Source organism: Solanum dulcamara, chromosome 11 (genome assembly GCF_947179165.1).
Source record: "Solanum dulcamara chromosome 11, daSolDulc1.2, whole genome shotgun sequence".
Lineage (NCBI taxonomy): Eukaryota > Viridiplantae > Streptophyta > Magnoliopsida > Solanales > Solanaceae > Solanum > Solanum dulcamara.
This window is the reverse complement of record NC_077247.1, coordinates 44017114-44078061: the sequence shown is the minus strand read 5'-3', so window position 1 is coordinate 44078061 and position 60948 is coordinate 44017114. Positions and strand designations below refer to the sequence as shown.

The window sequence follows — 60948 nt, the reverse complement described above, 5'->3', positions numbered from 1 at the left end:
CATGGAATATGTCAATCCATAGACAACCAAACAACAAAGGCAGATAATGTTTTGAAACATTCTACAACAAAGGCAGATGGTTTCCAGACAACATTCTACAAATCAAGACCATTATGAATGATTTACACAACTTGCAACACAAAGCAGAACACTACTTCTGCAGCAACCTCTTCTTAAGTTGATTTCTACACAAGTAGTGTTAGATTTAGAGAAGATGGAGTTTTTTAATAAATTTCAAGCAAAGGGGAAAAAAGTAACTCATAGTACATATGTGATTAGTGATTACGATATATTCCCAAGTGCTCGGACGACAAAGAGAAAATGGATGTTCACTCAACGCCGCCGTCTGCGATGCAGCTGAGGAGTGGTCGGAAGTTTCTAGTTTGTATTTGTCATTTGTGAACTATGAAGACTGAAGAGTGAAGTGGGCGTTCACTTAGGGAGTTAGGGACTTAGGGTTACTTAGGAGTTAGGAGTTAGGATTTAATTTGGGTTTGGTCTTTGGACCTAAACATTTATGGATAATGGGCCTTTTGCCCTTTTCTATACTCCTTTAGGCTTTAGCCCAACAGAATATATCAATATAATGGGCTGCTAATTCTCATTTAAATTCGGTATTCGGTGTTTACCGAATACCGAACGGTATAAAAATAAATACCGAATACCGAAAATATTATTTTTGGTACCGAATACCGAGCCGAATTCCTGAATTACCGAATACCGAAATACCGAATTAGCCGGTTCGATTCGGTAATTCCGTTTTCGGTATTTTATGCCCACCCCTAGTTCTTCCACCCATGGAGCCCAAATATTTTTCTCAACTTTGTATATAAATTCTAAATGATGAAATCTTATGGTATTTTACATGATGATTCAAAATGCATATATTATGGTATACTTGAACCTTATTATGTTTAAATGGATATGTTGACTCTTAATTTCAAGTGATGAGTTTTTAGGGATTTTCATACTACGATTTCAAATGTATAAATTCTTGAATATTTGAAGTTTATTACCTATATTGACTTATGTTGATTCATATTTACATGAAATGGATAGTTTATCAAGGTACTTATATGAAGGTTTGAAAGTAGTTTTAAAGTGCATATGGTGGGTTATTTTAAGATGTTTGATTAGATGCATTCATATCATGCATACAAGTATTCTTTAAATGTATTTGAAAGTTATATGAAATGAACCCACCTAGTTTTCTTATGTTGAAATGAAAGTTTATGAAGCAAATGCCTATGTTTAAGGGAGTCTTGTGAAATGATTGAATGCTTGATCGATGAAAGGGCTTCTTAGCCAAAGTGAGGTTTCAATGTGAAAGGATAATTCTCACATTGAATCAAATGAAATGTTTAAGGTTATAATATGACATGTTTGACCTCCCTATAGGCCGTCAATGCTTTTGAACATTTTTCCCAAAATGAAAGGTCCGATTAGCATGGTATCCGGAATGCCATCACTGATTGTAGACCTAATTTTCTTATAAATCAAGGTTCATTAGTAGAACGGTAAATAGGGCATGGTAGTCATGATGATATTATAAACCAAAGGTTTTAATGAGCTATTCCACCGATGATGATTTGATGTCTAAAGTTATACAATGCTTATGTTATTATGATATATAAATATTATTCCGTGGGATTTGACCTAGCACCGAATGTAGCATGTAGATGGGAACTCGACCTAAGGAGTCCTTAAGTAAAGTCTCATGTTGCATTAACTATGTGCCACCATAGGAGCCCTTGTCGGCTAGGCCCTTGTAGCCACCAAATGTTAAATGAATGAATGTAAATTGAATGGAGTTCTACCCGGCAAGTAGTCTCCCCGTGCCAACGTAGGGGGTTATGTTGGATTTCATGTAATAGCTCGCATGGTCTTAAATGTCGGTTATGGTCACTTCCTCACAAAAATGAATATTTTAAGGTTTCCTATGATGATGTCTAATGCATGCATTCACTTATGCATATTGATTTCTCATGTCCCTCTTATGTTCTTCATTTCATAGCATACTCACATACTTAGTACATTCAAAGTACTAACGCATACTTTTGCCTACATGATGTCACCATGTAGGAACCGACGCCGCCCCTCGATCTCCTCCACATGGCTAACTCGTATTAGTTGAAGATTTGCTAGTGGTGAGTTCCCATGTTTCGGGAATAACATCCCTTTTATTCTAAGCTTTAGTTATGTGGAATAGTAAAACTTTATTTAAAGCATTTCGTGACACTTATATTGAGGGTGAGCTAGGGACATGTCTTAGCCCCCGCCAAGTCTATTAGTAGAGGTATGTTTGGACATAAATGGATAAATGTTTTTATTTCCGCTTATTATTATTTACCATTACCAATGAAATGCTTAATAAGTGCTAAGAGGCTTGGGTGAGGTACCTTCGGGTATCTCATTCGCCGTGTCACATCTAGGCCCTAGGCTTGGGTCGTGACAATTATGTGGATTATAAAGTGATTTTCTTCCGTGGAGAGGTCCTTCAAGCTACTAGATTATTGAGCAGTCTTGATTCTATCAATGAAATACTGATCCAAGTTAGTTTGATTTGTGACTCCTAGAATCTTCTTGAGTCTGAATAAAAATGATTAACGTCTCTCCAATTTTAACTTAGCCACATGTAATAGTATGGTCTATTGTTTCCCAAGAGCGTTTATTGCCCTATAATGCAGTAACTATATATTCTTTACTGCAATTCTTTCAAATATTTTGCCGAGTCTTTTCATGTCAGAGCATATATATATATTTGCAAATTTCAAAATAATATTTTCTTTTAATATAAAATACAAATTCACTAATCAAATTTTACATTCTAAAAATTGAAATCAGAACTTAGAATTCAAAATCATAAGGCCTGTTTGGACATGCACATAGAATCATGATTTATAATCAAACTGGTTTGAAGTTGAAATTTTTATCAAAATTACATGTCAAAATGCTAATTTAAAATCATAATTTCATATCGCATGTCCAGACAAAAGTTTACTTTTCAAAGAATTTGAGATTTCAAATTATATTTTGAAATTGAGTCTATTTCTTTTTTTTGTCACTATTCATATACAAAAGTTGATTTCAAATCAAAATTTTAAATCTAAGCCCCAAATCTATAGCAAAGGCAATTTCTCTGGAAATCTTGCTATTGAAATATAAATCCTCGGTAGGAAGAAATAAATAAAAAATAAAGGAAAAAGGCTTAAATATGTCATCGAACTTTGGAAAAAGGCTTATTTATGCCATCCGTTAAAAATTTGGCTCATCTATGCCATTGCCATTTGAGAAAAGGTTCATTTATGTCATTATTTTTTAACTCCGATTTTGTAAAACCACTCAAACAACTTTTAACACTTTTCTATTAGAATTTTGAATCAATTTTTTTTTTTGCTTCTTCTTATTCAAGAATATCAAGAACTCCAAATTTACTACTTTTTTATTTTTTACGAAATCACCTCAAATTTCAATAGTAGCATCCCTCTGAGCTAGATATCAAAATCCAATATCTTTTGAGATCAAATTCAATCTAACCCAACAAGACACTTAAAATTTCTTCAAAGTTTTAAAATTTTAACCTCCTTTAATGGTAGAATTTTCTCCGCAATTCCAAATCACTTGAAATTTTAAACATAGAGATAGTGAACTTTAACATTAAAGGAGATTGAATTTTTGAGTTGTGTCGAAAATTCCACCATTAAAGGAGATTAAAGTTTTGTAACTTTGAAATTTGGAGTTCTTGAAGAAAAAGAAACAAAAAAAGTATATTTGATTCAAAATTCCAATAGAAAAGTGTCAAACGTTGTTTGAGTGATTTTACAAAATCAGAGTTAAAAAATAATGGCATAGATGAGCCTTTTCTCAAACAGCAATGACATAGATGAGCCTTTTCTCAAACAGCAATGACATACCAATTTTTTTTTGTCCTTTTCAAGAAATATAATCGTGATAAAGTGGTGAAAAAGAAAGAAAAAGATCATTTTTGTTAAACAACAAATGGATTAGTGGATGTCCATTTCATGGATCCACTAAAGCAAATTGGCAAGTTGATTAGCAAATTGACAAGTTGATTAACTTGTATTCTTTCCTTATATAAATGGCCATTTTTGGCCATTCTTTGGATATATGAAAAGAACGGATAGACAGAAAATACACACTACAATTTTTCTTCTTTTCTCTTGGCTCACTATCTCTTCCTAATTTTGCCTCACTGTCTCTTTTCAATTAATTTTGTAAACCAAGTATATTATATTTTATAACACGTTATCAGCACGAAGTCCTAATTTTCTCCAGAAAATTAATCTCTATATCAGGTATATCTACTAAAGAAATTTTATTTTAGTTGTCTTTTCTATTTCTAAAATTAATTTCTATCCCAGTTTTATCATGTCAAATTTATTAAAACTTGAATTTATGGCACTTGACATTTCTGGAAAAAATTATTTATCATGGATTCTTGATGCTGAAATTCACCTTGACGCTAAGGGTCTAGGTGATACCATTAAACAAGATAATAACGCATCAAGCCAAGATAAAGCAAAAGCCATGATTTTTCTCCGTCATCATATTCTTGAAGGATTAAAAACTGAATATTTAACTATAAAAGACCCTCTTGAATTATGGACTAATTTGAAAGATCGGTATCACCACCTGAAACTTACGGTTTTACCAAAAGCCCGATATGACTGGATTCACCCTCGATTTCAAGACTTTAAAACCGTGACAGAGTATAATTCTGCGATCCACAAGGTAAGTTCCATGTTAAAATTATGTGGAGACTCTATCACTGATAATGATTTACTTGAGAAAACTTTTTCCACTTTTCACGCTTCAAATATGTTGTTACAACAACAATATCGTGAAAAAGGATTTAAGAAGTATTCTGAATTAATTACATGCTTACTTGTGGCTGAGCAAAATAATACTTTGTTGATGAAAAATCATGAAGCCCGTCCCACTGGATCTGCTCCATTCCCTGAAGCGAATGTTGTAGCAACGCATAATCAGTCTGAATCAAGACAAAATAATTATCGCGGCCACGGCCGTGGCCGTGGTCGTGGACGTGGGAGAGGACGTGGTAGAGGACGAATCAATTATCGTCATCATGTTGGAAATAAACATGAGAACAATAAAGGTCCTCAAAATAATTCTTCCAGAGGTAAATCCAATTTTTGTCACCGGTGTGGTATGAAGGGTCATTGGGCACGTGAATGTCGTACGCCCGAACATTTTGTGAAACTTTATCAAGCCTCTCTCAAAAAGAGAGATAATAATGTGGAGGCAAACTTGAGTTTTCGAAATAATGATGATGAAGCAACCCCCTCAAATAAACATGAAAATATTGAGGCAAATATGGCTTATAAAGATGATGATTTCGCAGATCTTCCAAATATTACTCATTTGGATGCTGAAGACTTTATGAGTATTGATTAAGGAATTTATCATCTGGCGAGGAATATATCTTATAATTAGTAACTTTTACAAAGAGACATATAGTTTGTACTAATGTGTAAAAGCTGAAAGCTCTATATTATGTAGTATGATCTGTTATTTATTTTTGTTACTTATTTGTCATTTTTATGTAGTATTATCACACAATATTACTTGATGTTTTTTTTAGCTGTATATTTATACCATTCAAAAACCTAGATTAACACTTCTCAGTATGACACTTGTTACCAAAATAAATTGTCAATTAAGTTTATTTATTAAAAGTTTTAGTGTATTGAGTTATATAAAGAAATATGAACCGAATTTCAAGCGTGTTAACATAGTAATTTATTTACGATCTACAGCCAGTATCTGATGAGCTTTATTAACACATATAATAATACATGATCGAAGATGCTAAAATATGTCAAATTAGCCATTAAGTTATAAAATTAGTGTATACTGTGTATATATGATTTTCACATCATTTGATACTGGCACATATCCATCTGCATAGATATGTGTTATCGCATGTGTTATAATTAAGTTCATATTAGTACTAATTTTTTTTTAGCTAATACTTTATATATACAATATTGTCAAAAATACATGTGAGTAAAGAATATTTTTCACACACATTCATGATATTATAGTTACTGTGTTTCTTAAAGCAGTTCAATATCTTAAAGTTTTTATGTTGTTAGTTTTTCACACTCTTATAATGTATCTCTTTTCATTTATGAAGAATATGGAAATTTCTCAGTCATCAGTTGGATCCAAAATCAATTATGATGATATGTGTCTTATTGATAGTGCCACAACACACACTATTTTAAGAGATAAGAAATATTTCTCTTATTTGATTATGAAAGAAGCTAATATTAATACAATATCTGGTAGCACAAAATTAATTGAAGGATCCGGAAAAGCTAAAGTTGTACTTGTTGGGGGAACAAATTTAACAATTAATGAAGCATTATATTGTAGTAAGTCTCAAAGAAATTTATTAAGTTTCAAAGATATTCGTCAAAATGGTTATCATATTGAGACTACAAATGATGAAAAGAATGAATATCTTTATATTACTACAATGATGTCGGGCAAAAGGTTTATTCTTGAAAAGTTACCCGCTCTTTCATCCGGCTTATACTTCACAAGTATTAGCATGGTTGAAACACATGCCATAGTAAATCAGAAGTTTACTAACTCAAATGATTTTATTATATGGCATGACCGGTTGGGCCATCCCGGTTCTAATATGATGCGCAAAATAATTGAGAGTTCACATGGACACTCTTTGAAAAACCAAAAGATTCTTCAGTTTAAAGAATTCACTTGTGCTGCATGTTCTCAAGGCAAATTGATTACTAGACCATCAGTAATCAAAGTGGGCATTGAATCCCCAACATTTCTGGAACGAATACAGGGTGATATATGTGGACCCATTCACCCATCATTTGGACCATTCAAATATTATATGGTTTTAATAGATGATGGTCACATGTGTGCTTATTATCAACTCGTAATATGATATTTGCGAGATTACTTGCTCAAATAATTAAGTTAAGAGCACAATTTCCAGATTATGCAATAAAGGCAATTCGTCTTGATAATGCTGGTGAGTTCACATCTCAGGCATTTAATGATTATTGTTTGTCCACTGGGATAACAGTTGAGCATCCGGTTGCTCATGTTCATACTCAAAATGGTCTAGCGGAATCATTAATTAAACGTCTCCAATTAATTGCTAGACCAATGCTTATGAGAACAAAACTTCCCATTTCATTATGGGGTCATGCTATTTTGCATGCAGCAAGTCTTGTGCGGATCAGACCCACAAGTTATCACAAAGTCTTCCCATTACAATTGGCTTTTGGTCAGGAGCCAAACATTTCCAATCTTAGAATATTTGGATGTGCGGTATATGTTCCAATTGCTCCACCACAACGCACAAAGATGGGACCCCAAAGAAGATTGGGGATATATGTTGGGTATGAATCTTCTTCTATCATAAAATATTTGGAACCTATGACTGGAGATTTATTTACTGCAAGATTTGCTGATTGTCATTTTGATGAATCAGTATACCCAACATTAGGGGGAGAAAATAAGCAGCTCAAAAGGGAAATAGATTGGAATGCATTACCATTATCTCATTTAGATCCTCGTACAAATAAATGTGAACTGGAAGTTCAAAAGATAATTCATTTGCAAAATATTGCAAATCAACTGCCAGATGCATTCACTGACCTATCAAGAGTTACTAAATCTCATATCCCAGCTGCTAATGCTCCAATTCGAGTTGATGTCCCAATAGGACAATTAAATAATGCAAATGAGTCTAAACCACATTTAAAACGTGGTAGACCAATCGGTTCCAAAGATAAAAATCCTCGAAAAAGAAAAGGAGCAAATAATCAAGATGGTCATGATATGAAAGAACCTACTCAAGATGAGCGAGGAGACATAACAATTGATGAAACCTTGGAAGAGGTTAAGGCGCCTGAAAATGATAAAGAAATTTCAATAAATTATGTCTTATCAGGAAATATATGGAACCGAAATAATGTAATTGTCGACAATAGTTTTGCTTATAATGTTGCTATGGAAATAATGCAACAAAATGAGGATCTTGAACCAAAATCTGTCGATGAATGTAGACAAAGGAATGATTGGCCAAAATGGAAAGATGCAATTCAAGTTGAATTAGCTTCGCTTGAAAAACGCGAAGTTTTCGGACCGATAGTCCGAACACCTGAAGGTATAAAACCAGTGGGGTATAAATGGGTCTTTGTGCGAAAAAGAAATGAGAAACATAAAGTTGTAAGATATAAAGCACGACTTGTGGCACAAGGATTTTCGCAAAGACCCGGCATTGATTATATGGAAACATATTCTCCTGTGGTGGATGCAATCACTTTCAGGTATCTTATAAATCTGGCAGTGTATGAAAAACTTGGCATGCATCTGATGGATGTCGTTACAGCCTATTTATATGGTTCTCTAGATAACGATATCTTTATGAAAATTCCTGAAGGATTTAAAATGCCTGAAATATATAAAGATTCCCGGGAAACTTGTTCAATAAAACTTCAAAAATCTTTATATGGACTGAAACAATCAGGGCGAATGTGGTACAATCGTCTTAGCGAATACTTGCTAAAAGAGGGATATAAAAATGATCCAATTTGCCCTTGTGTCTTTATGAAAAGGTCTGGATCTGAATTTGTTATAATAGCAGTGTATGTTGATGATTTGAATATTATCGAAACTCCTGAAGAACTTTCAAAGGCAGTAAAATGTCTTAAAAAGGAGTTCGAAATGAAAGACCTCGGAAAGACAAAATTTTGTCTTGGTCTACAAATTGAATATTTTGCAAATGGGATATTTGTCCATTAATCAACATATACAGAAAATATTTTAAGGAGATTTTACATGGATAAAGCACACCCACTGAGTACCCCAATGGTTGTGAGATCTCTTGATATTAATAAAGATCCATTTCGACCTCATGAAAATGATGAAGAGCTTGTTGGTGCTGAAATACCATACCTTAGTGCAATTGGTGCATTAATGTATCTTGCCAACAATTCTAGACCAGATATAGCCTTCGCAGTAAACTTGTTAGCAAGATTTAGTTCTTCCCCAACGCGAAGACACTGGAATGGAATTAAGCATATATTCAGATACCTTCGAGGGACCATTGATATGGGATTGTTTTACTCGAATGAATCCCCATCACAATTGATTGGTTACGCAGATGCGGGATATTTGTCTGATCCTCATAAGGGTCGATCGCAGACAGGCTATTTATTTACATGTGGTGGTACAGCTATATCATGGCGTTCAACAAAGCAAACTATGGTTGCCACTTCTTCAAATCATGCAGAGATAATAGCCATTCATGAAGCAAGTCGAGAATGTGTTTGGTTAAGATCAATAACTCAACACATTCAAGAAACATGTGGCCTTTCTTTGACAAAAGACGCTCCAACAATATTGTATGAAGACAATGATGCATGTATAACTCAACTGAAGGGAGGATACATCAAAGGAGACAGAACAAAACATATTTCACCAAAATTCTTTTTCACTCATGATCTTCAAAAGAAGGGTGAAATAGATGTCCAACAAATTCGTTCAAGTGACAATTTAGCAGATATGTTTACCAAGGCATTGCCAACTTCAACCTTTGAGAAAATGAGATACAAAATTGGAATGCGTCGTCTTCGAGATGTTAAGTGATGTTTTCATCAGGGGGAGCAAAATACGCGCTGTACTCTTTTTCCTTAGCCAAGGTTTTATTCCACCGGATTTTCCTGGTAAGTTTTTTAATGAGGCAGCACTCAAGGTATATTATCAGATGTGTGTACTCTTTTTCCTTCACTAGGCTTTTTCCCACTGGGTTTTTCTTAGTAAGGTTTTAACGAGGCACAACATCTATGTATATTAATTCTTAATGAGGTACATTTCACATGGACATCCGAGGGGGAGTGTTAAACAACAAATGGATTAGTGGATGTACATTTCATGGATCCACTAAAGCAAATTGACAAGTTGATTAGCAAATTGACAAGTTGATTAACTTGTATTCTTTCCTTATATAAATGGCCATTCTTGGCCATTCTTTGGATATATGAAAAGAACGGATAGACAGAAAATACACACTACAATTTTTCTTCTTTTCTCTTGGCTCACTATCTCTTCCTAATTTTGCCTCACTGTCTCTTTCCAATTAATTTTGTAAACCAAGTATATTATATTTTATAACAATTTTTAGTTTATCCTAAAAATCAAAATCATCGAGTGCATTTGAAGAGAGGGAGATTCCAAGAATAATTATAAGGTCCGCAATATATCTTGGGGCCGGGGACCGGCGTTACCACAAAATAAACTCCGGCGACATCCCGGTGGCGATTCAATGGCGAATCACGCAGCTGAGGAAAAGCCCCTTAGGAAAATGGCGGAAGCCTTTAAAGACCTAGCCAACACTTTAAATTCTCAAACCCTAGATGAAGCTGCTCAGATGGAAGTAGCCCCTTTCTCTCACGCTTGCACTTTGGTCTCTCCTCTATTCCGTTGCCTCGGTATCGCCTTCAAGTTTGCCGAGCTCGATTACGTTGCTAAGGTTATCATCCCCGATTCACCAATTCAATTCTCTTTTTGATTGAAGATTTTTTTTCTCCTAATAATTGAATTTTGAGTTGTGATCAAATTGAATGTGCAATAATTGTATGGAAGCTGGTAAATATTATGACTGCTACTACTCCATTTGTACCATAATGCTTGTCATTTTCCAATCTTCGAAGATTTAAGTGGAAAACTTTTGATCGTTGTTCTTTTTCAGTGTTCATATTTTATTTTTTGAATTTAGTTATGTGCGAGTTCAATCAAGAAATAAAGTGAAAAGAGATAGATATTATGGAAGGACAATGGTAGTGATCATATAAAATTTATTAATTTGATCACTTGTCTCATATGCCGTTTGTGGGGAATCTAGGCTATATTTTTGGGCATCGATACAGTAGTATATTCATGCTCTACATGCAATGTTTTTCTGACCGTGGATTCAGCTTACAGCAAAAAGCTCGGAGCTTTGGCTTTCATTGATAGTAGGTTTTCCTTTGACCATGCATGTTTTTGGTAGCATGTATTGTATATGAATATACGTGGTTAGGTATGTTCAAATTCTCATAAAAATATCCTTGATTGAGTAACTAGACAATTGTTAATGGTGACCGCAGGTGGATGATCTAGCAAAGGCATCAAAGTCTATTTCAACATTGCACAGAATGATGGATCAAGATATTCAAGCAAACTGCGTGAGAAAGGCAGGTAGTCATACAAGGAACTTGTTAAGAGTTAAGCGTGGGCTGGATATGATTAAGGTTTTGTTCGAGCAGATTATAGCCGCAGAGTATGCTTTTTCTGTTTCTCTATTATTAACATTTCTGTTTTACCGTTTTAAAATGTAGAACTCTGAAATCATTTAGATGTGCGACTTTATATTTGCCAGTATTTAAAAGTGAACTTAAAAAACTCCATGGGGCTTGAGGCGAAAAGCGAGAAGTGAACCATATGTTTCTTTGAAGTGAAGTGTAGTAAGTTTAAAATGATAAAGTGAGATAACATGTATGAATTTAGTGTTACAATAATCAAACTACGATTAAAATAGCTAATTGATGTATCCAATTTACAATAATGCTAATATAGATCAAACTCCTCAAAAGAGAGATTTACATGATCAACCGCTCCTCCTTAGGATCGTGTTGCGCGTCACTGTTTGAAATGTACATTTGTGTGAAGCTCGATAGTCCCTCTTGCATTGTTTCATTGCTTCAAGCGATTGGTTTTACTAACACTGACCCTAACACTCATGTAATGGATTTGATCATTCAGTTGCAAGTTCCTCCAACTTCAGTGTTTCTATCTTTTTGTCGACATTACTGCTTGATGTTGTAAGCTTTATCTTCTACTTCAGGCTTGCAGACTCATGGAAATCTAAGTTAACCAGCATTGCATCAAAGAGTACCAATAGCATAAAAGCTCTGGTCTCAGATCTGTTGTACCAAAGTGAAGAAAAAGCTATAACTTTTGATGGTTTTTTCTCTCGTTGATAAGGAGCTATAACTTTTGATGTTTATGTCATGAAAAGAAAGAAGGACCCAAAAATGAGTAGATTGGAAATAGTATTTCATTGTGAGGAACTCCAGAAGTTTGTTAACTAATCCAAAAAAAGAATTAACATTTTTGGTTGTTTAATTATTTCCCAAGTAGTATAGACCTATGAACATAAGCTTTTGAAATCAGGAGTACAAAAAAGCAAAAGAACAAGAGGTTGTGGTGTCATACATAAGATTATTTCTTTTTCTCCGTAGCCTAAACTATAAGAAAAGGAAAATAATATTATTACTAACTAGAGAAAAAGATATGCCATAAAAATGTGGTTTTCCAACATCACTAACATATTCCTTGATAGAGTTATTGGGTAAAGAGGGAGGAACAAAGGGTTTGACAAGCTTCTCGCTGGCGAGCTGTCGGAGTTAACCCAGAAGTAGTCTTAGAATCCCACATTAGAAAGGAAAGCGGAAGGTCCTGAACTACAAGAGTAAGACTTGAAACCAGCACGTGCAATGCCTTTTTGGGCTTAGCAATGAGTGTTTGTGTTACCGTGCTGTTACTGTATGACTTCCTGGACTTTGGCTTTCTTTTCTATAACTACGGAAAAGTAAGCTTTGGCCATTGGATGATGAGTTTGAAGGAGTGAAATCAGAAGATATTTTGTCCTATATGTGTCTACATGAGGAAACTTTATATGTTTGGCCCCTAAGATACTGAGTTAAAAAGAAGTTTGGATATTACAACATACAAAATACAAAATAAAGTGTCTTGTTTATGTCCGGATGATTGGTACCTCTATCACATAGTGAGGATGAAAATTGGAGAGTCGACACATCTAGTTATGTGTTCCACAAGTGTTTTAGGCATCTCCAACTCATGTTCATGTGCATTTCCTTATTTGATTTTCTTGGGTGTCCAAGACCAAAACGTGACAAAGGTTCTGTGTTCCATTCTGTACAAAATATCTGAATTCTCCAAGTAATGCTTGTGCTTAAAGTATGATATCTCTCTCTACTTGAAATTGTTTGGTCACGTAATGTTATGTTCAATGGACATAATGGGCAAAGTCATTTTAGTTATTAATAGAGGTCTTAATAGAAAACAAAGGAACATTTCATTGGATCATGGAAGCTGTAAGGTGTATACATTTGACAGTTTCCATAACCAGGGTGCCAGAGGGTGAGGGGTCATCTACTCTGTTGCTTCGGTAAAATTGGTTGTTTGACCAGTTTGCTAGCTTGGTGGTGTAATGGTTCTGGAAGCATGATGGCCTTTGAAGATCACGGTGGAAATAGTAGACCAGAGGAACTTATTAATACCTAGTTTTCCTGCCAAAGAAGCAATACTATGTTTATTCTTCTCTGAAGAGGGGAATGAATGGAGTAGGAGTGAAATTCATGCAAGCATTTTGAAACATGACTACTCCCCAAAATAAGCCTATTTACAGATTTTATGATCTATGAAGGACAGTACCAGAGCAGTTCATGCATGTCTCACCTTTCTTTGTGTGAGAAATGACAGTTTTTTTTGCTTAAGGTGATGGATCTTCACATGAATCTACCACGTGGTTGGGGAATCGTTAACATAGGTTGATGTTTATAAATAATTGCAGATGCTAAAATTTAAATTTTAGTTTGCTCATTGATTTTAAGGTGCGTGGAAGTCACAAAATCTTATGGAGTTCTATTATAATCTGCAAGTCAATTGTTGCTTGACACGGTGGTGGTATTCACATGAACTTGCCCTTCTGGTGGCTGAATTGGCAATAGATGGATATGACTCGAACTCTTTTGTTTGCTTGTTCTTTCTTTTTAGGTGTGCCGAAGTAGGAAAATATCGTGAAATGTTGTTGTAGTACTATGAGATTTGTAGTATTTGTATGTTATCAGTTACTTTTTTTTTTAATTATGTGTTTGTTATCAGTTACTAACTAGTCTTGTCAGACCTCTTCTAGCGGGTATGTTTGTTTGGCAATAGATGAGAATGTTGAGATGGATGTGTGGGCATACTAGGAGCGACAGGATTAGAAATGAGGCTATTCGAGACAAGGTAGGAGTGGCCTCGGTGGAAGACAAGATGCGGGAGACGCGACTGAGATGGTTTGGGCATGTGAAGAGGAGAGTCCCAGATGCACCAGTGCGGAGATGTGAGAGGTTGGCCATGGATGGTTTCAGAAGAGGTAGGGGTAGGCCGAAGAAATACTGGGGAGAGGTGATCAGACAGGACATGACGCATTTACGACTTACCGAGGACATAACCTTAGATAGGAGGGTGTGGAGGACACACATTAGGGTAGAAGGCTAGCACATAGTGACATTTCTCCCCCTTATCCGTAGGCGTATTAATGCACTATGATTCCTTGTACTTTGATTTATGGTATTTATGTTACTATCTAATAATACCTACTGCTTTTTGTGCTTTGATTATTTCGTTATCTATTTATCTACTTTTAATATTCTTGTCTGACCTTTTTTTATGCTTCTATTGAGCCGAGGGTCTTTCGGAAACAGCCGTCCTACATTGGTAGGAGTCAGGTCTGCGTACACTTTACCCTCCCCAGACCCTACGATGTGGGATTTCACTGGGTTGTTGTTGTTGTTGTATTTGATGTTCAAATTTGGTTGCTGTCTTTGGCAGGGGGGATTCCTTGAAGGATCCAGCATCAAAAGCATATACACTAGTTTTTGCTCCATACCATGGATGGGTCATCAGGAAAGCTGTGTCTGCAGGAATGTATGCCCTTCCCACCCGTCAACAGCTGATGATCAAGCTTAATGAAGATGGTGAGTTTATTTCCTATACCTCTGACAACTTACAACTCACCTAGTAACTTTTTGAGTCTAATGCATCGTTCTGATACATTAATTTTTTAATTCTGAAGTGAACTTGGTTTGGCTTTATCCAATCCGTTGAGTAATTTGTTTAAATTCTTAATGACACAACTTGTTTGGGATAAAAATGAATTATGGACTGAAATGCTAGGACATAGTAATCCTGATTGTAGCAGCTTCCTCCTATATACTATAATCAGCTCTTTTAGTTTGCCTCTCTTATCACACGCTTGGGAAGGACTTCATGACACAACACTGAAATTTTATATCCTGCTTGTTTCTTTACTTCCGTATTTGGTTTTAGCTTCCAAATTGTTGGGTAAGGGGGGTCAGAACTGACTTTGCACTTTGTTTTGTCCAGGAAATAAATTGTGCGTTTTATAGTGATGAACTCGTATGCTGACAAGCTCTTCTTAATAGTTGTTCATCTCATTCTGTCTCAGCCTAGATGATATTTGCCTTTTTATCGGCCAGAATATCTAGACACACTAATATCCAATGCCTGAGGCATTTTCATAGTTCATGACCCATCCTTGTCTGAGGCATCTGGGATACTAGGTCCGCCATTCCAGTAGTTGTTTCTTTTTCATTTTTCTTATGAGTTTATTGTCTCTCTCTGTTAATTTCAGAAGACTCCGCAAGAACGCAGATGCAAAATTATGTCGCCTCGTGTGATACTGTCCTTAAGTACATTGACAAACTCTTCATCTCAAGAGATCTGGGGATCGACTGGTGACCACTAACTGGATGACAGAACACCCATTTGTTTATGTGATTCGCCCCAAATCACTATTTATTACTTATATGTATAATCATTTGAAGCAGTAGTCCGAATATTTGATTGTAACTAACTTATCTTTAATAGCAGGGAAATGAAAAAATCCCATAGGACAGAAAATTATCTACCTGCACTTGGGAAGAGATTGAGCTCATCATTTATGAAACTTGTAGAGTATGATCCACATAACGAAAATAAGTGAATGCATTTACATTTGGGCTAACAAATGAGATCTTGGGTCGTTTGGTAGAGTTTATTAGAAGAAATAATGCATGTATAGGATTTTGTATCATTGGTACATTTTTTCAACATATATTGTGTATTGAGGAGTGTATTATTATTAATACATTGGAATCCATGATATTAGTAATGCAAGGAGATTTAATGCATGCATTAGAATGGTTCAAGATTTAATTGCCTCTCAATTTTTTTTTTTACATCTTTTCTACCATATTTGTGGAGGCTATTTTTGTAAATGCATATTTTTTTAAAAAATTATGCAATGCATGTTATTTTTGATACACCAAATCAAACAAAGTATAAGAAATAATGCAAGTATTATTTTGTATAACTATATTGCCTTTGTGTATTAGTAAAATCTTGTTTGATATACTTTTTCAATCTATGTATAACTAATAACGCTTGTATTAGTTATGCACTTTATTGTGTATTGAGGTGTGTATAACTAATACATGCAGATTTATAGTTGTAGTAATGCAAGGGGTTGTAATGCATGCATTAGTATGGTTAAAGACCCAATTGTCTAGCAAAATTTTTTTACATCTTTTTCATTATATTTGTGATACTATTTTTATAAATAAATATTTTTATAATAAATTATATAATCTTCCTATTTTTAATACACCAAATCAAATAATATATAAGAAATAATCTTTACATAATTAATGTAAGTATAATTAATACAAACATTATTAATACACTTTATTTAGAGTGATGGCTTTTATACCCAGGTATAAAGGGATAGACAGTGATGCTTGTACACTCTACATTTAATAGGAAATAATTTTTTTTTTTATTGAGAATGTCTTCCCATATTAAGAGGCTGTTTTTATGAAAATTTTGAATCCTAAAAGAACAATAGTATAATAATATTCAATTATTAGTTTGAGAAACTAATATGTATAAAATTAAAGTCAAGGTGGTTATTGGAAAGTGACTTTGATCCATAAGCAAAGGAAGTCATTTTCTTCCTTGAAAAATACTTCAAATAATTGAATTGATTTAATATATAATTACTTATTTGAATAAAACTATTGAAAGTAAATTAAGTTTATTATTAGGTATAATATATAAATAAGACTTTTAATTTGGCTTTAAGTTATAATTTTCAGCTTTAATTTTGACAATCCACAAATAGGCACTTTAACTATCTAAAATTTAAACAAATAAACACTCAAAAATCTTATTTGGCAAAATGCGTGAAATACACCCAAGTTACGCGAATCAGAAGGAAATTCTTTCACTGTTCCACCCTCGTTGGAGCTCCGGCGAGCCAGCAAATCAGTCCCCCCACTCTTCTCTCCCTCACTGTTGCTATCAGCAACTCTCTCTCCTACACCGCACAACCATCAGTCAGCCTGAAATGCACCGAAAACAACCTCAAAATCCCATTCTCTTCGTCTTCTACAGTGAAGTAGTGACGCCGAAGAGCAACTCTCCCTTTTTCCTTGTTCTTAGCCACCAGACCACCACCAACAGCCACCAAAATCACCCTTTCCTTCCCCTTCTTCTCTGGTTGAACCACTACCAAGACCATCATATCTCCATCACAAACAACCAACCAAACGAGAAGTTGTAATGACCCTGAAGGTCATTTTTGGTAATTTTTATAAAATGTTCGTTTTATCCCTCTCGATAGTTGCTCCGAGTCATATTTGATCAATGTTTTGAGTTGGTTTTGGTAGTTCTTTGAAAATTTGAGAAATATTGAAGTTTTTGAGTTTTGAGGGCTTAAGTTGTTCAAAAGTGGTATTTGATATCAATCGGAGCTACGAGTCTCGGAATGAAATTTTGTCAATTCCATCAACTTTGAAAGGTAGAATTAGGTCTAGGAGAGTAGTCGTCTCTGAAATTGGAGTTGTTTCGGGAATTTGTGGTCTTAAGTTGAAAGTTGGAGTTGTTTTGAACTAAGGTTTAACTTTGGTTAACAATAAGAGTTTGGATGTTTGGATGTTCGGATTAGATTTTTGATGATTCAATTGGATTTAGGAGGTGATTTTCAGATTTTAGGCCTAAAAAGAGTTTCTGTGTATTTTTTGGTAGCTCCGATGACATTTGGTCTTCTTGAGTTCTAAACTAGTTTAACTGCGACTAAATGGATTTCGGATAAAAGAGACCTCGAATTCGAATTTCAATGATTTTATTGAGTTCGAGGGGTCGAATTTAGTAGGATAACATATTTGATTTGTGTCCACATGATTCCGAATAAAACCCGAGGATTCATTTTGTGATTTTTGGTGTTAAGATGGTTGTTGTCATTTGGTGCCTTATTCACCCTCCTTCGCGTTTGCGGAGGCTCAACCTCATTCGCGAAAGGGGAAATTGTTTCTTCTCTGCGTTCACGGAGGTTCCAGTGTCTTCCCTCCGTGTTCGCAGAGTAAGTAGACCGCGTTCACGAAGGGTAAAAGTAACTTGAATAGTAGTTAATTTTTAAAGTCGGGAATATACCCATTTTCCATCATTGTTGAACTTTGGGAACTCGGGAGGAAAGATTTTAAGGAGATTTTTCAGGCAAATCAATTAGGTAAGTTATTCTCATCTATAATCATCATTAATCATCGATTATATGTTGATTTTGGCCTTTAATTCATAATTTTGAACCTTACATTTTGTTTTTTTTTTCAACAACCTAAGTTTTTACTAAATTGATGATTTTGAGTTGATTTTAACCTTATTTTTGAAATAGTTCTCACTGATAGTTTTTTTATGTCGTGAAAATATTTTCATCCAAATTTTTTCATAGTCATTCCTTTGTTTTCGAACTTGAATTTTTGGATCGATTTCGATTCGATTTTTAAAATTAATAATTTGACTGTCGTTGTACTCGTGTTCTTAATTGGAAATTCATATTTGACTATATTTTGTTGATTTAGAGAGCCGACATAAAAGGGAAGGCCTAAGTTTCAGAGTAATTGTGATTGAAATTGAGTCAACTGAACTTCTAAACCTTTATTTAAGTTTGTAAAATCTCGTATTTCTTGTTATGTGTATTGGGGAGTAGTGTGAATTGATTAGGGGTACTTGATTATTGTGATTGATCTTAATAACGAAGAAAAAGGGTAATAAAATGACAATTTGATGATTTATATTATTTTGATCGATGTGATGATGACTTTGATATATCGTGGATATGTGAAATATTTATATTGATATGAAATGCGAATGGTTGTTGATATCTTCCTATCATCATGACTTGTATGAACATTGCTTATTTTCTTTGATTCTGATTTACTGTGATGGTATTGAAATGATGATGATGATGTCGAAGGGAAATGGTTCTAGCGCTTGATGATTATGACGAAGAAAAATGGTTTCGACGATTGATGTTTTTGTCGAAGGAAAATGGTTCTAACGGATACATGGACCATTAGGGTTCCGACTTGCTAGTTAACAAATGTGTATCATTAGGACAGATACACATCACTGTACGTGACATCTCATTGCATTGTATTGTACATCTTTTGTTATTTGTGGACTTTGTGTACCTCTTGTTGTTCCTGTGATTGATACTATTGTTTTGATGTGATTTGATTGAGGCTTTATATGAGGAGGTTTGGTTGGGATGACAAGGGTATTTGTATTCTATTTAGCTTTGCTTAGTTTTAGTTGTTCGCTTGCTGAGTACTGTGTTGTTGATACTCACTCCTTGTTTTTATATTTCTGTAGGTTGTGAGTCCGGATCTGTGTAACTTCTAGCTTTTCTACCTTATGTAGGGCTACTAGTTCAAGTTGTTGAGTTAGACACCTCCTACTCTTTTTTTGGTTATGTTTTAGTCATATTCTAGAGACAAAGACATTGTTATTGCATTTCCTTTTTTATTTCTGTGTTACATTAGCGGCTTGTACACGTGATAATCAGTCTTGAGGAATTTCGAGTTTATTTATCCATTTTCACTCAAATTATATATCGTATTGCCTTTTTCTTCTGCATTTACTTTCTGTTGGGTTTTAGGCTGACTCGTCCGATGGGTTGAGATGAATGCCACCACACACGAATTCGGGGCGTGACAGAAGCCCAAGCTTACAGATCAAATTTCAACAAGGCCTCCATCGACCAACCACTACAAGACTCATCATGAATCAGTAAGGCTTCACACCGTTCCAAGTTCTAACAACGGCAGCCAACGAGACCCAGCATCACTGGATCTCAAAACCACAACAACTCAAAACATATTTTTTCAGTCCCAGTGAGCTCGGATCTGCATATCACACGTTTTAGCTACAGGATTCAAGTATTTTTTAATTTAGTGTTGAATAGTTAGAGTGCCTATTTGTGCACTATCAAAATTAAAGGTCAAAGTTATAATTTAAAACCCAAGTTAAGAATCCTATTTATGTATTATGCCTTATTATTATTACACAAGTTTCTATCTAATCATATTTATTTCAATCAACACCCAAAAATATTGGTCAGTAAATTGAGTTGAAAATCAAAAGTTCTTAAATTTAAATTTCTAACAAAGAAAAAAATAACACACTAAAACTAACCTACACCACAGTTATAAACAAACAAACAAACAAACAAAAAAGAAAATTCAATAACATGGACAGAGGGAGTATTCAATTTGGTCTTGGTAGGTGGTGTACGTAAATGCAATGATAATTGTACCTTCCTAAAAAACAATACAATTTGCCCTCTCTGCCAAACAACCAAAAGCCCTGAGTTTAAAACTTGAAAAACCCTGGTGTCTCCATAAACCTCAATTTCAAGCAACAATCAAGATTGATTGACACAGAGAAGAATCTACAAGAACTAATCAAATGGATGATGGAGAAGGAGGATTAAGCTTTGATTTTGAAGGTGGCTTAGACACAGGGCCAACACACCCAACTGCATCTGTACCAGTAATACAATCTGCTGACCACATCACCACCGGTCCCGCCCCAAATGCTTCTGCGGCTTTAGTCCCAACAGGCGGCGGCGGTGGGGGGCAAGGAGGAGATGGTTCATTTGTTGGAAATCGTAGAAGTTTCAGGCAGACTGTTTGTAGACATTGGCTGCGGTCGCTGTGTATGAAGGGTGATGCTTGTGGTTTCCTTCACCAGTATGATAAGTCCCGGATGCCCGTTTGCAGGTTCTTTCGCCTCTATGGAGAGTGTCGTGAGCAAGATTGTGTTTATAAGCACACCAATGAGGACATCAAAGAGTGTAACATGTGAGATTATATCTGATTTCTTGTTTTTCTTCTTTGCAATGTTTTGTGTGTGGTTGGGGGTGGGATGGGGGAGGGGAAGGAGGAAGGTAAGGCTTATATTTACATACTTGCATTGCTAGTAGGGAAACTGCAGACATTTAGGTTGGATTCGACTCTTACTTAGATACTCTGATGAGATAATTTGAGACTTGTGCCTTAACTTGGTTATAACTAAACCAAGATTACTAGCTTTTAGGTTAGTAAGTATTGGGTTCGTAGATTTGATGCATGTTGAGTTGATTGGTGTGCAATGAATTGGATGTACTTTTTCTGTTCGATGTTTCTTGAGATGTATTTTTACTTGCACCAGTTTCGGTTGAACTTTTTAGTTAAAAGCTGCATGAGTTTGTTACTTACCAAGAATTGAGCTGAAGAAAAGCGCAAGAACATAGTAAAATTGGATGTTATATGTTTTTTATTCACGATCCTCACCTGTTATTTAGTTATGCTCATTTGCTTTTGTTGGACGTTGGTCTCTCTATGACTGTATCATCATTAATTACAGTATAGGCGCTTTTGATCTTAATGATAATGACTGTTTAGAGTTGCATGATACCTGGTGGGAGTTAGTACCCGGTGGAATAGTAGAGGCGTTCACAAGCTGGCCTATACATCACCGTCATAGTAAATATCACGAATGTTGATTTGCTTTCTCTGAAGAAAAAGTAATTGAAAAGAGAAAAAAATGACCATAGCTGTTTTTTTCTTTTTCTTGTAAGCACATTATCACCTGCTTTTTGGTGTAATTTCTATAATGACAGGTATAAATTAGGATTTTGTCCGAATGGTCCTGATTGCCGATATAGACATGCAAAGCTGCCTGGACCTCCACCTCCAGTGGAAGAAGTTCTTCAGAGAATTCAGAATTTGACATCCTATGGTTACTCAAACAGGTTTTTTCAAAATCGGAATACTAATTATTCAACTCAGGCAGACAAATCTCAAATTCCGCAAGTACATAATGTAATGAATCAACCAGTGAAATCTACAGCAGCAGAGCCACCCATTGGCCAACCGCACCAGCCGCATCAACAGCAAGTTCAACAGCCTCAACATCAGGGTGCCCCAACTCAAACACAAACCCTTCCCAGCAGCCAGCAAAATCAGGCTGATAGAACTGCAATACCCCTGCCTCAAGGACCATCTAGGTGTGTTCAGAGTTTCAAGGTCTTTACTTAGGTCATGTAGTCAGTCAGTCTACTTAAATAGGTGAATAATTTGGAGTCTTCCATGTCAGCTGTAAGTTGTTTATCCAGATCCTTGTTAGAATCATAAATGGTTCCACATATTCTGTATTGTTGTTTATCAATTCCCTTTGTTCTATTCTTCATTCTGCTGCATGCTTGAGGAACTGATCCAAAATATTGTTAACTCATTCTATGAGAGTTCTACTATAAATGATATTTATTGTTGGCTGGTAATTTACATCCCTGATGCACCCTGCTATGTTTGGTGAAATTTTAGAAACCATCCTCCCTCAAAAAGACGACAGGAGAAACAGACTATAGGTTATGTGTTCGAATACTTATTTCCTTTTCTGCTAAAGTTGGTCCATTGGTTTGTGTATCTACAGGAATTTTAGGACCTAATTGTGATACCGAGAGTTTCTTTTTCTTCTTTCTATTGCTTGTAAAGCCAATTGATGGTCACAGTACCGTTGGGCGTTGATTCTTCTTTGCAAAACTTTCATCCCCACTGTCTAGTCTCATAGTCAGAAGCTAATTCAAAGTCATTATTTAGCTGTTGTAACTTTATCAGAGTGATCCAAAAGATAACTCTTAACAAAAAAATCTTATCAAAGTAATCAAAACCCCAAAACTTAGGTACAGACTACAGGACATTGGATCATTCTTCTGGGTGGGTCCGGTGATGCACCTACTATACTTTCCTCCAAACTTGTGATGAGACTTAGTGAAGAAGTCTATACTTTGGTTTTAACTTTTAAGACCATGTTCACTGAAATATTTGTCTCTTTTAGTTCACGTGCACTGAAATATTTGTCTCTTTTAGTTATCACTAGTAATTATATATGTAAAACTAGGTCTTGGGCCTAACTCACAAGTCACCTCCCAAAAGCTAGCTCAAAGGGAGGAGGATTGCCTAAGCCTTATAAGGAGTCCACCCATCTCATTAACCACCAATGTGAGACTTTTGTCATTCTTTAACAATATAATTAGTGAAAACTGGCTGTAGAGTCTGTTAGACACTCTTGAGAGTTGAGACCATCTTAGACCTAGTGAACTCCTAGAACTGTCACTACAATGATATACTCGTCCAGAAAATCTTTTCCTTGACCATTATCAAGGATGTGTTGTACAATATTCTAACGATTCACTCTTTTGACAGATTATCAATAACTGCTCTGTTGTTCAATTTTTAAAATCATGAAAGTTCAGTCTTGATCAGGAAGTGAAAGGAGCAGTTGATCTTGTCACATATGCTGAATGCCTCTATATCTTTCACAGTTTACTGGATTTCCCACCCCCCACCAAAAAGAAAAGAAGGAAAAATTAAACGAATTGATAAAAAATATTTGAAAGCTTATAGAAAAGGGTCATTACTAACATGGTATCTCCTACTTTTTTCGGTGTCATAAATTATAAAATCACTTTTGGTATTATTATTCCTGGATACTCCAGTAACTTTATTGGATACACAGGATAAATTATTCTCGTCTTTTTATAACTTTTGTGTTTCCAATGTCTTTTCTGTGTCATATTTAGTTTTCTGAGCAAATGAAAACACAAAAAATTGCTGTGAATTTTTAAAAATTCCCCCTCCCCCCCAGGGCTTAGTTCAAGTGGCAAAGGTTGAGGGACTTGTGATTTAGGCCATAGGTTTGGGCCCACACCGTCTGAACTAAACATGGTATTTACCTTACCTAACTCAGGAATTGTGTTCATATAGTATCACCTTCCCTCTTGAACTTTATATGTGAAGAAGGAACAGTTATAATCCATACCTCTATTTTTCACTTTATGCTTATCTGATGTCCTTGCATGGTATTAGGTACTTTATAGTTAAAAGCTGCAACCGTGAGAATCTTGAATTGTCAGTACAACAAGGTGTTTGGGCAACTCAACGAAGCAATGAGGCTAAACTAAATGAAGCTTTCGACTCTGTGGAAAATGTCATTCTAATTTTTTCAATCAATCGGACTAGGCATTTTCAGGTAGTCTGTTTTTCACCTATCCCATGAAGAGTTTAGGTAAAAAATCTTACTGATGATTTAAGTGATTGTAACTTGTGTTGTGATGAAAGGAATGTGTCATTAATTTAGGACTAGTTCATAGAATTCAACATGTATGCTGTTTGTCAGGGTCTTGCAAAAATGACATCTAGAATTGGTGGTGCTGCTAAAGGAGGAAATTGGAAGCATGAACATGGAACTGCACATTATGGACGGAATTTTTCTGTGAAATGGTTAAAGGTACTTTTGATTTCTCTCTTCATAAAAAAAAGGGTCCTTTCGATTTGTTTACCTGCCCCACCTGTTTTAGTATTTCTTTCTTTCTTTCTGTTCTTACCTTTGCTCAGGTGCCTTGCATGGTTGTCAGCGAAATATTTCCTTGTAATTTATTAGATTCTGGTCTAGGTAGAGGTGTGGTGGCAAGAAAAGATATCTGGCCCCTCTTCTCTGATTTATGCAAATGTTAATTGGAAGCTATTTTATGAATGGATGATATGTATTTCGAGAGGATGAATGAGCACTTATATCCCTCAATGTTTCTGGTTATCGCGTAAGCTGTTTGCATAACATTTGAGCTCAACAAAGGTTTTTTGACCTCATGATCTGCTACTAACTATTTTTCCCATTGCATGCTTTACTATCACACTAGCTTTCCTATTTATCTTGTAAGTGTGCAAAGTAAATAATGAGCAAAATTTCCTTCTATAAGATAATCAGTCAACTTCATTATAAAAATAATTATAATAATCAGTCAACTTAAGGGCAAGTTCTACAAAGTGGTGGTTAAATCGGCTATGTTGTATGGGGCGGAGTGTTGGCCAGTTAAGATTTCTCACGTTCAAAAGATGAAAGTTGTCAAGATGAGAATGTTGAGATGGATGTGTGGGCAGACCACGAGCGATAGGATTAGAAATGAGGCTATTCGGGACAAGGTGGGAGTGACCTCGGTGGAAGACAAGATGCGAGAAATGCGACTGAGATGGTTTGGGCATGTGAAGAGGAGAGACACAGATGCCCCAGTGCGGACGTGTGAGAGGTTGGCCATGGATGGTTTAAGAAGAGGTAGGGGTAGGCCGAAGAAATATTGGGGAGAGGTGATTAGACAGGACATGACACAATTACAGCTTACTGAGGACATGACCTTAGATAGGAGAGTGTGGAGGACCCACATTAGGGTAGAAGGCTAGTACATAGTCTCGTTATTCTTCCTTATTAGTAGGTGCATTAGCACATTATGATTTTTTGTGATCTGATTTCTGTTATTATTTATTACTTTATGTACTTTGACTATTCTATTTTATCTGTAAAGCTTTCGTTATTTGCTTTCCAAATTGCTTTGAATTCCTTAGCCTTATCTGACCTCTTTTTATGCTTTTTATGCTTTTTTGAGCCGAGGTTTTTTCGGAAACAACCGTCCTACCTTGGTAGGAGTAAGGTTTGCGTACACTTTACCCTCCCCAGACCCCCACGTTGTGGGATTTCACTGGGTTGTTGTTGTTGTTGTTGTAGTCAACTTAATGAAAATAACTAGTGGTGCATATTGGTCATTTTGCACTATTTTAGGTCTATTATGATAGCAGGTGTGGTTTGAGAACTTTTTTCATAAGACAAAGAGGGTGAATGTTATTATCAAGAACCTACAAGGGTAGAACGAAATTATCTCTCTTTCGAGACTTACACTTTGAACTTGGGTCTATATCCTTCTAGCGAGAAGCCTACATTTTTTAACTGTCTCAATATATGTATTCTTAGAGTCAACCGTCTATTCCTGTTCCTCGTTTTTAGCCTAGTGTGCTTACTTCTATGTTTGGATTTCTATCAAAGACATTTGTGTGTTAGTTTCTCTTTTGGTGGCAAATTGGTAATAGTGGGAGATTGTCCTATTTCACGATATTTAGTTTTTCCCGCTTAGTTAAAAGAAGTTTTTCTGTCTCAAATTTCTCAAATGTTTTAAGCAGACTAATATTTAGCTCTTTCTCTCGCTTAGTCCTGCTCTCTTTAAATTCGTTGGACTTGTTGAGAGTTTAATATTGTGTTTATAGTTTATTAGACTAAATAGGTGACAGTTGAACTAGTTACATGATTCAAAAGCCAGTGCAACCAATTATTCAACTCCAAATTTTCGGTTAGATGATTAGCTGGTTTAGCTGGTTGAAGAGAACAAAATGTATTTCAGAACCTCTGCCTTATTTAAATTATTAAGCTTGAACCATTCAATGTACCTTTAATTAGCATCACAAGTTATGCAATTTACAGGTTCCAGCTATGGAGGCCATCAACTAAATGAATTGCTATTTTAATTTCTGTCAATACTGTAGGATTAATCTGATAAGTACATTGGTACCTTGATCAGTGTTTTGTTTAACTCACTGCTGTAGTTGGAAGTCATGCCTCTTACCTTGTTGCAATATAAACTGATGAAGTATATGCATTTAAGTATCATAGGAGAGAAATCCTTTTTCTTTTTGTTGCTCCTTTCTGTTTCACTTGAGGACTTTTAATCATTTTCCCAACGCTAACACTTACCTAATATCAATCAGTGGCAGAGGCTCTGTACTTCTCTCTTTTTCTTCCCCTTCTCCTAAGATTTCATCATGAAATTGCTTGCATACATGAACTCAGGGACGGATCCACTATTACAGTATTAGGTTCATCTAAACCCATTATTTTCAATGCGGAGCATAAATTTATGTGAAAAAATAACTAAAATTACAATATATAATAGATATTAATCCACAACCTTAAATTATAATGGGTTAATGCTGAAAACTTTAAAGGTTGAATCCATAGTATCTAAATCTTGGATCTGCCTGAATCTATGGATCTATGGCTTAAAGTTCACGGATTACTTGTTTCTGCCCCCCCTCCCCCTCCTTTTTCTTTCAAAAAAAAACTTAATATCAATTGCTTGTATACATGAACTAATTCTGAGGCTTAAAGTGCAGCTCTGTGAACTGTCCTTCCAGAAAACTCGTCATTTGAGGAATCCATACAATGAGAACTTACCTGTGAAGGTATGTTTTAGCCTTTACTCACTGATTATTTGACATATTTCAAAAAAATAGTTTTCTTGGGTTTTGTTAGCTCTATAGTTCAGGAAGAAGCTATAAATCCTTATTTTTGTGAGCTTAACTGATCTATCCTTGTAAAGCTTGTATCTTCTTGATGCCTTTAAATGAATCTACTTACTTCAAAACAAAATTCAAAACATTAATTTCATCTATGGCTGCTCTGAGCATGCCGATGGCATAGATTGATTTATAATGGACATTTACAGATCAGGGCAGGTATTTGAATGTAGTTCTCTGTAATTCTTGAATACTGTTATAATTTGCAAAATTCTTCATTCGTAGATGCATCGTGGACTTCAATAAAGCCTTGATGGGCCTGACAGACCATTGATTAATCTAGTCAGAATCCCCACAAGTTGCTTTTGTCAGGTGACATCCTTACATTTTGCATTTCAGCAAAGACTATCCAGCTCCACCAGAATTTCTTCGACTTACAAACAGTCTGTTTGACAATGAGGAAGACCTTAGTACCTAGATGTCATCTTTTCAATAAAATTGATGCTCCGCAATTTGAAGCCCCATACAGTTTTGAGGGGAAAAAGGGTAATAGTACCCAGCCTTACCATAGTGCTGTTAGTAGAATAATTGGAAGATCAATCTGTGTATTGCCAGTCAAATTATGTGGGTCAACATGAAGTTGAAAGAAAACATAAAATAACATGGTTATATAGATGAACGGAAATTATTATCTTTGGGTAGATTTTTTAAATTGCAATAGAATTACATTCTGCATAATAATGGAGGCGAGATGCGGTTCAAGTTATATTCTAGTGCCTATCTGAGGAATCTGCTTTTCCCGTGTGCTTCTTTTAAGCACAGGTTCTGTTGGAAAAAAAGCCACTTCCTTTGTTTTTCTCCATGAATTCTTAGCACCAAATGGTTCATTGCAATTAAAACGACCTCACAAATTCGTAACTCCCAGTTGGTGCATTATGTGCCAAAGGAGAAATCAGACCCATTCTCACGTCGGCTTTGCTCTTTTGCAAGAGGAGTCTGGATGACATTATTAGGATTGTGATGATCTTTTGTGCTTTTATAATAGCTCAACTAGTTTTTAACGGTTGAACATGGGGCTTTGTTTGCACAAAGATGGTATATTCTCGAAAGAGAGGTTGTACATGCTGTTCAATCTGCATTTGAGTGAGGAGGATGCCAGAAGGTTTGAAGGTTATTTTCTCGTAATATATCAATTGATCCATCTCTTCTCTATGTGGTGTAAAGCTAGGCCTTCATGACAACCATGCTCAAAACGCTTTAGGGATTGCCTAAGGGCATTTCAATTGAAGTAGATTCTTTTACATTACCCCGACCAGTCTTTAACAAGATATGAGGAGGGCTTTTTTATATATGCAGCTCTTTCTTAGGGTTGAGGACATGTAGTGCCTTTTTATACTATCCTTCTCAATGGTACTTTTCAGGGTTCGGAAACAGCCGCCCTACCTTTCAAGGTGGGGGTTAGGTCTGCGTACACTCTCCCCTCCCCAGACCCCACATGGTGGGATTATACTGGGCTTGTTGTTGTTGTTGTTGCTTCTCAATGGTACTTTTCTTTTCTTATTGAAAAGAGAAAAAAGGAAAATGTATCTCAAGTAAGATACTTTTACCTTTTATCCACAACCTCTTTTAATGCCATGGGTATAGCGCACACACTTTCATATTATTGAAACTAATTATTGACTAATTACCCATCTGAAGAAAATGAACCAACCAAATAGCGTTTCTTTGAATATTAGTTGCATTTCTGGTTGAGCGACTGGGCTAGGTTTGTTTCACATAATTCTCAGCTTATAAGTGAATTCTCTTTTACTGTTGCAATCAAAGTTGCTTATGATTCCAGAGACGGACTTTTACTTGTCAAATTCAAAATCCCCTTCCATGTTTTATTTGGTGATGTTACACTTTGTTGTGTGCTATCATTACTTTCAGTCACCTTCTACTGCCGTTGTTTCAGATAAGCAGAGATTGTCAAGAATTAGAGATCTCTGTTGGTGAGCAGTTGGCTTCTTTGCTCTATCTAGAACCAGACAGTGAACTTATGGTATTTCTTTTTCTCCTGTCAAACCAGCTTTCATTTAATAGATGGTAATTCATCCATTTTCTGGAGCTTTCAGGGGTTGTTTCCGCCATGTGTTTGTCTGGATATAGTACATTCAGTTTCAAATGATGCTTTCAGATATGATTTTAGCAATGCTAGTTGAGATTGCGTAACTTATATCAACTCAGCTTTAGATTTAGGAATTGGAAAATACAACTCTGTAGTTTGTCATGGATTGACTTCAATCTCGTATGCTAGATGCTTTATTACTGCTGATATTGTTGTATCTGTTGATGAGCTAGTTTTTGTAGGCCATGGTGGCATCTGGTCATAGTGTCAGAATTTGGTTGGGTAGAGTGCTTCTAGTCCCATATCCATGCATGTTATTTGTGTTGTGTATTGAATTAGTCCACTTTAGTTGTCATTACTTAGCCTTGTGCTAGTTCAATAGGGGTTTTAAATAGCCTTTTGAGTTTCTAAGTAAGCTTTTTTGTCTAAAAATGGGTAATCAGTCCTTCATTCATCTGCTGACTTTTTGAGAAATTTCATATCGCCTCTTGTAGTAATTCGTTATGACTGGGAGGTCCAATTGGATAGTTTCTGGTTCCATGTCTTTAATAAGTGTTCAGCTTGTCATTCTTATTTTTTTTTTAATGAAAACTGAGGTCTTCCAGTAGAAAAATTGTGGCAATTGTGGACATGGTATATTAGTAGATCTTTTTTGGGGATTGAACGATGTTTTAAGGTTGATGTTTTATGTCAAAAGCTTTCTGCAGGTCTTACTTGATTGTTGGTTAAAAGAAAAATAAAAGAATTTTTATGTTTTGAGTTTGGCTGTAAGGAGTCATTTCTTGCTATTCAGTCATCCCTTGGACACACTTATGGATCCATTGTACAACTAACTAACCTGTTTTTATGGATCTGTTGTACAACAACAGAACCTGGTCTTGGAAAAACAAAACGAACCTGGTCTTCCCCCATTTCAGTGTAACTGTCTAACCTGGTTTTTCCCGTTACTGTCACTGTAAATGTTGTTCCTCCAAGTGTGATTTCACAAAAATGATGTCTCAACTAGTGATATAACACTACTTACATAGGTAAATTGTTGTATGACACATACTTCTATATTTAAGAATCTTTTCTGGCTTGTAATGTCTATCGCAATAGTTGAGATCCTTATGTGGAGAGATACTTGTTTATTTTTTTCTTTTTTATGATAGGTTTCTGCACTTGTATTTTGAGAAAGAAAACCCCCCGCATATAGTCTAGTAAAGTACTTATTCAGTTTGATTTGATAGTGAGTTCGTTCTACTGCTTTGCTGCTTATGTGTATTCAAATACGCTGTGTTGAAATTCCAAGATTTGGCTGCAATTGGTCCATTTGCCTTAGTTATGCTCTTTGGTAGTTTATGGAGCATCTATTAGTTGGACTGCTGATAGAGGAAAGCACATGGTGGACACAAACACACATATGTACATATACATTATATATTTATGTATGTGTATATATATGTTCTATATGTGTACATTCACTTGACATAGTAGCTATGGGAACTTAAAGAATTGCTTCCTAATTTAGTTGGACTTTCTGTACAGAATTCTAATGGGACAATATATTATTGCATTTCAGGCAATCTCACTAGCTGCAGAATCCAAGCGAGAGGAGGAAAGAGCAAAGGGAGTAAACCCTGATAATGGGAATGAGAACCCAGATATAGTACCTTTTGAAGACAATGAAGAAGAGGAAGAAGAAGAAAGTGAAGAGGATGATGATGATGAGGGCTTTGGTCAAGCTTTTGGACCAGCTGCTTTGGGCAGAGGAAGGGGTAGGGGAATCGTATGGCCTCCTATAGTTCCTCCTTTTGGACGTGGAGCCAGGCCTTTCCCTGGGATGCGAGGCTTCCCTCCAGGCATGATGAGTGATGGATTTTCCTATGGATCAATGACACCTGAGGGTTTTCCTATGCCCGATCCTTTTGGAATGGGCGGCCGACCTTTTGGACCATTTGGCCCTCGATTCCCTGGTGATATGATGTTTCACAGCCGTCCTCCAGCTGCTGGTGGATTTGGGATGATGATGGGTCCAGGAAGGCCCCCTTTCATGGGTGGAATGGGTCCTGGAGCAACTGCTCCACCTAGAGGTGGTCGACCAATGGGAATGCATCCATCATTTATTCCACCCCCACCACAGACCTCTCAAAATCCTAGGGTCAAAAAGGATCAGAGAGCTCCGGTTAATGAAAGGAACGATAGATTCAGCTCAGGTCCAGACCAAGGTAGGGGTCAAGAGATTGCAGGCTCAGTTGGTGGACCAGATGAAGGAGTACGTTATCCACAAACTGAAAACAGCTTTAGAAATGATGAAAGTGAGAGCGAGGATGAAGCACCTAGAAGGTCCAGACATGGTGATGGAAAGAAAAAGAAGCATAGCATGGATGGAGATGCTATAATTGGCACAGAAAAGTGAATCTTATGAGAAATTCTGAAGAAGCCATCTTGCCTCTGCAAATGCAAATGCCTGGCATATCTCTATACCGGGAAAACACATTATGACTAGTTTTTGAAGTGGAAACCCAGCAATTAGTGTCCTCAGATTGTATACTACATGTGATATCCCATTCCGGCCTTCACTAGTTCTTTGCTTGCTTACATTTTTCCCAACTGATAAAATTGCAAACTTGAGTTTGTGTCAGTAGTTTACAAGAAATATGGTCTTTATTTTGCAAACATATTTGCTTCCGTCTTACTGTAAACACTGATTTACAGATTACAGTTACAGGTTAGATTAGGTACAACTGAGCTGGGCTTTATTATTTTGGCAAGGTCCTGCCTTCTGTTAGAGAAGCTGAAGCATGAAATGTTGATGAGAAGTCCTGTAACATGATTAGAAGTTGATGGATTTATTGATTACTTTCTAACTACGGCCTATTATGGTTGCTGATCGATGCAAGACGAGACTAGCAAAGCTTGTTTTCTAATATTCCAGAAGCTTTGGATCTTGTACGGTCAAACCAACATTATTTGTTTGGGGTATTTTTTTTGTTGTTACAGAGAACATAACATGAAAAACAATTTAAAAGAAGGAAAAAAGATCTTCATGTCATCGGATTAAGACGAAAATATCCTCCAACATTTTCATCATTTATTATTGCATATAATCTCTCTCACATTGTTAATTATTCACTCTCATGTTTAAAAGATGAAAGTTGCTGGAATGAGAATGTTGAGATGGATGTGTGGGCATACTAGGAGTGACAGAATTAGAAATGAGGCTATTCGGGACAAGGTAGGAGTGACTTCAGTGGAAGACAAGATGCGGGAAATGCGACTGAGATGGTTTGGGCATGTGAAGAGAAAGAGACACAGATGCCCTAGTACGGAGGTGTGAGAGGTTAGCCATGGATGGTTTCAGAATAGGTAGCGGTAGGTTGAAGAAATATTGGGGAGAGGTGATTAGATAGGACATGACGCAGTTACAACTTACCGAGGACATGACCTTAGATAGGAGGGTGTGGATGACCCACATTAGGGTAGAAGGCTAGTTCATAGTCTCGTTATTCTTTCTTATTAGAAGGCGTATTAGCGCACTATAATCCCCTGTGGTCTGCTATCTATTATCATTTATTACTTTCCTTACTTTCTGTACTTTGATTACTCTATCTTTCCTTTTCATATCACTTTGAACTCTATATTCTTATCTGACTTCTTTCTTATTGATTTTACTGAGCCGAAGGTCTTTCGAAAACAGCCGTCCTATCTTGGTAGGAGTCAGGTCTGCGTACACTCTACCCTGCCCAGACCCCACATTGTGGGATTTCACTGGGTCGTCGTTGTTATTGTTAATTATTCACGAAAAAATTTCATAACGATTTAGTTTGATTGCATCGTTATTTTATATTTTTTTTTCTCATTTTGTTTTAGCTTATTATTTAATATTCTTTTATTCTACCTTTTTATATAGTAGCCCTACCTGTATTATACTTTTTTGTTAATTTATTTTTTAAATTATCATATGTAAAATTATGTATTAATAAAAAAGGATGCAATCTATTCAAATATTATATTTGAAATCTCTTAAAATAATACAAAAAAGGAAAAATTAGAGTGAGTGGTTTGGGATAACTTAAAAGAGGCGAGAATGGCGTAGGAGGCTTTTGAGATTTCTCTAAAACTCTTGAAATGCTTATTGGCTCGCGCTTCTTCTTGGCGCCAACTCTCTTTAGAGCTCCTCCTGTTACCCTCTACACTTCCATCTCAAGATTTTCGCTAAACAATCAGGACTCGTTCATTTCTATTACTCCTACTAGGCTCTTCATACCTGCAGGTTCGCTTCAATATTCCTTCTTTTTTATTGACCTAATTTATATATTGTAGACGTAGAATTCTGAAGAGGAAAATGCTAAACTATGAATAAAATTGTATCAACACTACGTGATTCTTTCTATTTGTCATGAATAGAGTTATCTGGTATCTGTTGTTGCTGCTGAGAAGTGTCAGGTATCCATGAATTAGTGGAGGTGCGTGAAAGCAGGCCAAACACCACGGTCATCAAAAAAAAATTGATAATAAAGTTGGGCATTGGCGGAGCAAAGAACAAAAGCCAAAGCATAAGCATTTTTCATGAAGATGTTTTTCAATTTTTTTTAAAACTAGAGTGTGATTCCATATTTTGAGCTCTTTACACTTGCAACTGTAAATAACTTTGTAAGTGTACTTTTTTCAGCTTCTGGATCCTCGATAAATTTCCTTTAACAATAAAAAAAAAGTAGATCCTGTGGTATTCAAAGTCCTAATCAAATGCTTGAATATCTATTCTGTTACTTAGGTTCTTTTTTCATTTTTTACTTTTCCTAGCTAGTTTGAGGAGAGATGAAACTAAGGAGGTGGATGATTATGCTGAACTGAAGGAGAAATTGGAAAATTTGGGTATATGCTGCAATTCTGTTAACCCTGAAGAATACACAAGATTAATGTGTCCCAAGGTATGTGACATTTTAGTTGGTGTTTCTTTTGGTTTACTTAAGTTTTTTTTAGTGAGTGTCAAGTGGTAGGTATCTGTTAACCATATGTAGCGATATCAACTAGTTGGAATTTGTGCCTGCAAGCACACACTAGTAAAGAAAATACTGAGAGTTGGGTAATTGTTCTCTTTTCATGGTCATGCATTTGTACTGCTAATTTGGTGAGGAAATGCAAGATGACAATAAGAAACAATGAAGTGAAATGCAGATTTCAAGGTTGATATAGCTATGTGTAAACTTTTGGCTCTTTGTAACAGATACTGGGAAAAACGAATATATAGGCTTCAATGATATCATAATTCGTTAAACTGTTTGTTTGTTCATATATAACAAGGAGTAGATGCGTAAACACATTTAAGATGTGCTTCTTTGTTTTCCAATCATACAAAGGAACCTTAATTTTCTGCTAATTAGCTCGTCTCTTGTGACAAAAAAATAAGTTGAGGTTTGTGATGGAGACTTGGATGTGTTTATTTTGTTTTGTAAAGCTAGATATGAGTCTCATTCATTCTCTTTTACCTCTCTCTATATCTTTTTATTTATTTGTCTTTTCTGAAACAGTGCAAAGGTGGTCGGTCAATGGAAAGGAGTTTATCATTTCATATGTCATCGAAAAGGTATGATAGTTCTCATGTTCAATGGTGATCTTCTTTTACAAGCAGCTAGAGTTCTTCAAACTTGATTTTGTGGTCATCAAGGAATTCTGCATTATGGAGGTGTTTCAATATTGAATGTGGATGGGCAGGCCAGGTAGTTTAATTTATGGTTTTGAGATTTGTTTACATTAATTTCTGAGAACTAGAAGTTAAATCACCTCATTGGATATTAATTATGAACACAGATCCCACACAACAGTACGACATCTGATGGGGTCCATCAACTTGGCAGAATGAATTATCCTCGGATACTTACAGAGGAAAGCTTGAAGTTAGAACCATTAGGTGATATGGTAAGGAAAATTTCTTTTGCCATGCATATTCTAAATCTGATGGCTAGCATTGTATAGTCTAATATTTAGCACTGGGCAACAGATTTTCAACAATGCATTCTCTAATCTCTAAGCTTGATTCAGAGGGTGTTTGGAGTGGCTTACTTTAAGTGCTTTTGGCTTTTAAGCTCTTCTTTTTAAATTTTTTTTGTGGTATTTGAGAAAGATAAAAAGTGTTTTTACACTTACTTTTAGGCCAAAAAATTACAATAATAAGCTAAAAGTTGGGTATTCTTAACTTATGACTTTTAGATTTTAGCTTATAAGCTATTTTTAAAAAGCCAATCCAAACACCTTCTTAGAGCAAGATGCCTTTTTCTTTTATTTTTATGAAGTAAGTAAATTTTATTAACAAAAGTACCGCCTTCTAAAAGGTACTAAGCTCCTACATACGCTATGAGGAATCAATTATATCGTTGTTTTGCATTTTGCATATTACACCACAAAGTTATGTTTTTCAAATATCTAAGTTGATACAATGGAGAGCATCGGTCTTCCCCTCAAAGTTTGGGTTCTTTCCTTCCATACTGTCCAGGTTATGCACATTCACGCAGTGCTTCATATAATCTGGAGTTGTCTCAGAATTCTTGGTTCTCTCAAGCAGTTGACTGGGAATTTATAGTTCTTATGTTATGATTTGATAAATTCATCATTATGGGTATAATTACATTTAGGCCTAATTAGAAGTTAGAACAATCAAATCTATAGTGATTTTAACAAAGAGAAACTGATTTCTTAGCTATAAAATAATACAAGACGTTCTTTTTTGTTTATTACCTATGACTTTTGGGTGTATTACAGCTGGCTGCATATTTTTGACTTTTGGGTGTATTACAGCTGGCTGCATATTTTTCTACGAGGATGATATCAAAGGATACTCTGAAGAGAAATCATGTCATGCAAATGGCTGGTGATCAGGTCAGACAATGTTATTGCATTATGGTTTGGTAGAGCTTTTGATTGTTAATTAGAAGTAAAATTAAGTCGGTGCATCCAAATGATCTGGGCACTCCTGATATCAATGGACAATGTATTTCGTTATTATTTGGTAGAGCTGTGATTATTAGTAATTTTTTTTGATCAGGTAAGATAACTTGATTATTAATAAGAAGTAAACTTAATTGTGTTCGTCCAAATGCTTTTGATTACTAATAAGAAGTAAAATTAGTTCTGTGCATCCAAACGTTCTTGGCATTCATGATATCAATGCATATTTTAGATTCTTTAAGTTGCTTAACAAGTGTAGTAGGACAAAACTCAGTTATTACTTATGTGTTATGGAACTTCTGAAAAACTGCTCTGAAGTCATTAGCTTTACAACTTTGAGAATCTTCAATCTTCTAGCACACACTCCCTTCCAACTAAGAGTTCGAGGTAAACACATGTATTTGTAGGATAAGATTGACATGAGAACAACAAGGCAATGGATTGATCAAGCTTTGACTTAAAATATAAGAGAGAGAATTATTTCTAAATCCCAGAGCTGTTTATAATGGCTAAAATCCGTGTCAAAGAACAAATGGACAAAAGAACTATGACAAGGTTCATAAGTCTCACTAACTTGGAAAGCAAGTAAGAATCAAAAACATGAAGATCATGGTAGATAATCTGATCATTAACTTCATTTTGAAACTGGAAAGTAATATTTTATGGCTGCATCATGGGTAGAGATATGAATTATGTGCTAACATTTGGGTGATTGCAGATCATCATTGCCTTCACTTATAGGAGGAATGGTATGCTCATTGGCTGCAAGTATCGGACACTTGAGAAAAGGTTTTGGCAGGTAAATTTGTTCATTAAGTTATAACCCAAACTGCCTGCATGGAATAATGGGGAAGTACGTGAAAACACATGTGCCATTATTGCTTAACTATACGCAATGCATGCTTCCATTTCTTAATCTAAACTCAGTCTTGCAAAATTTTCTCGACGAGCAAATTCTTTAGCTTCAGATTCCTTTTAATAAAAAAGATATTGTGTCCTTGGGTGGAAATTAACAGTCTAGTATCTTGCAACAAGAAGGGGATTGTTTGCCATGCTAATATGTATGACACTTCGCAATTATTTTGCAGTAATGTTCATCACAATTTCAAAATTTGGTCCCTTCTTTTTGGGTTTGGGACTCTTTTGAATAACTTTAGCTTATCCCCTGGACAAACGTTTCTGAACAGTTTTTTTGTGATGTCAATTTGAGAGCTTTTTCAAGCTTCCAGTCAGTGTCTGCTGTTTTCACTACCATTGATTTATCTGAAGGAAAATTTGACATAGTATGAACAGAGAAGCTGGTATTTTTCCTTATTTTCCTTTTGCCTTTATTAATCAACTTCTACTTTCAATTGGCAGGAGAAGGGTGCAGATAAGGTACTTTATGGACTGGATGATGTCAGAGAAGCAGATGAGATCATCATTGTAAGTTCCAAAACTTTTTCTCAGATATGTATTTCTGGCTACTGACTAGATGTGATACTCTATTGTTGACCAAAGGTAGAAGGTGAAATAGATAAGCTTTCAGTGGAAGAAGCTGGATTTCCTAACTGTGTCAGTGTTCCTAATGGTGCACCACAAGGCATCACATCCAAAGAACTGCTACCACTGGAAGAGGTGTGTTTTTGACATAATGTTACCACTGTGGTTTACCAGTTATTTTAAAATTATTTGAGATCTAGGATTATATTTCCACCTTAATATTTCTTCTTGCACCTGAAGACAGGATACCAGATTTTCATACCTGTGGAACTGCAAAGAGTGCTTGGAGAAGGTTGGCAGTCTTGGTGCTTGCATTAAACTGAGAACACTAAACAAAAGATATTTTCCTAACTCATTCTTTTTCTATTTTTAAAATTTTTATTCTGCTCAGGTGTCTCGGATTGTGCTGGCAACTGATGGTGATTTACCAGGCCAAGCATTGGCTGAAGAGCTTGCCCGCCGTCTGGGGAAAGAAAGGTTTGTTCCTTCTCACTCATATGTTTATTTTGTGTTCCTTTATTCTATGTCCCAAAATGTTGTCTACTTAAGTGAATGATTTCTCCATGCATTTTTTTTTAAGTTGCTGAACATTGTACAATCCAAGAAGTGGAAACTGCAATAATCCTTACAATTTCACATCTATTGCAAATAAGTTTCCATATACTTTGGACTAACTTATCTCCATTTCTCCAATGCCTAGAAGCATTTTTCACTGTCATACTTAGAGAAAGACTAACAAATTCTAATGGAGTTATAAGATGGTTGTAGTTTTGCTATTCTTGTTTGAACTTATCTTCTAATTAGAGTTCAAAATTCAACAAAGCTTTGCCCTCCCCCTGGTTGAAGTTCTTTTAGTGGTTTGCAATTGCATGCATCTTCCTGTCAATGCAGCTAAATTATGCAACGTGTGGCTGTTTAGTAATAACCATTGTCATCAATAAAGTTCATGGATTACAAATTGTAGATGAGAACTAAATAAAAAGAAAGCACTTGCTTGATGTTGCCGCTAAGTTGCTCTTCAACAACAAACAACAACAACATACCCAGTGGAATCCCACAAGTGGGGTCTGGGGAGGGTAGGATGTACGCAGACCTTACCACTACCTCATGGAGATAGAGAGGCTGTTTCCGAAAGACCCTCGGCTCAAAAGTCACAGTCCCAAGTAAAAGATAAAAACAATATATATAGCATAAAGGCACAAAAAAAATGAATAACAAGAACAATAACGATAGCAAAGTAATGTGATAATGTGATAATCAAAGAAAATAACAAGAACAATAACGATAGCAATGCAAATCTTACAGGACAAGAACAATAACGATAGCAAAGTAATGTGATAATCAAAGGCAATAGCGATATCAAACTATAAAGGCCACGCCTAGACCTACGACCACCCTAAATCGGCACACGGTCAGACACCATTCTATCCCTACTAGCCTTCTACCCTAATCCGCGATCTGCACTCCTTTCTATCCAAGGTCATGTCCTCGGTGATATGGAGTAGCGCCATATCTTTTCTAATCAACTCTCTCTAATACTTTTTCGGTCTACTCCTACCCCTCCGCATATCCCTCAAATCCAACCGCTCGCACCTCTTAATTGGGGCGTTGACACCCCTCTTCTGTACATGCTCAAACCATCTCAGTCTCGCTTCTCTTATCTTGTCTGCCACAGATGCCACTCTCACCTTCTCCCGAATAACCTCATTCCTGATCTTATCACTCCTAGTGTGTCTACACATCCATCTCACTATCTCAGCATCCTCATCTCCACCACATGCATCTTTTGGTCATGAGATTTCTTTACTGGTCAGCACTCCGCTCCATATAATAACGCTGGTCTAACCATCGTTCTGTAGAACTTATCTTTAAGTTTAGGTGGTACTTTCTTATCACACAGGACTCCAGAGTCAAGCCTCCATTTCATCCACGCTGCCCCAATGCGGTGCGTGACATTATCATAGTCAAATGACAAAACATAAGTCCATGAAAAATCTGGGTTCTTTTGACTTTTCATAACCCCAAACTTTTATCTTTTGTGTATTCTCTTAATCTTGGCTCGAAGAGAGTTCCCAGAGATATAGAGAGAGTTATATATTGATGTAGCAAGTGGAATACTGAACAAGAAAGGGTATGGCACCTTTCGGGAGGTGGAGTCAAATGTGCTTAGGATGAGAATGCTATTAATGTACATCCAAATGAATATACTGGATTGTTGTACCTTTTGATCGCTAGTTAAGTGTATTTTGTGTTTTTGACAATTGTGAGAAGACATGCCATTTTTTTTCTTTCTGTGCATGAGAATCACAGCCTTTCAGCGTGCTCGGACCTAATATAATTTTCTGTCTATACATTGGTATTTATCTTAGTTGGCTGCAATACACAGATGCTTCTACTTTTAACTCTCATTTGTTCAATCCTTAATGCAGCCCAAAGCCTAATTACTTCACCAATAAGTCGGAAAGTATTTACAAATAGTTGACTTTGCTTGATTTGCAGGTGTTGGCAAGTATGTTGGCCTAAAAAGGATGAGTCAAGCAGTTATAAAGATGCGAATGAGGTGAAGCTCTTTTTATTTTCTTTTTCCTTTTAGGTTGTTGACTTCATATTTCTTTCTTTCTGTATTATAATGATGCATTTCTTCCGTGCAAATTTTCTTTATTTATTTTCTTCTTTGTTTATAGAGGCGCTGCAGTAAATTTCAACTAGGGTCAAGAAGAATAATCCCCCCACTAAGACAACTATATGAAAGATTTGAACGTTTATCTTATTATTATGATCTGTGGGTCGCGAGAACTAGATTGTTAGAGATAACGGATTGTGACTCATTTAATGTCAATCTGGCCCACATGTTTTTCCATGAGTAAATAATTTATTAGAATATCATCCTGGGAGCCAACCAGTATACATCAATAGTATATCAATCTGCTTCTGAATGCTTAAGGTTAGAGAACCTATATACCTGAGCTATCACCTAAAGAATTAAATGTCTGATCATGCCCTGAGTTGATGACCAAGCATGTTATTATCCCATTCAATTCTGAGCTTTAGCTTTATGAGAAACCTTTCCTTGGTCACAAGTGCAGATATGGTAATGGTGGAGGATAAACTGGCCAATGTTTGACCTGGATGGTGATTGGTTATAATTAGTTGTTGTTTGCACATTCTGGTCTTATGGGGGGCCAATTGGGTTATGTTGGTTGTTGTGTATCTTCAGGGCTTATACAGGTCCAATTAGGTTATTGTTTGATCATATAATTGTGTATTCCTATATTGAATTAATAGTTGGTCATATGTGTGGTTTAGACTTTTCTCTATATTGGTAGTTCCTGATTTCGTTGAGTTGGATTGGCCTCTTGGCTGTTTTGAAGTGTAGCAGTGGCTACCCATCGTTATATTTTTGGTTATTTTACTCCCAAAATGGACACTTGTAGTGATTAGGTTATTGAGCCAGCGTCTCTAGGTACGTTCCCTCATCTTGGTTACTTGTTCCATTATATTTTATCCTTGCCTCTATTTACTTTCATTGTGCGATATCTCTTCTTTAGCTGCTCGTACTGTACATTCCTTATTATTTATACATGCTTTGTCTTTGGATTCCAGTCGACCTATGCCTACTAAGTACCATTTGTTTGATACTCATACTACACTTCTGCACCTTACTGATTATAGTATGAGTTCCCACCATTGACGAGTGCATCGTGCATAGTAGCTTTTGGGTTCGAAGACCAGGTTAAGCTTCTGGTGTACAGAGCTATCCCTCTCCCTATGTTTTCTGCGGGATTAGTCTTTACTTGTATTCATAGACTAGCTTGTTGATTTGCATTTACTGTACTTCTATTTTGATATAGTAGTTCGAATATCAATTGATACCAGGTCTTGGAGATGTTTGTATATTTATATTGTTGTTTACCTCTTTCCTTAATTCCTCGCTGTATCCTCCCCCTTTTATTTCATTAATTGAACTGCAATTTTCAATTCCCATCACCAGTGGGCTAGTTATCTGGTTAGCCTTTTTTTGGTGTTAATCAAGAACTTATCTGGTCAGCCTTTTGAGTATTTGAGCATCAGAGTTAACTTTGACAACTAAAAGGAATTGATATGTTGGAGGCACTGATCATGAACTAAGAACATGCTTGCAGATCTTACTTATCTGGTAGATATATCAATGTGCAGATAGAGGTTAATTTTTTTTCTAAAAAGAAGTTAAAAAAGAAATAAGCAGCAGGAAATGCAGTTATCCCCTTAAAACTATGTGGTCCTTTATTGTTCACTTTGTGGATGGCCTGCATTTGTCCAAGTCCAGTGTTTAGTTTAAGGGATTTCATGTGCACCTTGGATATTCAAGCAATGCTTCACTTATTCAATCTGGTGCACATCAGGTAATTATGGCACTGTAATTAGAATGTTGGAGAAGTTCCCTGAAGTTTATCATTGTATTTTTTACTATAATTTTTATGGGGTTTTCTTCTTTGCCTGAATTAGTTTGTAAGTTCAGATATTGTTAAGGAACATGCTGTCACATTTCTGTTATGATGTTGGCAATCCACTGAAATCAAGACCTGTGCTATTCATTTGCTCATGCATCTGCTTCTATTGGGCAAACTTAAATTTAAAGCCTTCAGTAAATTGTTGTAGGTACTTGTAAATCTCGGAGCAGAAGCTCTGAAAGAAGCGATTGAATGTGCCGTGCCATATGAAATGCAGAATTTGAACTAACCCACAAAGTTCTCAGTTTTAAGGTATGTGTTACAGATTCCCAAGTTCGACAATGTGAAGTCTTTCCATTCTTTTTGCTGCCCGTTGTTTCTTTACTTCTTTCTCCCTTTCATAAAAAAAGTTCAAGATAACATCCAACTAAAGTTTTTTAATCCACAGATATCTTTTAAACAGTACTTGACCCTCTCCTCGATATTTTATGCGTCTACTGCATCTGTAAGAAACATTACTCAAGATGAGGACTCAAAGCAATGTTTGACAACACGTAGATTTCCCTTTTCAAAAATTTCGTGTTCTCCTTTAGATCTTGGAGTTGGATTTCTCAAAGAAGCGTGCTTAAATAGGTGACAGGTTGGTAGATGAAATGTTTTCATTCTCTACTTGGAATGAAGGTTCTTGTGACATTGTTATAAAGATGCTTGGAAGAATAGAATGGAATCGGCTTGGCCACAGGTTAAGGAGATTTAGTTTCTTATAATTTATATTATATTTTCATTTATTATTTGTTTTAAATAATATTAATGTATGTCTCTAACTCCCAAGAAATAATACCTAGAGGTGTAACCTATAATGATCTCTCATGTCTATTTACAAATTAAATAGAAGAAAATGACCCTTTTCAGATCTACTGTGCATAAAAATGAAGATAAGTTGAATGCTTGAAAGGTCACTTAATTTATAGTAATTGCCTATCAAAGCCACTTATCTTTATTTTGTCTTCCAAAAGACATTTAATTTTGCCTAATTAGCCTCTATGATCATTTTTGCCATAAATACAATTTGCGATATCTATTTAATAACATGACAACTAAAGTTTTAGGAAAAACTATTTAAAAAAATAAAATCAGTATTTGGATTTATTTAGGATTCAACCCACCCTAAATCCGACCCAATTTACCGTCATTTTTCAGCAGTGCCCTTTTCATTACCCTTGTTGGTGTTCATCTGGTTCCATATTTCCCTTCTGTTACTTCTTTCCTTACCTTACCAGGTTCAGTGTTTAGGGTGAGTTGGGTCCTAAATAAATTCAAATATTGATTTTTAATATCTAGTGATATTTTTTCAAAAAAAATTATTTTAACAAAAGTACTACTCAAAATAAACAGATCCTAAAAGTGTTGTCAAACGGATAAGTTATCACTTTTGAGAAAAAATAAGACCATTAACTGTCATAATACTGGAATAAGTAGCATAGTTTCCTAGTTGCCTCAATTATGTCAAAAGGACATTTATTTTATCATGGTATAATAAAATTTGATTGAAAACTAGAGATTAATTTAAATAAAGTTCGGATAAAGTTCAAACTTTGTCAGAGTATTAAAACAAGTTCATTTTAAAGGCCAACCAGAAGATTTAAATTATTTTAAATAGGGTGAGAAAGAGACAGAAGTGAGATTTTAAAAAATAAATAAAAAACAAGTCTTTGACTATGGGTCTGTTTGTTTAAAGGATGTGCCGTCGAGCACCACGTGAATATAAATTGTTCATCAACGTCAATTCAAGGAAAAAGACAACAAAAGGGGGAGATATGTTTCCAGACAAATTGCCAAACCGATGATAAATCGAATTGAAAAAGTATTGTTATTAAATTATTAGGTTAATAATTATTTAAAAAAAATTATTGAGTTATCAATTTGGTATTAATTTTTTAATATTAGATTATTGGGCGATAACACATTAAAACTATAATAATTTACTATTTTAATATTTATTCATACACAAATATCAAACAAAAAATAGTAGTATAAATTTATAATCACTATATCATATTATCACTGCCCTACACAATTCACACTACTTCACAGTTCACACTGTATTTATCCTTTAGGCATTGTCGCTTTAGGTTTACAATGTCAAAACTCAAAACCTAAAGAACTAAGAACGGCGATGGTTACGGTTTGCAAGTTGCAACGACGACGGCAAGGGTTAGACACGATGGCTAGGATTGTGAATTGTGAGTTTGATTTCTCTCATTTTTTACTTCTCTTCTTCTCCCTTTTCTGATTTCTCCTCTTTTCCGCACCCACTTTTTCAAAAAATCCGACTTTACCAATAAATTTGAATTCGCTGGTAAACAATAAGGAGACTGTTTCATCCTAATTGGGGTTAAATCTAATGAACATTTGAATATTTTTTTAAGGAACTCTTTTTCCTTTTTTTAGTAAAGTTCAAGATTTTCGAAAATTGTTGAGAAGTCATATTTTTATTTTGAAAGCATTTTTTTATTGGTTAAATCAAAAAATGAACCGTTAAAGATCAAAAATTGATAACCGAAAATCGATAACAAATATCTTATTAGTTTGATTATTGATTTAGTGTATTTAAAAATCAAAAATTGATAAATCAAACCGAACTGATCGATACATATTTCTATTGCCAACTCAATGACGAAAGTGTTTTACGTTGAATAACAACATGCCAGTGTATAGTTTCAAAAGTATGGTTGGAGGAGGATATAGTACGCAGATTTTGACTCTACCTTACAGGTACATGATTTTTTTTAATAAACCTCCATTTTAAAGAAAATAGTCCAAAGTAGTTCCAAAAAGAGTTGCAAAAGTATAAACTAAGAAACAATAGATAATATAAAAACAACCAATAGCAAACAACATCAAAACAATAGAATAATCGCAGTAGAATCAACAACAGGTAGAAACATAAGTCAAGAAACTACAAGAGCAATACTATGACTATCAATATGAATGGACAACAAGACAACACATTACTACCTACTAATCTTCTATCCTAATTTATGTCCTTTCAACTCAGTTTTCAATTGTATTTAAATACATTTTACAAAAAATATAATCAAACACAGTTTTTTTTTCCAACTCCATAAATTCCAAAATAAAGTAAAAAAATTACTCCCTCCACTTCATCTTACTTGGACTCTTTATTAAAATATTTATTAATAAAAACTTATATTAAAAATTGTGTCAAATTAACATGAGCCAAATAATATGAAACCAAGTGGATTTGGAGGGAATCAAAGTGGACGAATAACATGTTGTGTGTTGTGGGATCTGAAAAGGGAAATGATTTAAAAAGACAAGTAAAGTTTGCTGGAATCCAGCGTTGGAAACGAATCCCCCAACGGCTCTAACATGCCATGAACCCCTGCGGTGCACAAAATAAATAATTAAATTTGACCGTTTTGGGCCCCACAAACACCCTTTAGACATTTTCGAAAAATATATAACCGTTACAAAAACCCCTCTTTCATTTCACATCCCAAACATTCTATCACATTGTGACAATTGACAGAGCAAAGCAAGCTCATTCAAGTCCAAAAGGTGAATTTCTAATAATTCTTCTTTTATTTTTCTTAATTTTTTAAATTTTGTTGTTGAATTAAAGTCCATCTCATTGTTGTTGAATTTTTTGATATTATTTTTGAATGGTTTTATCCAAGTTTTAATTTTGTGCTTCTAAAATGGAATTCATAAGAGGTTCTATGTTTTTGGGGTCTTTAGAACAATTTGTGCTAGGACATTTTTCTTTTATACTGTAGAGGTTTAAGTTGACGAGATCAATTGAAAACAATCTCGCCTTCTTTTCAAGCTAGGGGTAATTAATGTTTGTAGAGGTTTTAGTTGACGAGGGTTTATCGAAAATATTTTTTTACTTTCTCAAACCTCCAGACCACAGATCCATCTTGTGGGGTTACGTTGTTGTTAGTAGTGGTTTTAGTTGGGAATTGACGAGATTCAACTAAAAATCCCATTATTCTAACATCATGAACAGAAAATGTTGATTTTTTAGGGTCTTTAAGAGGAGTATTTTTCACATTTTTGGACTATGCCTTGATCTCAAATTAGTTTCACTATATTGTAAATAAAAAAAAAATCATTTTTTTGTGGCTATTTAGGGCATTGAGTTGGGGACTCAAATTTTGTTTTACTTAATTTTTCAGCTGTTTAGGGAGTTGATTTCCAGATCCATTACTAGTGTAGTAGTGTTATTTATCAATCAACATGACTGTTGAGGTGCAAGCTGAGGCAACTCAAGTGGCTGAAGTAGTTGTTCCACAAGAGGAATTAGTGGCTGCTAAGAAGGTTGTAGAGGAGGTTGAGGTGAATGAGAAAGTAAAAGGAGATGAAGAAGAGGAGGTCAAGCCAAATACAATTGAGAAGAGCTCTTCTTATAGAGAAGAGAGCAACTTCCTCTCTGATCTCAAAGAGAATGAGAAGAAGGCATTGAATGAGCTGAAATCTAAAGTTGAGGAGGCCATTCTTGGAAACACTCTCTTCAAACAAGAAGAGATCAAGAAGTCTCCAGAGAAATCAGGTGAAGAGGAAGAGGGAAAGAATGAGGAAAATTCCAATACGAATGGTGGGGATATAGAGGGGAAAGAAGAGGAGAAGGAGAAGGAAGAGGATGATTTGGATGTTGTTGAAGTGGACAAAGAGATCTCAATTTGGGGTGTACCCCTTTTGCCTAGCAAAGGGGATGAGAAAACCAATGTGGTTCTCTTGAAATTCTTGAGAGCGAGGGATTACAAAGTGAGTGAATCTTTCGAAATGCTGAAGAAAACACTCCAATGGAGGAAGGATTTTAAGATCCAATCAATCTTGGAGGAAGAGTTGGGCTCAGATCTTGCTCCAGCCGCTTACATGAGTGGAATTGATAACCAAGGACACCCTATTTGTTACAACATTTTTGGAGTTTTGGATGATGAAGAGCTGTATAACAAGACGTTTGGGACGGAGGAGAAACGGAACCAGTTCTTGAGGTGGAGAGTCCAGTTAATGGAGAAGGGCATTCAACAGCTTGATTTCAATGCTGGAGGTGTTAGTTCACTGCTTCAGATAAATGATCTGAAGAACTCCCCTGGACCATCCAAGAAAGAAGTCAGGGTTGCTACAAAACAAGCTGTTGATCTTCTTCAGGATAACTATCCTGAATTTGTTGCCAAAAATGTGAGTACTAAAGTATTAACATAGCTATGAAGTATTATAAATCTTATTTGTGTTCGACTGAGATCTGACTAATTTCACTTGTTTGTTTTTCAGATATTCATCAATGTTCCATTTTGGTATTACGCCGTCCATTCTCTGCTCTCGCCTTTCCTAACGCAACGAACCAAAAGCAAATTCGTATTTGCTCGCCCTGCTAAGGTCACTGAGACCTTGCTCAAGTATGTATCGAACATAAATTCAATTAATTCAGCATTTTTGGTCCTGAACTTCAAGTTTTAACTGTTTGGCTTGAATAGGTACATTCCAATCCATGAAATCCCCATTCAATATGGTGGACTGAAGAGGGACAATGACTTTGAGTTTTCAGTCTCTGACTGTGAAGCTTCAGAAACTCTCCTTAAAGCTGGATCAACTGAAACCATTGAAATACCAGCAGTAGATGTAAGTAGCCTTGGATATATTGAGAGATTTTAATCTTGCCCTTTCTATTGTTACGCGGTGATTTTGAATATTTGTGTTGAAATTATGTCAGGTGGAAAGTACATTTATCTGGGATGTTACCATTGTGGGCGGGGAAGTGAGCTATAAGGAGGAATTTGTGCCAGAGGATGAGACTTCTTACACCATTATCATTCAGAAGGACAAGAAGGTGAGCTCAACAATTCGCAACACATTCAAGAACACTGAAGCAGGAAAGGTTGTGCTGACAATCAGGAACTCTTCTAGCAAGAAGAAGAAGGCGTTTTACCGACACAAGATCAAGAAATCAGCAATTTGAGATGAACAAATTTCTATTCTGAGTGAAGATGACGGAGTTCTTTCTCTGTTTTTTTTTTAAAAAAAATATGTATAACGTAGTAATCTTTTTGTGGTTCATATAATTAATTATTTTTGGTCCTACATTCATATTGTATATGTTGATTTATTCTTTTTCTTCTTATAAGGATAAATGTGATCTCTGGATTTTTTTACAATCTTTTTTGTGGTGTTGAGTTGGATGGTGTCTCTCTTTTTCATCCAAACATTTTTTTTAGGTTGGTGGTGTTGGAATAGTTGCTACCTCTCACCTTTCATTAGTAAGCTTAGTCAGATGAGATAAAATTACCTAGTATTTTTTTTTCCTTAAGCTAAAACTAGAACACGAGAGACCTCATGATTCTTTCTACATTATTGATCATTAGGCCACTCTTGGACGTCCATCATTTGCTTACCGAATTCGAGCAATTCTCTCATGGATTTTTTGCTTCTAACAAATTTTTATGTGACCTTCCAACTTAGGCACTTACTATTTTTATATTATCAATAATCATTTATGTTAAACTTTTTTTTTTAAAACTTCTCGTAGAGACAAAATGTGATATTTATCAAATCATACATGAAACATGTTTATATCCATATTTTTAATTATATTTTGACACATTAACTTTCAAGAATTGGCAAGCATTCATGATGCTTATCACAAGTCACAATTTATTCAAAGAGTTGACTATAACCATTTATACGTGCTCCATAAGTTTTTATTAGAAGTTCATTGTCATACCTTGATATTTGACATATTTACATAACCCATCTCATCACTTTGAAAAGTTGAGCACACCACTTTATCTTTCCTTCTTTTGATGGATGATTTATAAACGTATCAAATTATTAGGTGACACGATAACCGCGTTCCCAATATCCTTTTATATTACTTTGATGACAAAAATTACTTTCAAGTTTTGGAGGACCATTTTATGAATCCATAATTTTCTTCCGTTTAATTACCACAATGACGACTATTGACATTTTATCATGCCCTATTCATACATTCAACCACTTGTCATTTTTTGAACATATTGTGCACTAATGCTACATTCACATTAGAGAATGAAGCAAATCAATTGGGCAAATTTCATAAGTTTTAATCAAAATTATATTATTTTGTCATAGTCATCATTACATCATTAGTAGAGTGCATTGGGACTTTATCCCAACATCTTATCAATACACTAACACATTATTGGCCATTTTTCGTTGAGATCCAACCCAACATCTTATCATTATGGTGCACCAGAATTGTAACTTGATGTCTTACTCTTGATGTGATGAGATTTAATCCGCTGTCTTACTCTCAACCAATGATAAGCCAAAGTACAATCGAACTCACCCTTGAACTTAAAAGGTCCTACCACTTTATAATTATATGGAAAAGTGAATTTAGTTTTCAACAAAACATATGAAATTAAGTATAATGAATATTATTTAACATATCTTGACAATAATAATATCAATCACAGTGGAAGAAAATTGATCACATTTTCCAAGAACAGTTTTCAAACCTTCCGATCTATAAAAAGAAACTCCAAATAGCAAAAATTATAAACTCTAAAACAAACAAAGCATAATTGCACAAATAATTAATGATAGACAGTAGGACGGTTCAAAATCGAATCGAAATCTATAATCTGAATCGAATTATCGTAATGAGTTATTGATTTAGCGATTTCGACAACAGTTTTAGAACAAGGTGATGACTTGTACGCTTCTCACAACTAACAGTTGATCTGGTCCCTTACTACAACAAGAACAGTAAAGAACATAAATTAAAAATACAAGTATTTTACGTGAAAATCCTCTTGCAAGGGAGGAAAAATCATGACCTATCTCACAGGATTTCAGCGAAATTTCATTATCAAACAAGGAGCAACAATGATTACAAACTCTTGCAATTTCAAGGATTAAACTCTTAATCCCTTCCCCCTTACTATGATAACCTAGAGTCTTCAACCACTAAGCAACAACTTTGCCTACTAAACTAATCCCCTCAGATTAATTTAGTTCAGACTTCAAAAATTCATCCTAGTTAACTCTAGCTATAGATGCCAGAATGACAAAGAGAATAATTCAAAACAAAACACCAAGTTCCTTCATAGATCAGGACTTGGTTTACATGAAACGAGCAAAGGAAAAAAACTCAGAAACAACAAACAATGACATTCTTAAGCTCCACTGCTATTCCTTCGTTTGACCTGATCAATTTGATCAGGCACTAGCCATCTATTTTCAATGTTCAAATCTTTGACAACATGAAAAAACCATTGTTCAATTCTTTGATATTTCTAGAGAGTGAATGTTCTTGCCTTTTTGATTGTGAATGAGATGATTTCTTGAAAGCTTATTTGTGCCCATTTATTAGATGTGACATAATATAGGATGGCCACATCCTTTTGAAGCAATTCTATTGACCAAGAGGCCTGCCACAGTGGACATTTCGAGCACTCACAAAAAAGTTACTAACAGTGTACTATTTGCAGCTGTAACTTTCAATTGCACAAAATAATTCTATTCTAATAAGGGATCAGATCCCATATCAAATCTCAATTTATCAAATCATCAAAACTATAATCTAACGCAAAGGTACTTTGGAAAAAAAAATACCATAAAAGTCAATAAGTATCTACCATTGAATATTCTTGATATGAAAAGAGAATAATTGCACAAATAATTAATGATGGATAGAAACAGTATATGATAATGCCTGCAACGGAAAAGTTATTAGGAGGCCAAAACATAAAAGTCAATATATAAGTAACCTACCATTCATTCTTGATGAGAAAAGAGCACCTCATGTTGATAACGTATTGTAATACTAGGCCAAAAAAGTAACAATATGGAACAAAAAAATTAGTTAAATGTTAGAAAATAAATGTTGTGGATGTTGTTTCTTTCTTTTTTCTTTTTTCTATACCCACTTTTTCCTCACCCCCTTTTTCTTTTGTCAACTATGGCAACTGATCTTTGGCTATAAATTATTAAAGATTTGACAATGAATAATGTACACAGATATATATAAAATACATTGTAATTTCCTCTTTTTTTCTCACTAACTCTCTTCTTTTTAATTTGTCAAGTTAATTTATTTTTTAACAAAAGTATACAAAAAACAAGATAGAATTCTCTTCTTCCTTCCAAGTTATGAAGTGTAAGACTTTATGCCTCCATTTATAATGTTATATAGAGACATATAAAAGATTGTAATAAATATGACAATCATCATGGGTGAGATTGTGAAGGTGTGGAAATTAAATGCTAGAAAACTGGACATCCACATAAAATATGATATTTTAAAATATATATTACATAATTCGGCATATACGTACAAACGAACGTGTCTAATAAAGTTAGGCTTGAGGAAGCGTGTGCATTTATCTTCGGTATGAACAGACATGACAATTGACTAATTTTTGGAATGTGTATATATATATATATATATATTTCTTGGACGTAAAAAATTTGCATGCAGAGTTCAATTTTGCTATTTTCAACTAATAGAAGAAAATTCTATCTTGTTTTCTATATCATCCTATACCACGTGGTCTTAGGGTTTTGACACTAATTAAACTTCTTTTAATTCCTCCCTAGCTAAAACTATAAATAGAAGTTCTTAGTTTCCATTTTCTTCATCTTCGAAATTTGCAAACCACAAATAATCAATTATGACTACTTTCAACAAATGCGCAATCTTTCTTTTTCTCTCAATTTTCCTTTCATCATCATGGGCCAACAACACCCATGATGACTTTCTTGAATGCCTTTCATCGTCAAATTCAATATCACAAGTCATCTACACTCCTAAAAATTTATCATATTCTACCATTTTGAACTCCTATTCAAATAACCTAAGGATAACCTCCCACTTCAAACCATCAATTATTTTAACTCCTAATGATGAATCTCAAATCCAGGCAGCTATACATTGCTCCAAGAAACATGACCTAGAAATTAGAATTCGAAGCGGTGGACATGACTATGAGGGACTTTCATACATTTCGGATACCCCCTTTGTCATTATTGATCTTATAAACCTAAGATCAATCTCCATTGATACTCAAAAAAAGACTGCTTGGATTCAGGCTGGCGCAACCCTAGGGGAAGTTTACTATAGAATTGCGGAAAAAAGTAAAAAATTGGCCTTTGTTTCTGGGGTTAGTCCTGTTGTAGGTGTTGGTGGACACTTTAGTGGTGGGGGCTATGGCATGATGTCACGAAAATTCGGTATTGCTGCTGATAACATCATTGATGCAAAATTAATCGATGCTAATGGACGAATCTTGGATCGAAAATCAATGGGTGAGGATCTCTTTTGGGCTATTAGAGGAGGTGGAGGGACTAGCTTTGGTCTCATTATATCATGGAAGGTGAAACTACAAGATATTCCAGAAAAGGTGACTGTGTTCAATGTAGGACGAACATTGGAACAAAATGCAACTCAACTTGTTTACAAATGGCAACATATCGCAGACAAAGTTGATAACAATCTCCTCCTCAGAATCTTCTTGAGAGATAGTGAATTTCCATTCGGGGGTGGGCAAAGGAGTATCTACGCATTTTTCACTACAATGTTCGTTGGCGGGGTAGATGAACTCCTCCACGAAATGCAAAAGAGGTTCCCGGAACTAGGATTAATGAAAGAAGATTGCATTGAGATGAGTTGGATCGAATCTATACTCTTCTTTGCCGGTTTCCCTAGGGGAACATCACTTGATGTATTACTAAATCGGAATAATACTAATCAAATAGGATTCTTCAAAGGGAAATCAGACTATGTGCAACGTCCAATTTCTATAAATGGTCTTGAAGGTCTATGGAAACTACTCAATCAATCAGTAGGCGAAATCTCAGGTGCCGAATTACAGTTTAGTCCTTACGGAGGAAAGTTGAGTGACATCTTAGAATTTGAAACTCCTTTCCCTCATAGAGATGGAAATATATTCATGATCGAGTATGCGGTGTATTGGGGGAGAATGGAAGAATCTAAAAGAAACATAGCTTGGATTCGAAATCTTTATGAATACATGGCTAAGTATGTTTCAAAATCTCCTAGAGCTGCTTATTTCAACTATAGAGATCTTGATTTGGGAGTGAACAACAAAGGAAACACAAGCTATGCACAAGCAAAAATTTGGGGAGTGAAATATTTCAAGAACAACTTTGATAGACTGGTGAAAGTGAAGACTAAATTTGATCCAACAAATTTCTTTAGGAATGAACAGAGTATTCCTCCTCTATCATCTGAAGCTTAGCGGTAATCAATTTATATATAATACTATAGTACTGAAAAATAAATGTAGTCTGGATGCGTTCCAAAGATTGTGTAAGATATATATTGTTTGATTTATGAACTTTATTCAAGTAATAGATTTTCTATATATGTTAAAATTCGTGGACTTGTACATGAGTATGAGTCAACACTCAGGGGTCGTTTGGTAGCTGGTTGATTAGAATTATGTAAACATTAGTTATGTGAGTATTAGTTAATCTATTTTATCATGCATAAGATAATACACCAATTCCCTCATAACTTATACAAGTATTTGTCAAGGGGGTTTCTAATTTGCAAACCAAACATCGTATTAATTTTATACATGCATGACTAATCTTAATAACTAGCTTTCAACCGTTATAACTTATACATAAATTAATTTATGGATAAATTGTCTTCTTACTAGATATGGAACGACTCCTAAATGCACAAATTAACAGCCCTTTTCCGGTTGTTCTGGAATTGCCCTCCTTAAGTTATGATCTAATTAACGTTTGATATATATATCAGCACCCATGTTATGTGATATTATTGAGAAATGAGGTCTGAGAAGAACTTGACACAATTTTAATTTAATAAATTTAAGTAAGGGTGTTAATTATAATTATAAGTATACAATATAAGACAGCCAAAATTGGCATACAAATAATTTTATGTGACCTTTCACTTTAACGCTTACGACATTAGAAAAGGCATATTATTTAATTTGTTGTCTTGATGACTCTAATCTACAATTTTAAAGTTGAAGGTAAAAAGTGTTGGTGTATATATATTTTGTTATTAAAATAAAATATTAAGTGCATATGTTAGTGGATATAAGTTGTGGTAGAAGATGACTATTAGTTCTTATAACTTATATGACCATTAGTTCATGTAATTCTCAATTTCTCATGGTCATTAGCTTCTTGTAGCTCATATAAAGGTGTCAAATGAATCGATCAGATCGGTTTTCGACCTATTAAGACCAGTCCACTAGGAGTCCGGCACGGTAGGAAGCGGATCGGTCACCGACCCACCACCAAAAAAATTTGGACAGATTCGGTCAATTTTGGGTCCTAGACCGATTAGACCGAGCCGATAGCAGACCGGTACTCGATCCACCGGCCCGGACCGGCTTGATATATTAATTTTTATTTTTATTTTTATTTTTGAGAGTTGTCAGCTGTTGGGCAACTTTTTCAGAAAGTAGACCATTTTTTTTAAAAAAAAAATCTTTACAAATTTTTTTCTATAAACACCTATAACATTTCATTATTTTTTTCCTACAGCAATAATCTAATTTTGTCTCAATTTCTTAATTCTCTCTTAAAGTGATAACAATCTTTTATTATTTTTTGCAATTAACAACATCAAGTGGAAGTTTTCAACTTTCAAGTGTTTAACATTTCATTAATTTTATGATTCTTTCTTTGATTTTGGCAATTTGGTATAATCGTTCCTTCTCTTATTTTTATTTCGTATATTAATTTTTGTATATTTAAATATTTTATTTTTTGTGTTTATAATTTTTATTATTTTTATTTGCATAGTGGATAAATTAAAAATTTGTGTCCCAGAGGTAGTAGTGGTAGTAAGAAAAAATTGGTTACAGTAGAGGTAGTACAAGTAGATTTTATTCTCGTATGCCTGAAGCACCACCTAGTGAATTTGGAGAAATAGGTATAGGTGCACATGATAAGAATGAATATGAATATCAAGAAACTTATGGTATAGAAGAACCAAATAAAGTTGAAGTAGAAATAGAACAAGATAATAATGATGATGAGGATGATACACTAACTAATCCTGCTGTTGTTATAGGTAATGCTCAATTTAAAACTAGTAATCTTCCTCCACGATCTGTAAAAGAAAGAAAAAAAACTAGTTTAGTATGACATTATTTTTAATGAATAGCTGAAATAACTAAAGTTCAATGTAAAGTTTGTCAAACAATTTTCAGGCATAAGACCGGGGGTAATAAAGGTGGGACGGGTCAATTAATTAGATATCTAGATAATGAACATACTGGTTGGAGAGAACGAATACAACAACCTAGGAATGTTACTGGACCAATTGAAGGTAGATTAAACCCAAAGATTGGAAAATTAATTGACACGTATAATAAAATGAGGGATCATAAAGAGTTAGCGAAAATGATAGCTTTGGGTTATCTACTTTTTTCATTTGCTTCTTCTGATACTTTTATTCATTATATACAATCAATTTATAATCTCATGTTTAAAGGTATTTTCTAGAAGTACTTGTAGATAAGATATTTTTAGATTGCATAGACAATATGCATACTATTTACGTTGGTTATTGACAAATCTTCCATGTAGAGTTTCACTTACTTCTGATCTTGGTTGTACTATAAATAAAAATAATTATTTAACTATTACTTGTCATTGGATAGATAGTAATTTTGTCATGAAAAATCATATTTTAACATTTCAATATGATGAAGACCGTAGACACACTGCACAATTTAATTTTGATTCTATATCAGTGGTTGTAAAATATTATGGTCTTGAACACTAAGTTTTATGTATTTCTTTTGATAATGCATCTAACAACACCGTTGCTATTAATTCTTTAAAAACTGAGTTTTCCCTCCTTTAGCAGATATTTTTTATATTAAATGTGCTTGTCATATATATAATTTAATTATAAAAGATGATATTTATTTTTTTGAGCCAATAATGAAAAAAGTTAGGCATGCAGTTGATTTTATTCAAGTAAATAATAGAAAAACTAAACTTAAAGAATTTAAAAGAAAATGTGAGGAAAATAATCTTAGACCAAGATTAATGCCCGAAGAAATTGAGACTAGGTGAAATTCTAATTATGATTTTTTAACGACTTGCAATATTTATAGAGCCCCTATAACTACAACTTTTAATCAATATGCATATAAATTTTCCGGGAAGTCATGTTGCAAAAATCTGATTGAACTAAAATTAATGGTGTTGTTATTTTTTTAGAAAAAAATTATGCGGCCACCGTTGAATTTTCTGATGCTTATTGTCCTGCTGTTTGTAATATTTTAGCTTATATAACCGATCTTTCTTTATTGTTTATGTTATGTTGGAAAAAGACCGTTTAAAATTAATTTCAACTTTTTAGAAAAAAAATCAATTTTAGAATAGAAGAATCGCCACTTAGTTTTTTAAAGAAATTAAGAAAACATAATTTAAAAGACCCTAACAAATTTAAGTCTTAAAAATTCAGAGAAAAGGTACGAGGTTCTTATTTCCACTTTGAGAGGGTGTTAAGCATTCAAAGTAGCCGCTAACGCACTGTTATCCGACGATTTGAAAGATTATTTGACTAACTTTTGAAAATATTAATTTGAAAGGAAATGAAGATTTTAAAATTATTTTTTTGAAAAAAATGATCAAACTTAAACATTGAAAATAATATACATGTATATAAAAAAAAGTAAAAGTTTATCAAATGACTAAGTAAAGGTAAAAAATTATTTAAAGAGTAAATTACCATGAATTGATTTATCTTTGGAAAAATCTAATTAAGTTAAAATAAATTAAAATTAATATCTAAGCAAGCATAAATAACATAAGTATATAAATTATTTTAACCCGACTAAATATAAATAAACAATAAATAACATTACGCCCGACCTCCATTCTTCGGGCATCGTTGCCGTCTTAAAGATGACATTAAATAATCTAGTTAGCTACTCCAATCCTACCGAGCTCGCGCTCTTCTAAAATTCTCCAGGAATCTCGTCAGGTCCGGTCTCTCTTCCCTAGTGCATCCTACGTACAACACCCTTAACCTCTTCGACTGTAATACTCCTGCAACACCCAAAATCGTGACGCCTCCCTGTATGTTCCAAATCTCCTAACACAATCTCTCTGTACCCTTCTTCATTCAAGAGTTTATGGAAGTATGAATGTTATAACTGTTTAATGAGGGTCTCCTCTACCATGTCTTTTCCATGCTCGTCCTTAATGCACTTTACTTGATCCACATCGCGTGCCCTTCTCTCCCGCGCCCTGGCTATCCTGAACAATTTCCTATCCCCGCCTTTCTTTTCTAGTTTAATATAAAGGCATTCAAAAGCTGTCGTTTTTTTCATCGAAACCACCGACTTCGCCTCCTTCCTCGCTATCTTATAAAGTTCCCTATTCGTCCACTTCTCCACCTCATCCTTGCTTTCTATCAACTTCGCATACGCCATCTTCTTTTCTTCCATCTTTCCTTGCACTTCTCCATTCCACTACCAGTCCCCTCGATGCCGACCACGACTGCCTGTCGAGACTCCCAAAACTTACCTTGCTACAATCCTAATACAACTAGCCTTCCTATCCACATACTGTTCGCATCTCCACTACTATCCCAAGCCCCCATATCCTTCAATTTCTCTCCGATCTCCAGAGCATTAGCCGTGGTCAAACTACCCTCTCTAATCCTAGGTCGGTCATCCCCGACCCTCTTCTTCCTCATCATCTTGATCCCTAAATCCATCACCAAGAGCTTATGTCGGGTCGTAAGATTGTCGATAGGAATGACCTTATAGTCTTTGCACAAACCTTTATCATCCTTCCTAAGGAGTAAAAAATCTATCTAAGTCTTAGCCACTGAACTATGGAAGGTTACCAAGTGGTCCTCCTTCTTTGGGAAACTCGAATTGGCTATCACCAACTCAAAAGCTCTTGCAAAATCCAAAAGTTAAACTACTCCTCCATTTTTGTCCCCGAAGCCAAAGCCTCCATGCACATCATCATATCATCCCAAAATAGACCCGATATGCCCATTGAAATCCCCTCCCATGAAAAGTGCCTCCTACTAACTGGTCCAAATCCTTCCAAAAACGTCTTTTATCCTCCTTGCCTAAGCTCGCTTGGGGCGCATAAACACTAATAATGTTCAACGTGATCTCTTCAACGACCACCTTAATCGACATCATCCTATTAGTGACTCTCCTAACCTCCACCACCTGATCCCTTAAATCACTGTCTACTAAAATGCATACCCCATTCCTATACTTTGATCTATCAGAGAACCAAAACTTATACCCGTCTAGCTCCTTAACTTTAGAACCTACCCATTTGGTCTCTTGGACACAAGCTATGTTAATCTTCCTCTTCTTTAGAATCTTAACTAGCTCTATGGATATTCCCGTTAACGTTCCAATGTTTCAAGAACTTACTCTCAGTCTAGACACACTTTTAACCCACTTACCCCTCCTTACCCTTGTCTCTGTCCCCATCCCTTCCCTGAGCAAGAACATGACCCTAGTCTACCATCACTACCCAAAGCCACGAAAATACGTATGAACTAATAAATTATTCAAAGGTCTAAAGTCAGCAAAATGTAACTACAACTGTATGAGCAAAGAATAGATATGGAAAGATATAGAAATCGGAGGTACCAACTCCAGTTGAAATGAACCTGGTTGCCACCAAAAAACACTAGAAGTGAAAAGTAAACGTTACGAAAATACTTAAATAGCAAGTTATTGTTCAAAGAAATTCTCTGAAGATTTTCGTCAAACACTTTGTGTGCAAGGCGATAATTTGAAGATTCATATGAACTGATTTGAGCTTCTTCTTGCAAATCAATGGCGAATGAATGAGAACAACAATAGGTGTTCAGTTGATTCTTATAAAAAGGAAACGAAACAGAACAAAAGGAACAAAACAAAAGGTAGTCGCAATGATTTTTTAAAATCTTATCATGATAATTAAAAAAAGAAGAATGAAGTAGTATATTTATTCAATTTTTTAAGAGTAGCAGTGGCGGTGGTTAATCAACAAGATATATAATGAAAAATTTATGTTTGTCATTAGAAGTAATTATGGAAACTATATTCATATGGAGTAATTATGCTTAAAAGGTTTGCCATATATGAAATTTTCTCTATATAGTATAATGTAACTATAATAGAATAATAGATAGTATATTGTGTAATAGATATATAATGACAAATTTATGTTTGTCATTATAAGTAATTGAGAAAACTATACTCATATGGAGTAATTATGCTTAAAAAGTTTGCCATATATGAAATTTTCTCTATACAGTATAATGTAACTATAATAGAATAATAGATAATATATTGTGAATATATTTGGTATACATTGTAAGTATATATAGTGTAATGTAACTATAATAGAATAATAGATAGTGGATAAAAGGAAAGAGTATACCTGTGTCGCTCGATGATCAGATGCATTGTGAGTATATTTTGTATACATTGTAAGTATATATAGTATAATGTAACTATATCACTATAATAGATAGTATATTGTTAGTGTATTAGATATACATTGTAAGTATATATAGTATAATGTAACTATAATAGAATAATATATAGTATATTGTGAGTATATTAAGTATACATTGTAAGTATATATAGTATAATGTAACTATATCACTATAATAGAACAATAGATAGTATATTGTGAGTATATTTGGTGTACATTATAAGTATATATAGTATAATGTAACTATATCACTTTAATAGAATAATAGACAGTATATTGTGAGTATTTTTGGTATACGTTATAAGTATATATAATATAATGTAAGCACATCATTATAATAGATAGTATATTGTGATTATATTTGGTATATATTGTACATATATATGTAAGTATATCATTATAATAGATAGTATATTGTGAGTATATTTGGTATACATCATAAGTATAGATATAATATAATGTAAGTATTTCATTATAATAGATAATATATTATGAGAATATTTGGTATACATTGTTCGTATATATAATTTAATGTAAGTATATTATTATAATAAATAGTATATTGTGATTATATTTGGTATACATTGTAAGTATATATGTAATATTTTAAGTATATAAATTGTTATAATTACTTCTAAATTAAATAGATAACGATATTAAATAGATAACGATACACTATATTGATGATTGACTCAATTTTTTGAATACATAAATGACGATAATAAAAAAAGGTCTTGCCCAACCCGACCGGACCAGTAGGCCTGGTCACTATACCCTTAATGGGTCGTGGGCTGGGCTGTTCGGCATTTTGGTACTGTTGGGCCCGAACCAGACCGGCCCATCAAAGGCAAGATCGGCCCAGCCCAGTTTGGTAACTCGGTGGCCAAACTATTCAGTGGGCCGGGCAAAAGGCTTAAACTCATATGATCATTAGTTTTTTATAACATATGTAACATCTATCATATTTATCTATACACATTACTACCCCTTATTTTACCCATTGATTACATGAAAGACTTATTCACCTATAAATAATCATTCATCTTCCTTTGTGTTGGGTAGAAGATGAAATATGTGAAGTGTGAAAAAATATTGTAGTGTGTAGTAGTGAAAGAGAGAATTGAGATAAAAAGAATATTTTAAGTCT

At 34.8% G+C, this 60948-nt stretch overlaps 6 protein-coding genes across 12 annotated transcripts; all 6 read left to right on the top strand.

The window, feature by feature from the left end:
• Positions 1-321: 321 nt before the first annotated feature.
• On the top strand, positions 322-5436 carry LOC129872609 (uncharacterized). The gene is made up of 2 exons (XM_055947551.1): positions 322-385; positions 4952-5436. The coding sequence occupies exons 1-2, from the start codon at positions 322-324 to the stop codon at positions 5434-5436; spliced, it is 549 nt and encodes a 182-aa protein (XP_055803526.1).
• Positions 5437-10187: 4751 nt separating this feature from the next.
• On the top strand, positions 10188-16026 carry LOC129873667 (accelerated cell death 11). Of its 2 annotated transcripts, none has more exons than XM_055948802.1 (4): positions 10188-10561; positions 11178-11350; positions 14692-14837; positions 15518-16026. In XM_055948802.1, the coding sequence occupies exons 1-4, from the start codon at positions 10355-10357 to the stop codon at positions 15619-15621; spliced, it is 630 nt and encodes a 209-aa protein (XP_055804777.1). In that variant the 5' UTR covers positions 10188-10354; the 3' UTR covers positions 15622-16026. The 2 variants fall into 2 exon arrangements, with proteins under 2 accessions (XP_055804777.1, XP_055804776.1); XM_055948801.1 differs by having other exon boundaries at positions 10194-10561; positions 15515-16026.
• Positions 16027-20473: 4447 nt separating this feature from the next.
• Positions 20474-32315, top strand: LOC129872941 (30-kDa cleavage and polyadenylation specificity factor 30-like). Of its 2 annotated transcripts, XM_055947899.1 has the most exons (7): positions 20475-21059; positions 21860-22246; positions 24108-24270; positions 24418-24528; positions 27234-27302; positions 29311-29397; positions 31025-32315. In XM_055947899.1, exons 1-7 carry the CDS (start codon positions 20665-20667, stop codon positions 31859-31861), a joined length of 2049 nt encoding a protein of 682 aa, XP_055803874.1. In that variant the 5' UTR covers positions 20475-20664; the 3' UTR covers positions 31862-32315. The 2 variants fall into 2 exon arrangements, with proteins under 2 accessions (XP_055803875.1, XP_055803874.1); XM_055947900.1 differs by lacking the exon at positions 29311-29397 and having other exon boundaries at positions 20474-21059.
• A 1196-nt stretch (positions 32316-33511) lies between these two features.
• On the top strand, positions 33512-43113 carry LOC129873760 (primase homolog protein). Of its 5 annotated transcripts, none has more exons than XM_055948934.1 (15): positions 33594-33718; positions 33853-34098; positions 34253-34376; positions 34977-35032; positions 35114-35165; positions 35257-35364; positions 36241-36321; positions 37109-37189; positions 37750-37815; positions 37891-38007; positions 38117-38164; positions 38264-38349; positions 40372-40432; positions 42511-42614; positions 42751-43113. In XM_055948934.1, exons 3-14 carry the CDS (start codon positions 34365-34367, stop codon positions 42589-42591), a joined length of 849 nt encoding a protein of 282 aa, XP_055804909.1. In that variant the 5' UTR covers positions 33594-33718; positions 33853-34098; positions 34253-34364; the 3' UTR covers positions 42592-42614; positions 42751-43113. The 5 variants fall into 5 exon arrangements, 4 of the variants coding, with proteins under 4 accessions (XP_055804905.1, XP_055804909.1, XP_055804906.1 ...); XM_055948931.1 differs by having other exon boundaries at positions 34249-34376; XR_008762773.1 differs by lacking the exon at positions 33853-34098 and having other exon boundaries at positions 33512-33718; positions 34249-34376; positions 38113-38164.
• A 2692-nt stretch (positions 43114-45805) lies between these two features.
• On the top strand, positions 45806-48484 carry LOC129874906 (patellin-4). Its single transcript, XM_055950289.1, has 5 exons — positions 45806-45884; positions 46505-47510; positions 47604-47728; positions 47807-47951; positions 48043-48484. The coding sequence occupies exons 2-5, from the start codon at positions 46566-46568 to the stop codon at positions 48286-48288; spliced, it is 1461 nt and encodes a 486-aa protein (XP_055806264.1). The 5' UTR covers positions 45806-45884; positions 46505-46565; the 3' UTR covers positions 48289-48484.
• Positions 48485-51969: 3485 nt separating this feature from the next.
• On the top strand, positions 51970-53834 carry LOC129875237 (tetrahydroberberine oxidase-like). The gene has a single exon (XM_055950687.1). The coding sequence runs from the start codon at positions 51986-51988 to the stop codon at positions 53570-53572; it is 1587 nt and encodes a 528-aa protein (XP_055806662.1). The 5' UTR covers positions 51970-51985; the 3' UTR covers positions 53573-53834.
• Positions 53835-60948: the final 7114 nt, after the last annotated feature.

Bases quoted from the DNA above. Each gene is read 5' to 3' on its own strand.
- LOC129875237 (XM_055950687.1), top strand. From the start codon at position 51,986: ATGACTACTTTCAACAAATGCGCAATCTTTCTTTTTCTCTCAATTTTC.
- LOC129873760 (XM_055948930.1), top strand. From the start codon at position 33,574: ATGCTTATTGGCTCGCGCTTCTTCTTGGCGCCAACTCTCTTTAGAGCT. The intron at 36,322-37,108 runs GTCAGACAATGT...GGGTGATTGCAG, and splicing joins TGCAAATGGCTGGTGATCAG to ATCATCATTGCCTTCACTTA. The intron at 37,816-37,890 runs GTAAGTTCCAAA...TGTTGACCAAAG, and splicing joins AAGCAGATGAGATCATCATT to GTAGAAGGTGAAATAGATAA.
- LOC129874906 (XM_055950289.1), top strand. From the start codon at position 46,566: ATGACTGTTGAGGTGCAAGCTGAGGCAACTCAAGTGGCTGAAGTAGTT. The intron at 47,729-47,806 runs GTATGTATCGAA...TGGCTTGAATAG, and splicing joins GTCACTGAGACCTTGCTCAA to GTACATTCCAATCCATGAAA. The intron at 47,952-48,042 runs GTAAGTAGCCTT...AAATTATGTCAG, and splicing joins TTGAAATACCAGCAGTAGAT to GTGGAAAGTACATTTATCTG.
- LOC129872609 (XM_055947551.1), top strand. From the start codon at position 322: ATGGATGTTCACTCAACGCCGCCGTCTGCGATGCAGCTGAGGAGTGGT. The intron at 386-4,951 runs GTATTTGTCATT...AAAATCATGAAG, and splicing joins TGGTCGGAAGTTTCTAGTTT to CCCGTCCCACTGGATCTGCT.
- LOC129873667 (XM_055948801.1), top strand. From the start codon at position 10,355: ATGGCGAATCACGCAGCTGAGGAAAAGCCCCTTAGGAAAATGGCGGAA. The intron at 10,562-11,177 runs GTTATCATCCCC...TGGTGACCGCAG, and splicing joins AGCTCGATTACGTTGCTAAG to GTGGATGATCTAGCAAAGGC. The intron at 14,838-15,514 runs GTGAGTTTATTT...TGTTAATTTCAG, and splicing joins GATCAAGCTTAATGAAGATG to AAGACTCCGCAAGAACGCAG.
- LOC129872941 (XM_055947899.1), top strand. From the start codon at position 20,665: ATGGATGATGGAGAAGGAGGATTAAGCTTTGATTTTGAAGGTGGCTTA. The intron at 21,060-21,859 runs GTGAGATTATAT...CTATAATGACAG, and splicing joins GACATCAAAGAGTGTAACAT to GTATAAATTAGGATTTTGTC. The intron at 24,529-27,233 runs GTACTTTTGATT...CTTAAAGTGCAG, and splicing joins TTTCTGTGAAATGGTTAAAG to CTCTGTGAACTGTCCTTCCA.